At 44.7% G+C, this 72,089-nt stretch overlaps 2 protein-coding genes and 1 long non-coding RNA gene across 6 annotated transcripts in view; 1 reads left to right on the forward strand and 2 right to left on the reverse strand.

The window, feature by feature from the left end:
- The first annotated feature begins 11,156 nt into the window (after positions 1-11,156).
- Positions 11,157-28,016, forward strand: SUMO3 (small ubiquitin like modifier 3). Of its 4 annotated transcripts, none has more exons than XM_040440016.1 (4): positions 11,157-11,330; positions 21,482-21,598; positions 24,760-24,831; positions 27,652-28,016. In XM_040440016.1, exons 1-4 carry the CDS (start codon positions 11,310-11,312, stop codon positions 27,712-27,714), a joined length of 273 nt encoding a protein of 90 aa, XP_040295950.1. In that variant the 5' UTR covers positions 11,157-11,309; the 3' UTR covers positions 27,715-28,016. The 4 variants fall into 4 exon arrangements, with proteins under 4 accessions (XP_040295950.1, XP_040295949.1, XP_040295951.1 ...); XM_040440015.1 differs by having other exon boundaries at positions 11,175-11,330; positions 21,470-21,598; XM_040440017.1 differs by lacking the exon at positions 11,157-11,330 and adding an exon at positions 11,576-11,728 and having other exon boundaries at positions 21,470-21,598.
- A 28,104-nt stretch (positions 28,017-56,120) lies between these two features.
- LOC121008323 lies at positions 56,121-57,993 on the reverse strand. The gene is made up of 2 exons (XR_005780556.1): positions 56,968-57,993; positions 56,121-56,792 (listed from the first exon to the last, which is right to left on the reverse strand). It is a non-coding gene; the product is annotated as an uncharacterized LOC121008323 (long non-coding RNA).
- Positions 57,994-58,920: 927 nt separating this feature from the next.
- LOC121008413 (PTTG1 interacting protein) overlaps positions 58,921-72,089 on the reverse strand; it is a 19,835-nt gene continuing 6,666 nt past the window's right edge. Inside the window, exons 3-7 of the mRNA XM_040440947.1 lie at positions 66,164-66,272; positions 63,968-64,073; positions 63,481-63,546; positions 61,945-61,991; positions 58,921-59,293 (exon numbers count right to left, since the gene is read on the reverse strand). Coding sequence (XP_040296881.1) covers positions 59,250-59,293; positions 61,945-61,991; positions 63,481-63,546; positions 63,968-64,073; positions 66,164-66,272 — 372 coding nt within the window. The 3' untranslated portion in view covers positions 58,921-59,249. The remainder of the gene's footprint in view (positions 59,294-61,944; positions 61,992-63,480; positions 63,547-63,967; positions 64,074-66,163; positions 66,273-72,089) is intronic.

Below are 72,089 nucleotides of genomic sequence, written 5' to 3' on the forward strand. Positions count from 1 at the left end.
GACTATTTTGAATGAAACGCTTGATTGTTCGATGATCACGCTTCAGAAGCTTTGCAATTTTAAGAGTGCTGCATCCCTCTGCAAGATATCTCACTATTTTTGACTTTTCTGAGCCTGTCAAGTCCTTCTTTTGACCCATTTTGCCAAAGGAAAGGAAGTTGCCTAATAATTATGCACACCTAATATAGGGTGTTGATGTCATTAGACCACACCCCTTCTCATTACAGAGATGCACATCACCTAATATGCTTAATTGGTAGTAGGCTTTCGAGCCTATACAGCTTGGAGTAAGACAACATGCATAAAGAGGATGATGTGGTCAAAATACTAATTTGCCTAATAATTCTGCACGCAGTGTATTTGGCTGGACACTGCTATTTCCTGAGCGTGACTCAATGGGTACTGTTTAACCTGCGGGGGCTGACACCCGGGCTTTAGAGACACCATCACAGGGGACACAGGTAATTTGCCTATGTCCGTCTTTGAGGTGGCCCAAAGCCTCTCAGGGACCTGGCTGAGCAGACTCTTTTCAGATTCTGTCTAATCAGGAAGAATGCCACCGTTATAGAAGACATCATTGGGCAGAGAACTTCTTCTGGGACTCCAAAGTCTACGTGACTAGTCCCATCTAGGTGTAGATGGATACTGGCTCCGTGCGCTTGGAGTACATCAGTTCCCAGAATAGGGCCATACAGAAGAAAATTTCTACAGTAAAGGATTAACTATTCTTATCGTCGAAAGCTGCACCAAAGGAAATTGCGGAACAGAGTGGCAACTCCCGCGATCTTTCGAACTCCCGCGAAATTTAAACCAGCTTGCTGTATGGAGCGACTGAATAAGCCGGCAAATATTTAAAGCTCCATTGAAGCAATAGGGAGACAGCAGACGCTAGACTGTAAGCCAAATATCGATTTAAAGTTTTCTTCAATTCAAAGCTCATATCGACCTTAAAAGGATATGCTGTAAGAGACTTTTCACATTATCAGGATTCCTGTGGACACTTTATGAACATATTGTGCTCCCAGTGAATACACCTACAACATTTTCAGTGACATTCAGTTTCCCAAATTGGGATAGAGCGCTAGAAGATAATACCCCCTCTTTCCCAAATAACAGCATATACTTTTTTTTAAATATATATATTATTATTTTCCACATCATGATATTAGTACATAAAACAGTAATAGTCACAACGGTATGCCTAACATGGCAATCATAAACGTCCTTACAAAAAGAAAAAAATCTATACAACATCCTAAGAACACCCTCACGACAATATATAATAATATCTATACCACCCCCCCCCCCCCCCCATTGGCTGCCGTCCACTCCATTCATCAATGTGTAAAATAATATTAATTATGGCTATGTAGATCTGCGTGTAATTCTCCGTTTCCTTTCAATGTCCTCATAGACTCTAATTTTTTGAAGATATGACCCCCACTCCCTTGTTGAGGGCGGGGAGACAGAGCCCCAATACTTTATCAATATAGCTTTAGCGACCATCAATCCCCGCATCCAAATCCGTCTGACCTGGGCCGGGACTTCCACTTCTGACCCACATTCTCCATAAAGCACTATCAAAACCCCCGGGTTATAATTCATTGAGCTCTCCCTTTGTAGGGTAGCGAAAACCTCATCCCAATAACTTCTTATTTTGCTGTAGCTCCAAAGCAAGTGGACATAGTCCGCATTAATATATCCACATTTGGAGCAGCAGCAATCCCGATCTTTATTTTGGGGAAATTTTCCTTGGATTTTAGGCGTATAATAAAGTCTGTGGAGGATCTTAAATTGGATTAACCTGTGCGCACTGGAAACTGATGCCTCTCTCACATTCCTATAAATAGTAGACCACTGTAGTGGGGGGCAATTCAGCTCTTGCTCCCACTTATTTGTGCTTTTGAAAGGTGTTACAGTTGCCAGTGCAATTCGGAGTTTTGCGTAAAGTCTGGATAACTTCACTTTTTCATACTTCTGAGCGTCACAAAAATCAAAAAATATATTCTCTCGTGGATAAAAGGGGCCTCTATTCCTAGAGGCTTCAAATATATGTTTCAAACGTGAATACATAAATAAATCTAATGGTGAGCTATCGATAAAACCAAATTCCAAAAGTGATTTAAACCGACCCATATAAAAAAGGTCAGACACCCTGTTGATACCATTACGTACCCAATAACCAAAATCTGTAATAACAGCATATACTTGAAGTTTTTTGGTGTGATATATATTATTAAATTTATCGACACTATTGAGTGGTATCGAATATTCTATCGAATATTTCAACATTGAATTTTCTACCATTCAATTTATCGTATATTTCTATCGAATATATTTTTATTGAATATAGTATCGATCATATCTACCACAATATATGTGACTCTCATGTTGTATATTATTGCTACATTGTTCTTATAAATTTTATTACTTGTATTTTATGGGGATTTAATAAATATTTTCTGCACATGTCAATCTGGTTGCCAAGTGTATGAGTGCTCGCTCATTTTCCTATTACTACAGTTCCCAGAATAGGTTCAGGGAGCTTATCCTTTACCAAAATTTTTGTGATAACAATACTGTCTTTGATTTTTAGTTTGACTGGTTCAGACTCATGGACAAACACGGTTTCCCCAGTGAAACCCATGGCTGGGACGTGGTACGGACTGAGTTGATAGGGTTTTAAAAAGTTCTGGTCAACAACTGTTTTGGCTGCCCCATGTCGACCAGGAATAGTACTGCCTTTTTATTTCCTAGGGATACCGGTATATGTATTAGGGGGCCCACGGACTCTACTTTTACAGGCAGAACCGTCACGGGGGTACCGGTATCCTAGTCTGAAGACGGTGGTGATTGTGGACTAAATTGTCCATCATTGTCTCTAGGTTTCCTGGGAGCTCTGCAATCTCTCTTCATGTGACCTGGTTTGCCGCAATTGTAACATTTAAAATCACATTTGGGACCAGTGCCCTGCCCCATGTATTTAACCGGAGTAGGGTTAAAATTGGGTTTAAGGAGTCACACGGCATTCAGGTTTACAAGCTTTCATCTTAGCCTGGAGGGTGGGTCGAAGCACATGTCAACAGTTTTTCTCCCATGTTTCCAGCTTGATCCCAACCCATGTCGATCCAGCTAGTCCTTAGTCCTGCAGCATAAGTCTCTACAGTCTCCTGAGGACCCTGTACTACGTCTTTAAGACTTCGGGAACTTTCTTTCTCCCTTGTACGTGCCCATTCTGTAAAAACCCTGCCAAATTCAGCCCGAGACTGTAAAGTCTTGACCCAGTCTCTAGTCATAATATCCATGGGGACATTTCTGTGTTCGTTCATATAGTCATTCACCATTTGATGTTGTGACTTGCCCATCTTCAGCAACATCAGATCCTTCAAGTCAGTCCACATAGCCCCATAAGTCACCTGTATCTGTTGAAGAGTCCCAGAAGTAGGCATAGGTCTCATCAGAGGGTCTGGCAGTCGGTTCAAAAGTCTGAGTTGGTCTTTCGGATTCAAGGGGTGGTACTTAGTCACACTGGCATGAAGAAATTCAGGTTCCTGATTCCGGCTGGTCGCTCCAATGACCTGTTCGAGTGGTCCTGAGGTTGTATCAGGTCCTCCTCCTGTCACCCCCTGTTGTCCTGTTGTGGGTCTGGGTAGGAGTATTGTCTTAGTCAGAACAGGGTAGAGTCCTACAGGTCTGTGGGGTCGGGGGGCACCACAGGCTCGGCGCGTATTGGCCCAGTCTGGATTCTGTTTGCCACAGACATTACAAGTCCATCCCTCCGGTCCATTCCCTCTCGGAGGTCTAGGGGCAGTTGGATATAGGGGAGGTTGTTCGTCAACATCATTGTCTTTTGATTTCTGAGTATACAACAGTCTACCTCTGACTACTTCTCCTCGCCACCCCCCAGTTTTAACTTCCCCTGCCACTTTAAGGGTCCATTCACACGTCCGTATGTGTTTTGCGGATCCGCAAAACACGGACACCGGCAATGTGTGTTCTGCATTTTGCGGACCTCACATCGCCGACACTCTCATAGAAAATGCCTTTTCTTGTCCGCAATTCACGAGCATAACAAAACACAGGGTGCATATTAAAATATATAACACTATGTATGAGGCGGTTGGGGCCAAGGTGACATTATACTATATGGAGCCACAAGGTGACATTATATTGCATGGGGCCACAAAGACATTATACTGTACGAGGCGGCTGGGGACAAGGTGACATTATACTGTACGAGGCGGCTGGGGACAAGGTGACATTATACTGCATGAGGTGGGCCAAATGGTGACATTATACTGCATGGGGCAACATCCCCCCCCCCCCCATACAATATCTATTCAGTGTCTGCATTGCATAAATAGCTGAGGGCTTGCTGGGGTTTGTAGTGCACTTAAGGCCATAGGTTGCTTCTTTAACTAACTAATTGTATGATGCAAACACAAAGCATCACCTACCTCAGGCAGTAACAGTGACAACCCTATGACAGCAGCTAGGGTGCACGCAGCACACAGGGTCATGCACTGCAGGTAATAAAACACATCAATAGGGAGTCGCACTCGCCAGATCTTACCGTCGTCCGGAATGCATCAGCCCACCTGGAGCCCTAGATCCACAGAGGCTCCTGAATGTACAATCCAATAAACGATGACGGAGGCAGCATGTCCGGTGAATATCCCTTTATTAGGAACTGCTTACATGCAATACGTGGTTACAAAAAGTTGCTACGTTTAGGCTATAGAATAGCTTTTATCAAGCACAGTGTGATCCCCAAATGATCCTGCTTATAAAGTACAAGCCACACCTCCCCAAACGGCCGTGGCCAATCACATAGTTACATATTACACCATTCTTCCACAATGTATCACAATGTGTTCACATACATTCGCTTAAAATATATATTAATCCTCCCATGTTAAAAGTAACACTCTCACCTGATGATCTATGGAACACATACCTCCGGATGCACGCTTATAGCGCGTCCCCCTGTACCCAGTGCACATGTCCAGGGAGGAGGAAACGTTCCCTCACGTGACTGACACTAATCACATGATCGCAAACTAACCCGTCCATGCGAGCATCAGTGCAGTCGAGCCGCTTCCTCCTCCTCCCCCAGGCTGCGCTCCATTACTAGGGACGCATAACAAACCACCCGCCCCCATCCAGAACCGCTGGCAACAGACATACCCACAATTAACTTATGGACCAGCGATCATACATCCATTCCCAGTTATGGAGGGGGGTAAGTTCCTCCACATTGTGAATCGCGGAGCTGTGTTCAGTATACAAAACCAATAGTGATCTTAGTAAATATGTCCCAATGAGCCAACCGATAGGAATAACTTGCTGAAATTTGACAGTAACCATCCTTGTCGGATGGTTGAGTCTCTTCCTTGGAGCTAACTTCTGACGGTGAGACGGGTAGTATCTAGTGATGAACGATTTGGTACAAGAGTTGATGAGATGGGGAGGAAATTCCTAGATAGGGGTTATCCTCATAAACTAGTGGAAAAAATGAAACAAAAGGTGGTGGTTGTTGCCCGTGAGTCCACGCTCCAAGGTAAAAATAAGAGCAGGGATAAGAAACGCATTCCCTTTGTCTCCACTTATGGTGCTCTTAGTGGGGAGATTGCACGAATTATACGTAAGGAGTGCCATATCCTGCAGAAAGGGTTGCCCACAATAGGTGAGTTTGAGAATTTTCCTATGATGGTGTATAAAAGAGGCGCCAACTTACGTGACAAGCTAGTAAGAACAGAAGTTATGGATTCCCGAGGGGATGGACAAAGGTATCTGACGCCAAAGAGGTTGGGATGTTATCCCTGCCTTGGTTGCTGCAACTGTGGTAATATAGTGAAAGGAGATACCTTTGCCCACCCCCTATAGTGGTAAATCCTATATAATAAAAGATTTCTATACATGTAGATCTCGTGACGTAATATACATGATCACGTGCCCCTGTGGTCTCATCTACATAGGTGAGACCACTATGGAGGCACGTGAGCTGATTAACTCCCACAAGAGTAACATTAGAAGGACACTGATGGATAAACCAGTAGCTAAGCATTTTGTTGAGCGTGGACACTCGGTCAACCAGCTACGGTTCCGGATTATTGACTCAGTTGGTAAAATGAGACGTGGGGGCGATAGAGATCGAATCCTACTCAGGAAGGAACTTAAGTGGATTTTTGAATTGAAGGCACTCCAACCTTATGGGATGAATATTGAATTTAATGTGGGGAATGTATAGGTTATCCATGGGACGTAATGATGAATTTGTACTCAGTATTGTGATTTTTTTATATGTACTTATTTTTAATTTTTGTACTCATAGGGACATATTCACTAAGATCACTATTGGTTTTGTATACTGAATACAGCTCCGCGATTCACAATGTGGAGGAACTTTCCCCCCTCCATAACTGGGAATGGATGTATGATCGGTGGTCCATAAGTTAATTGTGGGTATGTCTGTTGCCAGCGGTTCTGGATGGGGGCGGGTGGTTTGTTATGCGTCCCTAGTAATGGAGCGCAGCCTGGGGGAGGAGGAGGAAGCGGCTCGACTGCACTGATGCTCGCATGGACGGGTTAGTTTGCGATCATGTGATTAGTGTCAGTCACGTAAGGGAACGTTTCCTCCTCCCTGGACATGCGCACTGGGTACAGGGGGACGCGCTGTAAGCGTGCATCCGGAGGTATGTGTTCCATAGATCAACAGGTGAGAGTGTTACTTTTCACATGGGAGGATTAATATATATTTTAAGCGAATGTATGTGAACACATTGTGATACATTGTGGAAGAATGGTGTAATACAGTGGGATGCGAAAGTTTGGGCAACCTTGTTAATCATCATGATTTTCCTGTATAAATCGTTGGTTGTTACGATAAAAAATGTCAGTTAAATATATCATATAGGAGACACACACAGTGATATTTGAGACGTGAAATTAAGTTTATTGGATTTACAGAAAGTGTGCTATAATTGTTTAAACAAAATTAGGCAGGTGCATAAATTTGGGCACCACAAAAAAGAAATGAAATCAATGTTTAGTAGATCCGCCTTTTGCAGAAATTACAGCCTCTAAGGGCTCTTTCACACTTGCGTTCTTTTCTTCCGGCATAGAGTTCCGTCGTCGGGGCTCTATGCCGGAAGAATCCTGATCAGTTTTATCCTAATGCATTCTGAATGGAGAGAAATCCGTTCAGGATGCATCAGGATGTCTTCAGTTCCGGACCGGAACGTTTTTTGGCCGGAGAAAATACCGCAGCATGCTGCGCTTTTTGCTCCGGCCCAAAATCCTGAACACTTGCCGCAAGGCCGGATCCGGAATTAATGCCCATTGAAAGGCATTAATCCGGTGCCGGCCTTAAGCTAAACGTCGTTTCGGTGCATTGCATGGACACGTGATCGCATGGACACGTCACCCATGCGCATGGGGCGCTCTGACATCATTCTGGAGCGCCCCGGGAGCCGCACGGACTGTAAGTATACTGCTCCCCCGCTCCCCACTAGTACTATGGCAACCAGGACTTTAATAGCGTCCTGGGTGCCATAGTAACACTGAACGCATTTTGAAGACGGATTCGTCTTCAAATGCTTTCAGTTCACTTGCGTTTTTCCGGATGGCGTGTAATTCCGGCAAATGGAGTACACGCCGGATCCGGACAACGCAAGTGTGAAAGAGCCCTAAACACTTCCTGTAGGTTCCAATGAGAGTCTGGATTCTGGTTGAAGGTATTTTGGACCATTCCTCTTTACAAAACATCTTTAGTTCATTCAGGTTTGATGGCTTCCGAGCATGGACAGCTCTCTTTAAGTCACACCACAGATTTTCAATTATATTCAGGTCTGGGGTCTGAGATGGCCATTCCAGAACGTTGTACTTGTTCCTCTGCATAAATGCCTTAGTGGATTTTGAGCAGTGTTTAGGGTCGTTGTCTTGTTGAAAGATCCAGCCCCGGCGCAGCTTCAGCTTTGTCACTGATTCCTGGACATTGGTCTCCAGAATCTGCTGATACTGAGTGGAATCCATGCGTCCCTCAACTTTGACAAGATTCCCAGTCCCTGCACTGGCCACACAGCCCCACAGCATGATGGAACCACCACCATATTTTACTGTAGATAGCAGGTGTTTTTCTTGGCATGCGGTGTTCTTTTTCCTCCATGCATAACGCCCCTTGTTATGGCCAAATAACTCAATTTTAGTTTCATCAGTCCACAGCACCTTAGTCCAAAATGAAGCTGGCTTGTCCAAATGTGCTTTAGCCCACCTCAAGCGGCACTTTTTGTGCTGTGGGCAGAGAAAAGGCTTCCTCTGCATCGCTCTCGCATACAGCATCTCCTTGTGTAAAGTGCGCCGAATGGTTGAACGATGCACAGTGACTCCATCTGCAGCAAGATGATGTTGTGGGTCTTTGGTGCTGGTCTGTGGGTTGACTCTGACTGTTCTCACCATTCGTCGCTTCTGTCTATCTGAGATTTTTCTTGGTCTGCCACTTCGAGCCTTAACTTGAACTGAGCCTGTGGTCTTCCATTTCCTCAATATGTTCCTAACTGTGGAAACAGACAGCTGAAATCTCTGAGACAGCTTTCTGTATCCTTCCCCTAAACCATGATGGTGAACAATCTTTGTCTTCAGGTTATTTGAGAGTTGTTTTGAGACCCCCATGTTGCTACTCTTCAGAGAAAATTAAAAGAGGAGGGAAACTTACAATTGACCCCCTTAAATACTCTTTCTCATAATTGGATTCACCTGTGTATGTAGGTCAGGGGTCACTGAGCTTACCAAGCCACTTTGAGTTCCAATAATTAGTTCTAAAGGTTTTGGAATCAATAAAATGACAACAGCGCCCAAATTTATGCACCTGCCTAATTTTGTTTAAACAATTATAGCACATTTTCTGTAAATCCAATAAACTTCATTTCACTTCTCAAATATCACTGTGTGTGTCTCCTATATGATATATTTAACTGACATTTTTTATCGTAACAACCAACGATTTATACAGGAAAATCATGACGATTAACAAAGTTGCCCAAACCTTCGCATCCCACTGTATCTATAGACATTCTCCCTGTGTATATATTCGTCCTATTCAAATATAACCTTATATTTCTCATGTGCTACACTCTATATACTTGGGTTTCATTTATGATACATATTTTAATTTACCCCTAGATAAGTGTTATATTTATATTTCAATTGCACCTGTGTCCCTATGAACGATTATTTGTTCTCCCCCGACGTATACATCTACCCATCTTTTCAGGGAATACTCTCCTAATGCAAAAAGACCGACGGGCGCACCGCTCTCCGGCTGTGCTATCAGCCAAATGACAGACAGAAAATTGAGATAACCCTCTGCCTCGCAACGGCGGCGCCTTACCTCTTTCACCCCCCGGAGCTCCATACCCGGAGGCGCTCCGGAGATAGAGCGCATCACCAGCTGACATCAGGGGGGTATGCCCTGCACTGACGGTCAGCTGATGACTTCGGAGCACACCCGTTTACCATCTGAAATGAGCAGCAGGAGGGAATCCTTCTGCAGCGGCCCTCTTGCCACTCAGTAAGGACCCGTCCCTAACCACACCCCCTGCCCAAAATGCATTTTAAGTAAATCCATATGTAAGTATGAATATTCTGTAATATTGTCCTGATGAAGAGGGCTATATGTCCTTGAAACGCGTAGACCTTAATAAATCTATGTTAAAATACATGCTCTGTCTGTGACATCGTCCCCGACAGCGCCGGTGTTCCGTGATACTTCCCTACCCGTTAAATTTCCCTACCCTCGTCACTTCCTGTTGTGACTCGGCCGGACATGACGTTCCCAGCTTTGGAAGAAGGTGCACCACGCCGCGCAGGCGCACAACAATGGGGTAGGGAAATTTCACACCAGAGTTGGGGAGAAGGGGCCACCTAATGCGCTGGCGCCTTACCTCTCAGCTGGCTCCAGATGATCGGACACCGCGCGTGGGCAGTGAGTGGTAGGGAGATTTAACAGAACAAATGGCCGTCAGATCTCCCAACCCCCACAGTGCGCAGGCGCGGTGATCGGATGGATTTTCAGTATAAGAGATCTCGCTGTCGGCTGGTGCGCGCGCGGTGTATCCCGACGGTAGTAGTCAGCCGCGCTTGCGCACTGGCCCGTAATATTTCCCTACCCTCTAAATGCTGCTGAGTCTCCCGGCGCATGCGCAGTGTCCAGCTGAGAAGTAAGGCGCCAGCGCATTAGGTGACCCCTTCTCCCCAACTCTGGTGTGAAATTTCCCTACCCCGTTGTTGTGCGCCTGCGCGCCGCGGCACACCTCCTTCCAAAGCTGGGAACGTCACAACAGGAAGTCACAAGGGTAGGGAAATTTCACGAGTAGGGGAAATATCACGGAACACTGCGGCCAGGCCCTATCCTGGAGGCTTTTTTGTTGACTCTATCATAACAATCTTCGGTAAGCGCAGCCTGTTATCTTACCACACATGAGGCACTGCCTGCTCTCTCTCCTTTTTTTTACATGACAATATAGCATGCTACACTATGCTGTCCAGTAAAGCGCAGGACACGACCACGCGGCTGGTGTATGTAATGTGACAGTCGGCCCTGTGCTCTGAGCAGAACAGCACAGGTGTGAACACGGCCTGAACTCCTCAGCTTTGTGCTGTACTACAACAGTGAACGGCGCCATCTAGCGGTAGGATTTCCGTGTGATGTTTTTCTAATGGAGGCAGAACTGGCTCGGTATACTCTGCTGTGCGACATTGAGGGGATCACAATGGCCGCACTCTGGTCACTGAAACGTCTTCATTCCATATCAATATGGAGGAAAGAACACAGTCTCTGTCCTACTGACGGCCATGTCGCCTGCCCACAGCAGCCTCTTCTAATTAGGGGTGACCCTGCCCCCACCATTGTCCTGAAGAGTCTCTCACCACGCAGTGGATCGCCCACTCCATCCCCTCCCCCCCCCTCATCCCATTCCCATCCCCATCCCCCCTCCTCATCCCATTCCCATCCCCCCTCATCCCGTACGCCATAGGCAGCTTACCGCCCACCCCTCCCCCATCACTCCGGGCGCGCCCCCGTGCGGTCTGTGCCTATAGTGAGGACATGCGGGGATCCAGCTCGGGCGCGCTCGAGGTGAAGGGGGAGGGGAAAGTGACGTGAACGCGCAACGTGAACGCGCATTTCGGCACGTGATCCGTTCGCACCAACCGCCTCGCGTTATAATGTGGAGGTGACGCGCGTGCCCGACACAAGCGAGGTAGAAGTATAAACCCCGACGGAGAGAAAGAGCGGGAGAGCAGCCGCAGCCATGTCCGAGGAGAAGCCCAAGGTAGGGAGCTCGTGTGCCGCGCGGCGTCAAGAGAGGGGAGGGGGGACGGGCCGCCGCGTCGGGTGACGCGATCCGGCCTCAAACTTAAAACCGCACCGCGCGTTAAAGCCGCTGCCGGCTGGTAGGCCGCACTGCGAGCGGGGGATGGTAGGGAGGAGTGGGAACGTAACGGCGCTGTGTGCTGTAAGGCAGGTCGGGGAGGACCCGGGCAGAGGGGGAGGAGGCCCGGGGGAAAGAGGAGGGGGAGGCCGCCCGGGGGAAAGAGGAGGGGGAGGCCCGACTATGTGATTCATAAGCTGCAACGTCCCGGGAGATTGCGCGCCAAACCCGGCTTCTCTGCACGTGTATCACCACCACTACAGCGGCCGCCCGGCTCCAGGACCTACCCCGCAGCCATGGTAATGGTATCGTCCGCTTATACTGCTCGGGTAGTGCCAATATAACCGGGGGGGATCGGTTTCCTCAGAGGCCACGTTATGGCTGCAGTGGTAGTCCAGAAGTGGGGTCAGAGCGCTCGGCGTCTGCTGTGATGTCCTTTCCTGACAGGACGGGCACTTTAGCAAGTGGAGTCTCTATAAAAGGTGCCAAGGGAGGGAAACTGATAAAGTAGAAGACCAGGTAGTGAGATACCAGGATCAGGCCGTGTCTGCGATATACGGATACGGTATTTGTGTCCTGCGGTTCTTGCTGGCCTGATGGGTAAGGGCACTTTCACACTAGTGGTAAAGTTTTCCTGCATGTTGTTCCGTCCTAGGGGCTCAATACAGGAAAAGAACTGATCAGTTTTATCCTAATGCATTCTGAATGGAGAGCAATCCGTTCAGTCCCTTTTACGGTATTTGGCCGTAGATAATACCGCAACATGCTGCAGAATTTTCTCCGGAATGGTGGGTCCGGCATTATTTTCTATTGAAATTCATTAATTCTGGATCCGGCACACAGTATTCTGGCAAAACTGATCCGGTTTTCCGGTCTGCGCATGTGCAGACCTTTAAAAATGCAAATAAAGAATTGCGGATCTGTCTACAAATGCCACCCGTTTGCACACTGATCTCCAGATCTGGCAGGCAATGCCGGCAATGGAACTGCTTGCTGGATCTTCAGAACACAAGTGTGAAAGTGCCCTAAGAAAAGGACATGGCTGCACAGATGTCTGTGTTCTGTCCTCGTTTGCGCCCCCCCCCTCCCCCTTTTTCTTGCTCATAGAAATGAATGGGTCTGCAGTAGGGGTGCACCGAAATTTCGGCAGCCGAAAATATCGGCCGAAAATGCACCTAATCCACTTCGGCCGATATTGTTACATATCGGCCGAAAATATGGGGTGTGGGATTTGTCACCCACCATCTGCGGGCGGGCGGTTTACTTTGTCACTGCATCTTTATTTTACCTTACAATCGTGAGGCTCCAGTAACTAACAACTCTGCAGGCAGAGCGGAGGCCGGCGTAACGTCACTTACTCACGTGACGCGCCTGCTCCGCCTCCTTCATTCATAAAGTGGGCGGAGCAGGTGCGTCACGTGAGTAAGTGACGTTACGCCGCCCTCCGCTCTGCCTGCAGAGTTGTTAGTTACTGGAGCCTCACGATTGTAAGGTAAAATAAAGATGCTGTGAGCAGCAGGGCCGGGGCTGTTATGGGTAGGGGGGATCGGTCTATGGAACTGCTATGGGGAGGGGGGATCTGTGCACTGCTATGGGGAGGGGGGGATCTGTGCACTGCTATGGGGAGGGGGGATCTGTGCACTGCTATGGGGAGGGGGGATCTGTGCACTGTTATGGGGAAAGGGATCTGTGCACTGTTATGGGGAAAGGGATCTGTGCACTGTTATGCCCATAACAGTGCACAGATCCCCCTCTCCATAACAGCGCCACCCACAGATCCCCCTCTCCATAACAGCGCCACCCACAGATCCCCCTCTCCATAACAGCGCCACCCACAGATCCCCCTCTCCATAACAGCGCCACCCACAGATCCCCCTCTCCATAACAGCGCCACCCACAGATCCCCCTCTCCATAACAGCGCCACCCACAGATCCCCCTCTCCATAACAGCGCCACCCACAGATCCCCCTCTCCATAACAGCGCCACCCACAGATCCCCCTCTCCATAACGGCGCCACCCACAGATCCCCCTCTCCATAACGGCGCCACCCACAGATCCCCCTCTCCATAACGGCGCCACCCACAGATCCCCCTCTCCATAACGGCGCCACCCACAGATCCCCCTCTCCATAACGGCGCCACCCACAGATCCCCCTCTCCATAACGGCGCCACCCACAGATCCCCCTCTCCATAACAGCGCCACCCACAGATCCCCCTCTCCATAACAGAGCCACCCACAGATCCCCCTCTCCATAACAGCGCCACCCACAGATCCCCCTCTCCATAACAGCGCCACCCACAGATGAATTTCATTCATGAAAAAGAATTATTAATAAAATCATTAAAAAAAAAGTATTTTAAAAGTATTTGGGCAAAAAGGCAGTTTCGGTTTCGGTTTCGGTTTTCGGTCAAGGGCATCCTGAATTTTCGGTTTCGGTTTCGGACCAGAATTTTCATTTCGGTGCACCCCTAGTCTGCAGTTGATGTGGATTTGACGTGGATGGAAAGTTGTCTGTATAGCTCTGGCGTCGCGCTCATCTCCGCTCACTTCTATGGGGCTGAGCTGCGCCTAGGCCACGTGATCAATGAACGTGATGTCAAGCAGCTGATTGGTGGGGGTCCTGGGTGTTGGACCCCTGCGGATCAGAGGCTTAATTCAGTTCTCCATCACATTATACACTACTCGTTTCCATGGTTACAATCAGGGATCGACAGATAATTGATGGGTTTTTTGTTTTTTACTTTTATAACTATTAGCCCCCTTAGGGGCTAGAACCTGGGATCTTTTCATCCCTTGTACTATTTTCCCTGATAGAGCTCTATTAGGGTGAATAGGACTTCACACTCTCCCTGCTTCCCTGTGCCTAGTACACACAGTAGCAGGGAGCTGACTATGGCAGCCAGGGCTTCAGTAGTGTCCTGGCTGCCATGGTAACCAATCGGAGCCCCAGGATTACACTGCTGGGGCTCCGATCAGAAGCTGCCACCAATGAGGAGGAGGGAGGGGACCCTGTGGCTACTGCCACCAATGACTTTAACGGTCGATACGGACGCGGCAATACCTAATATGTATACTTTTTTTTTATTTAAAAGTTTTACACAATGATTTCATTTTTGAAACAAAAAATCATGTTTTAGTGTTTCCATAGTCTAAGAGCCATAGTTTTTTCAGTTTTTGGGCGATTATCTTGGGTAGGGTATGATTTTTGCGGGATGAGATGACGGTTTGATTGGTACTATTTTGGCGTACATGCGACTTTTTTGATCACTTTTATTACCTTTTTTGGGGAGTAAGGTGGGCAAAATTTCAATTTCCTAATAGTTTTTATTTTTTTATTTTTATGGCGTTCACAGTGCGGGTAAAGTAACATGACCGTTTTATAGATCAGGTCGTTACGGACACGGCGATACCAAACATGTGTAGGGAATTTTATTTTTTTCATTTTTAATCAGTGATAAATGTGTTTTTTGATTTTTTAACTTTTTTTTTCACTTTTTTTCACTTTTTTTTGACCCAGACCCACTTGGTTCTTGAAGATCCAGTGGGTCTGATGTCTGTGTAATACAGTACAATATATATTGTACTGTACTGTATTTTACTTACACTGAACAGATCTCTGCCTTTAGCACAGATCTGTTCAGCACCATGGACAGTAGGATGCCTTAGAAGGCGTCCTGTTGCCATGGGAACCTTCCCCGTCTGCTCAGTAGTTGTCAGAACTTCGCAGACGGGGAAGGGTAAGGACGGGGCTGTCTGGGAGCTCTCTCCCTCTCCATCGGGGGGCTGCAAAGGCACAGCAGCCCCCCCGATGGGGGAGGGAGCTCCCTCTTACTGTTAACTTTTTCCATACAGCGGTCCGCCACCAGTGATGGTTAACGTCTTATACAGGAGGCGGGTGTGTCGGCGCAGAATCGCATAGCCGGCACCCTGCCTCTGACAGGGAGCTGCGATCAGCGGCAGCAGTTAACCCCTCAGGTGCCACACCCACCTCCTGTATTAGACGTTAATTATCATTGGTGGTGCAGTGCGCCCGTCTCCTCATTGGTACGCCTTCTCCCCTGTGCTGCTGAGGGAACATGTTCTGTGATAACGCGTTGAGCGCGCTATCGGCAAGGTTAGATACCAATCACTTTAAAAATCATGAATATCTTCCGATAATATTGGTAACTCTGATATTCGGTCGATCCCTAGTTACAACCACCTGTAATCCAGCAGCGGTGGTTGTACTTGCACACTATAGGAAAGTGTCGGTCTTTCCAGTGACTGGGACCATGGGAGAACACATAGGCTGACACTTTTTTCTGTAGTGTGCAAGTGTGACCACAGCTGCTGGACTAGAGGGTGGTCGTAACCATGGAAACGAGCAGTGTATAATGTGATGGGAAAATGAACCCAGCCAGCAAAGGAAGCAATATGGACAATCACAATGCATTAGTAAGTGCCTGTATTAACTTCCTCTACATAATAAATGCCATTTGCTGAAGTGAGACAACCCCTTTAAGCGTAAAAGGGGCAGAGAATTTTAGAATAAATTAAATAATTATACTCACCATTCCAATGGGCTGCAGCTATGTTAGTGTTTCAGCTGCAGTGATGTGTCTGTATACTGTGCTTGACCGCTGCAGCCTATAGCTGTCTTGGCAGTGTACAGCATGATACCGCTGAGGCCAGCCTATCAACACTGCCTATAGTCCTGTGAGCCGCAGTTAAAGGGGATTTGTTTAATATTGATGACCTATCCTCACATTCTAGGACAGTTTGCTTGCATACATTTAAATTAATTTCTGAAGAGCCCTTTTAACCCCTTAATGACCACCCATACACGTTTTTATGGCGGTCACTAAGGGGCCTTGGGCTGGGATGCCACTTTTCTTTTTTTTTTACGGTGGCCCAGTCTAATCATTGCACGGGTCCCTGTCTCTCACATGAGAGCCGCGGCCCTGCTCTAAGAGCCTGATCCGGCTGTTTAACACTTTGCATACCGCGGGCGCTGATAGAGGGAGCGGACTGCCTCTGTCCCCCATCGGTACCCCACTAATGTGATCGCGGAGTGCTGATGTCTGAAGGCTGGCTGCGAACTCGTGTAGGCCCCAGACCAGCCTTGAGTAATTTCCTGCAGGCTGCGCCTGTCAATGTCAGAATAGCATTGCCATTAAAATGCAATGCACTATAGGGATAGTGCATTGCATTTTAAAATCCATTAAAAAGCGGTCTGTTATAGTCCCCTTATGGGAGTATTAAGTGGTTAAAAAAAAAACACATTTATTCAATTAAAAAATACTTTTTTCATGAAAATATGCATTTCATCGAAAAAAATTGCAAAAAAAAAAACCTCTCCCCATATGTTTGGTATTGCTGCATCCTTAACGACCCAACTACATAAATATCATGTAAGTCTACTTTCACACTCTTTTTGGCTTTCCGTTGGTGAGATCCGTTCAGGGCTCTCCCAAGCGGTCCAAAACGGTTCAGTTTTGCCCCAATGCATTCTGAATGGAAAAGGATCCGCTCAGAATACATCAGTTTGCCTCCGTTCAGTCTCCATTCCGCTCTTCAGGCCGACACCAAAACGCTGCATGCAGCAGTTTTCTGTCCGCCATGTGGTGCGGAGCAAGACTGATCCGTCCGGGAGAGTGCAGGAGCTGTCGGGTCTTCTACAGACCTCGATCAGCCTCTCTGGGGGGCTGTATTCCCCCTGTAACTGGGGCTACTATGTCAGCCCCAGTTACAGGAGAAATCAATAGTGAAAAAAAAAAACTGAAGTTAAATGTCCCCCAGAGGTCTTGTATGACCTTATGGGAGGACCCAAAGTGTAAAATAAAAAAAGGTTTCACATGTAAAAAAAATCAAATAATTCCCAATTAAGTAATTTAAAAAAAATGTTAAAAATAAAATAGACATATTTGGTATTGCCACGTCCGTGATGGCATGATCCACCCTGTCTGATCATAAAAAAAATAATTCAAAAAAAGCCATTTTTGTCACCTTACATCACAAAAAGTGCAACACCAAGTGATCAAAAAGGCGTATGTCCCACAAAATGGTACCAATAAAACCGTCGCCTCATCCTGCAAAAAATGAGCCCCTACATAAGAAAATCACAAAAAAAACTATAGCTCTCAGAACATGGAGACGTTAAAACATAATTTTGTTTTAAAAAATGCTGTTTTGTTGGAGTGAAATAAAAAAAGGATGCAAAATATCACATGACTTAACCCCTCAGGTGAGCACTGTAATGAAAATAAAAGTGCAGAAAAGGCCATTTTTTTTTGGTCACCTAATATCACATAAAGTGCAACACAAAGTGATCAAAAAGGCAAATGCCCCCGATCACCTCATCCTGCAAAAAATGAGACCCTACCTAAGGGTACTTTCACACTTGCGGCAGAGAGATCCGGCAAGCAGTTCCATCGCCGGAACTGCCTGCCGGATCAGGCAAAATGTGTGCTAACTGATGGCATTAGTAAAACTTATCAGGATCCTGATCAGTCTTAAAAATGCCTGATCAGTCGAAAAAATGCATTGAAATGCCGGATCAGTCTTTCCGATGTCATCCGGCAAAATGGATCCAGCATTTATTTTTTTCAGTCTGCGCATGCGCACACCGGAAGGACGTATCCGGCACTAATACATTCCTATGGGAAAAAATGCCGGATCCAGCATTCAGACAAGTCTTCAGTTTTTTTCGCCGGAGATAAAACCGTAGCATGCTGCGGTTTTCTCTTTTGCCTGATCAGTCAAAATGACTGAACTGAAGACATCCTGATGCAAACTGAACGGATTACTCTCCATTCAGAATGCATGGGGATAAAACTGATCAGTTCTTTTCCGGTATAGAGCCCCTAGGACGGAACTCTATGCTGGAAAAGAAAAACGCAAGTGTGAAAGTACCCTCTTAGGGCTCTTTCACACCTGCGTTCTTTTCTTCCGGCATAGAGTTCCGTCGTCGGGGCTCTATGCCGGAAGAATCCTGATCAGGATTATCCCCATGCATTCTGAATGGAGAGAAATCCGTTCAGGATGTCTTCAGTTCCGGAACGGAACGTTTTTTGGCCGGAGAAAATACCGCAGCATGCTGCGCTTTTTGCTACGGCCAAAAATCCTGAAGACTTGCCGCAAGGCCGGATCCGGAATTAATGCCCATTGAAAGGCATTGATCCGGATCTGGCCTTAAGCTAAACGTCGTTTCGGCGCATTGCCGGATCTGACGTTTAGCTTTTTCTGAATTGTTACCATGGCTGCCGGGACGCTAAAGTCCTGGCAGCCATGGTAAAGGGGAGCAGCATACTTACCGTCCGTGCGGCTCTCGGGGCGCTCCAGAGTGACGTCAGGGCGCCCCACGCGCATGGATGACGTGATCGCATGGATCACGTCATCTATGCGCATGGGGCGCTCTGACGTCATTCTGGAGCGCCCGGGGAGCCGCACGGACTGTAAGTATACTGCTCCCCGCTCCTACTATGGCAACCAGGACTTTAATAGCGTCCTGGCTGCCATAGTAACACTGAAAGCATTTTGAAGACTGATCTGTCTTCAAATGCTTTCAGTACACTTGCGTTTTTCCGGATCCGGGCTGTAATTCCGGCAAGTGGAGTACACGCCGGATCCGGACAACGCAAGTGTGAAAGAGGCCTAAGACAACGGTCAAAAAATAAAAGCTATGGCTCTGACTATGGAGACACTAAAACATCATTTATTTATTTTATGTTTCAAAAATGCTATTGTCTTAAATAAATAAGAAAAAGTATACATATTCGGTATTGCCACGTCTGTAACGATATGCTCTATAAAAATGTCACATGACTTAACCCCTCAGATGAACACTGTAAAAATAAATAAATAAAAACTGTGCTAAAACCAATTTTTTTGGTCCCCTTGCCCCATAAAGTGTAATAATGAATGATTAAAAAATCATGTGCCCAAAAATGGTACCAATATAAACAAATCTTCCTGCAAAAAACGAGCCCCTGCATAAGACCATCAGCAGAAAACTAAAAAAATATGGCGTTCAGAAAATGGAGACACAAACAATCTTTTTTTTAAATACTTTATTAAGTAAAACTGAAACAAAGTAGACATTTGAAATCATTGTGTCCGTAACTACTTGGTCTATAAAAATAGCACCTGATCTAACCAGTCAGATGAATCTTGTAAATAAATAAGGCTACTTTCACACTTGCGTTTGAGGTTCCGCTTGTGAGTTCCGTTTGAAGGCTCTCACAAGCAGCCCCGAACGGATCCGTCCAGCCCTAATGCATTCTGAGTGGATGCGGATCCGCTCAGAATGCATCAGTTTGGCTCCGCTCAGCAGGCGGACACCAGAATGCAGCTTGCAGCGTTCGGGTGTCCGCCTGGCCGTGCGGAGCCAAACTGATCCGTCCAGACTTACAATGTAAGTCAATGGGGACGGATCCGTTTGAAGTTGACACAATACGGTGCAATTTTCAAACGGATCCGTCCCCCATTGACTTTCAATGCAAAGTCTGGACGGATCCGTCTGACTAACTTTCACACTTAGATTTTTTTGTGAAATATAATGCAGACGGATCCGTTCTGAACTGATACCATTGTTTGCATTATAGGAGCGGATCCGTCTGTGCAGACACCAGACGGATCCGCTCCGAACGCAAGTGTGAAAGTAACCTAAACTGTGCCGAAACAGCCTCTATCAGGGTGAATAGGACAAGGGTTCTAGTCCCTAAGGGGGCTAAAAGTTAGAAAAAAAAAAAATATTAAGTATAAATGAAAAAAAGATTTACAAAAAAAACTATACGTTAACAAACATTCATTTTCAGCAGATTTGTGTAGGAATTTTTTATTTTTTTAAAAATAAAAATTTGCAGAATATCAGTATAAATTATCGGCTATCGGCCTGAAAGTTCACACATTATCGGTATCGGCCCTAAAAAATCAATATCGGTCGATCCCTAGTAGTTTCTACAGTGGGGTGATTTATGGGGGTTTTCTACTATGTAAGCCCCACAAAGTGACTTCAGACCTGAACTTTTCTTAAAAACTGTAAGAATTGCTTCTAAAATTCTAAGCCTAACGCCCTAAAAAAAAATGACATTTACAAAATGATGCCAACATAAAGTACCTACCACTGGGACCCCCACGATCACAAGAACGGAGGCCACATACCCCCTACTGCTCCCCTGAAATGACTGGAGTGGCCGGGCAGGGATGCGTGTGGCTGCTCCATTCACTTCTATGGGAGAGCTGTACTCGGCTATCTCTGGAACTCCCATAGAAATAAAGAGTGGCTGTTCCAGTCATTTCAGGGGAGCTGCAAGGTGTACAGGCCCTCCGTTCTTGTGATCAGTGGGGGGTCCCAGTGGTAGGACCCCCACTGATCTGATGGTTTTACCTACCGGAATACCCCTTTAAATGTTATCACGGGATGGCCATCTTTATACATGTAAGGCCTTATTCACACATCCGTGATGAAATCCATGAATAGTGTTCCCCCAGACACTGCACAGCTGAAAATTAATTTTCAGAGCATCTCCTATAACTGGCACGTGAAACATGGATGGTGTCCTTGTTGGGTGCGTGTTTTTCATGGACCCACAGACTATAATGGGCATGATGGATCCGTAAACGCAGATAAAAATAGGGGGTGCTTCTGTGCCGAAACACGGTTGTGTGACAATATACATTAAAGTGAATGGGTGCATGCGCTCTCATGTCCTCACTCACCTCAGTGATTGAGAAAGGCCTAAGGCTGGGTTCACATCACATTTTTGCCCCATGTTTAACATGTACAGGATTTGTATGTTAAATGGATTCCGTACAGTGTCGCCCATCACCATAGGGTTCCATTGTTAAAATTTTAAGTATCCATTTGTCGTTTTTTGCTGGATTCTGCAGGATGAGAAAGTGTAGTGTGCTGCATTCTCTTGCATTTTATATATATATATTTTTTTTATACCAACGTATGTTAAATGTAGGGCAAAACCCTGAAGTGAACAGCACCCTAAGAAAAAGCATTATAAAAATACATTGTCTTAAAAAAAACATAACTGACGATTTTTCCAGGAAACCGTGAAGACAGAGAACGACCACATCAATCTTAAAGTGGCAGGACAAGATGGATCTGTCGTCCAGTTCAAAATCAAGCGACACACTCCTCTCAGCAAGTTAATGAAGGCATACTGTGACAGACAGGTATAACAATTGGACCAGTCGCCCAACTAACTTTTATTTTTTATGCGCAAGTCTCAGACTTGAATGGGTTCTCCAACCTGTGGAAGGAAGATGTTTTAGTTAGTATTTAGCCATCTGCCGATGCTGCAGTCACACAGGTGGCGGACTCTTCTGTACGGATCTCACCTGGATGCCTTCCCTTCCTGTTCATCTGCACTTACTACTATACAGCTGAACAGGAACAGAAGGGAAGACTTTGACGGACTCAAGTGGAAGCCTGTGTGAGTGCAGCGGCATCAGCGGAGCGACTGATGGGTAAGTCCTAACTAAACAGCTTTCCACAGGTTAGAAGAAAGCATGGATTAATCTGAAAATCCAAGAGAACCAGTTTAAAGGGGTTGTCTGCTTTTACTATATTGATGACCTTTGTTTCAGTATAGGTCATCAATATCAGTTTGGTGTGGGCCCAACTGCTGGCAACCCCACAGATCTGTATGAAGAGAAAGCGGCGCTCGTATGAGTGCTGAATTCTTCACTATTCACCTGCTTGCTGTCGACATTACAGCAGTGCACAGGTGTGATTACATCTACTCCATCCCGTTCTTTTCAAAAGGAAGGCTCCGGCCTATTCAAGTGAATGGGACCGAGCAGCTTTATTTATACTACTCACCGCTGCCATGTCGACGGCAAGCAGATGAATAGTGAAGAGCAGGCATGGCCAACCTGCGGCTCTCCAGCTGTTGTAAAACTACAATTCCCACCATGCCCTGCTGTAGGCTGATAGCTGTAGGTAGTCTGGGCATGCTGGGATTTGTAGTTTTGCAACAGCTGGAGAGCCAGGTTGGCCATCCCTGGTGAGGAGAATACAGCATTTGTACGAGCGCTACTTTCTCTTCATACAGCTGATCAGCGGGTTTTCTCGCAGTCGGGCCCCCACCAATCTGATATTGATGATCTATCCTGAAAATAGGTCATCAATATGGGAAAAGTGGACAACCCTTTAAAGGCTACGAAGACCTCTGATATGGGAAACTTAATTTTTTATGCATCTTGGTGTGAATTTAAAAAAGGCAATAAGGGGCAGATGTACTGATGTAACTGCCGTTATGAACATGACTTCTAATGAATTTGTCGCATCTCCAGACACTTGTGCTCCAGAAAGTCAAATCTATGTCTGCTATAAACTGGTATAGATTTGAACTTTTATGCCACTGTTTGTAATATTCCCCCTCCCCCATGTAGTTTGTCACTTGGATATACAGTTTTTAACCAGCTTCTGGTTGAATTCTTTTGTAGGGTTGTCCCTCCCAGTATGTGCTGGTACCTTGGAACTGAACCAGAGTTCGGTAAAAGTTTTTTTTTTTACAGTAGAAATTAATTTCTGAAGTTATTACCCAAAGTCCCGCAAGACTTTGTGAAGTAATAACTTTGGCTCATCGGAACCAATACATACGAATACTGTATGGAGCGCTCACTCCGTACAGTATTCTAACTAAGTTTTATGTGAATCGACTTTGGATGTCGAAACAGATGCCATGCAGTATTTCTCACAAATGTGTTAAATCTGTATGGCGCACTACAGATGCGCTGCTACCACAATCTTTATGAAGTTGGACAGCATGCAATTCTCAATGCACACAAAACCTTCATACAACTTTCAGTGGTGCTTTTATTGCACCTTTATTGTGAACACAACACCTGAACCTGAGTTGTGGTCGGATACTGCGTGGCTGTACAGGATGCAGCGGGCCCTAATTAAACTGAGGACCACACTGTTCAATTAGTATGCCTTGTTAATGGCCCCGGTAATGCGGTGCTGTGTAGACTAAACTGCATGGTCCTCATTAGTTTAATTAGGGCCTACTGCAACATGACAACGCTGTGTGGTCATACCCTAAGAGCCCTATAACTATGGTTTTGATTAGTGTTGAGCGAAACGAACTTCGGATTATCTTAAGTTTCGTTTTGATGCTGTATGGAGACCTTCCTTTGTACAGCATCTATTGCTTCTGTTGAGGCGAAATATTTTTACACCCAAAGTCATGTGAGACTTTGAATGAATTTAGTATTCAGTTCTACATCTTTAAAACATTTTGACTTTGGTACAGAGGTAACAGCCGCTGCCAAACCAGACTTCGGATTCCAAATTTGAAATGTTTTTAAAGGTGTAGAACTGAATACCGAATTTATTCACAGAAGTCTTGCGTAACTTCAGTTGTAACAAATTTTTCCTTAACGGAGGCAATACATTTTAATGCTGTACAGACACAGGTCTCCGTACAGCATTAGAACAAATTGACTTCGTATCTATAATCCGAAGCTCTATTTGTTCAACACTACTTCTGATGAACCACACTTTGGTCTTTAATATAGAGCCTCTAGAAATTGAGAGCTGTAGGTATACCATAGGTTCTCACTGTGACCCTTCATACAATCAATCTTGGGCTGTATAGCAGCTAGAGCCAGAATCCCAGTCTTGTTTGAAATCTAGCTTCTTTACAGCCTGAGATACAGCCATTAGTAGCGAGGACTTGTATGTCCATGGCTACTGATGTGCTTGCTTGTGACTGTCTGAGGTGTTCCCTTTGCAAGGAAAGTTTTAAAGGGGTTTCTCTGGCCCTACCCTACAATGACCCTCAATAAACACATGGAAGATTTGCAGCAGTATGCTTGGCCTCCGCTGGGCAGCAGATTCCCCGATCTTATTTCTTTCATATATATATTTACATATATCTGACAGGGCTGACAATCTTGTGTCGGTGCAGCTACTCGGACTAGCAGTGGGAAGTCCAGGGGCTCTGTTTACAGAGCAGCGACTGTGGTTGTGCCGCTACAAATCAATTCCCTCATCTCTACTCTCCATATAATCAAGAATGTTCCCATTTACTGAATGCAACCAGATATTTAATATGATCAGAAAACAAGAGTAATAGAAAGTTTTTAACTCTTTTAATGCATCATGTCATTTAAAGACATTCTGCAGAGGATAGATCATCAGTTTAAACAAACTGCAGAACCCTTTTAATGGATCCAACCAGAGGTGCCGCCTGTATAATGCTAATTCGAAGTGATATTAATATTGATTTACAGCCGGTATTGCAAAAATACAGCACTGTACATAATACATAAAGCTGAAAATGGTGTATGCATACTTTGGATTATAACGCTTCTTTTTCTCTTAGGGGTTGTCGATGAGACACATACGGTTCAGGTTCGATGGTCAGCCTATTAATGAAACAGACACCCCAGCACAGGTATTGACCACTTGTTCTTTATAAGCTCCTCCATCTTTTTATTAAGCCTTAATGCCCCTGTTTTTGGTGACTTATTTTATAAAATTAGCCCTTTACAGGTGTCCTATTCTGCCCCATTGAAAGAAATCCTTTAAAGCTCATGCACACAACCGTATGTATTTTGCAGACCGCAAAAAAAGGATTATGTCCGCGTGCGTTCCGTATTTTATGGAACAGCTGGCCCCTGATAGAACAGTACTCTCCTTGTCTGTAATGCGAACAATAATAGGACATACGGAAACGAAATGCATATGGAGTAACTTATGTTTTATTTTTATTTATTTTTTGCGGACCCATTGACATGAACGGTTCTGCATTACGGTCTGGAAAAAAAAAACTGACATGGGAAGAATATGTTCGTGTGCATGAGCCCTTGGGGTCCATTCACACGTCCGCATCCGTTCTGCAATATCGGGAACGGGTGCGGACCCATTCATTCTCAATGGGGCAGGAATCGATGCAGAGAGCACACTATGAGCTCTCTGCATTTCCGGAACGTGGCCCCGAACTTCCGGGACGCGGCTCCGCAAAAAATTAGAACATGTCCTATTCTTGTCTGCAATTGCGGACAAGAATAGGCAATTCTATGGGGGGGTGCCGGCCGGGTGTATTGCGGATCCGCAATACACCACGGACGTGTAAATGGACCCTTAATGGGATTAAAGTCGGGACAATTGGGATAGATACTACAGCCCTTTATATGTAACCCAAGAAGCTCTGGAACAAGTTTATTCTGCATGAAGCATAGCCTTGTACAGCCACATCAAAGGAAAGAAAATAAGTACAAGTCGGCAACCTCCTGCACTCCAGCTGCTGTGAAACTACAAATCCCAGCATGCACACTTGCTCGGCTGTTCTTGAAAGTCTGTTTCATGAAAATGAGGGGTAGGGTCGTTTTACGTTTTTATTTTAAAACCTCGTTAATGCCATGGTGCTGTACATATAAAATGTCTTGCATATGGAATATAACACAAACGGGTACAATGGACATGAGGTAACTTAGTGACAGAGGGGAAGAGGTCCGTGCCTGTGAGGGCTTCCAGTATAAAGAGTGCCTTTAATTAACCCCTTACCAGACTGAAGTCGCTTTGGAAGTGACTCAGCAGATTAATTGGTGTACAAAAAAATTGTATGACTGTGTATAGTAAGAAAGGAGTGTGGGTTTTATCTTCTAGTGAACCTCTAAAGGCACCGAGACACATCAAATGTTTTATGCCACTGTTGTGGCAGAAAGAAATCGCCAATTATGGTGCATGCCATATTTGCCCAATTTGACCTTTCGCTTCTCTTGCTACTTTTCAAAAGTGGTGACACAATAGATGGCTTAGCAGAAGGGGGCACAGCCTGACAGATTTAGTATTGTACACTGACAAAACTTGGACTGTATTCAGACAAGTGTTGTAAAACTTATGTTCTGTCTAGTAAAAATGGACATACGCACAGACCTATTGAGTAGAATACAAGAATGAGTCTCAGCATGGGATTAATTTGTGTTGAAGATTGGACACATGAATTGCCCCATTGACTGTCAGAGTTGAGTCTGTGTGCTGTCTGTTGTACACTTGGACAGCACCCAGATGTGAACATCCCTGATCTGAGTAAGCCCTAAGGAATATACGAAGGTGGGGGTGAAAAACGTAACTGCATTGATGCATTAAAGGGAGCCTGCCACCCCTCTTTGGGACCACTATCTACAGCAGGGGTGCTCAACCTTTTCTGGTTGGGGGCCACATTGTCAGCCTGAACCAATTCCAAGGGCCGAAAATAAAACTTAAAGGAGGTATTACCAACTGAAATACTGTATTTATGGCATATTAAACATACAGTATATATTCTTAATGTCTAGTTACACTTCCAGGACTCCCATCTAATGGGAAAATACATGAAAGATACATGTGAGCAGACAAGACATACATATCTGTTACCAGATGGTTGGGGGCCGCAAAGAATGGTATCGAGGGCCACATGTGGCCCCCGGGCCGCAGGTTGTGCACCCCTGATCTACAGTAATACCTGAGTAGTCCTGCAGATATGGAGTCCAGATCACTATTTTCCTACTGCTCCTCCATTTTCCCGCTGTCATTGCTTAGAGATGAGTTGAAATAGATTGTCAGGACTGCTGTGCATGCGCACATGAGTCCTCTCCATTGTTATAACAGTACAGGAGTCTGGACTGAATTTCAGTGCAGCTTTGAGTGCTGACGGGGGAAACCAGGCATAGTAAGAATCAAAAATGGGGATCTGGACTCATTATCTGCCGTACTATGCGTGTGTTACTGTAGATAATAGTCCAAAATCATGGTGAAAGGTTCTCTTTAAAGGGGTTATCCACTTTATTAATATTAATGACTTATCCTCAGGATAGGTCTTCATTATCAGATTGGGGGGGCAATCAGCTGATTGAAAAAAACCACAGTGCACTGCCTTCTCTTCAGTTTACCTGCTTGCCGTCACAACTGCAGCAGCGAGCAGTGCAATTACAGCTGTGACGTCCCATGAAGTGAACGGGGATGCCATAGTTGTAATTACACTGCTCACCACTGCAGTTGTGACAGCGAGCAGATAAAGGCAGAAGAGAAAGCGGAGCTCGTACAAGCGCTGCGGTCTCTTTAAACAGCTGATCGGCAGGGGTTGGCCCCCACCCATCTGACATTGATGACCTATCCAGAAAATTGAAAAAAAGCAGACAGCCCCTTGGGGGCTGCTGGAAGAACACTACCACATTTTCTTATGTGATTAGAATTTACAGATTTTAATCTCGTTTTACGCTTTGTACTTCAGCTTGAGATGGAAGATGAAGATACCATTGACGTCTTTCAACAACAGACAGGTGGCATGTGCTAAGCCAGTTCTCCAACATGGAAGGTGCCCAGCGAGCCTACATGCACCTAACTTCTTCCCACATCTGCCGTCATGACAAAGAACATGCTGATCTCACAAGATTCTGGAAACATTAGCAGACTCTTGATTTAACAATTTGCTTTGCCCTACATACAAGTGGTGGAAGTTTTGTTGTAAAGAGGGCCAATATCAACAATTACTTTCCTAAAGTGGTTTTGTTTTCTTGTATTATTTTGTGTGGCACCGGTTTTTTGTTTTGTTTTTACAGTAATCAGGTTTTTTTTGTCATGTAAATAGTTGGACAAGTTCCCCCCGTTGTGTGTGACTGGCATTTATGTCAGGACACTCTAAAATTTCTGTTTCTTTCTAAACTGATTACTTCACCCACAGCCACATTGGAAGGAAGTTAGTTTGGAAGTGGGGAGCCATTATGGGTAAGGTGGGAGGAGGGACATGCTTTTATTTACTACTGTGCTACAAACCTCTGCATTATGGAGGGTCACTGAAATGCTGGTCCTTCATATGCTGATGCTGTTTTACAAATAGTTGAGATTTTGAGTACTGTATCTGACATGTCTGGTGAAAATTCATTTTACTGGTTATCCACACCGGTTCTCATACTGTCAGTGATTGTACTGTACGAAGGATGTTTAATGCCAGATCTGTTCTTTGTTGATCTAATTAAATTGGCCTTGTCCTATCCACTGTCACTGGCTCCTTTAATGCAGCAAGTAAGCTGAGCATCCGCATAGATATCCATTCCTTTGAAAATGAACATGCTGCCGAAGACTAGTATGCCAACAAAGATGCCTTTTTGTGGATGTGGTAGTGTTCAGGGCAAGAATCTCTAGAGTTAATAATGTAAGTAGTCTTGAATGCTACAATTGACCAAGATTCTTTAAAGGCTATCGACTCCCCTAGGGACATTATCATTGCATTTTACTCATTTTAGGCTAAACATTTTTCAGTTGGTCTTCATTAAAAACTTTCAATAGTTTTGTTCTCTTGAGGTTTGTTAATATGCAGACTTCTGCTTCACATTGAGTCTGTCAGGGCTCCGACGGCTTGATCTGTAGCACTTTCCTGACAGCTCATAAACGCTCATTATAGCTAAATTCTTATGGGTTTTACCATAATTTAGCTTAAATGAGTTAGAGCTGTCAGGAGTTCAGTAATAAGGGTTAGAGATCAAGCTGTCAGAAAGCTACTCTGAGATTCACTGAGAAAGGGGGAGCAGCTGTCTGCAGATGCACCAAGGGTGTCGGCTGTAGAAAAAGGATTATCCCAAAATAAGTAAAATGCAATGCTAAAAAAGTGCCCCCAGAGGTGTCCGTAGACTTTAATCTGATAGTCCACTTTTAAACCTGCTCTTAATTGTTTAATTTTAAACCTGATGCCGTTTTCTTAGCTAAAGTGACACTTAGCAATAAAAACTTGCAGTTCTTCCCATATTTCAGATTGTTCCACACAATAAAGTTGTTTGTAACATTAATCTCCTACAATGTGGCCTCTGGTTTCTTTTAATCCTCATCTGCTGGATAAATGTATTTCAACTGCAAAATAAAGAAAATGTAAACCTCTTTTTGTAACAAATGTATTGTGCACAATTTAATCAGAATCTTAAAGGGAAACTCATGTTGAACATGGTATCTGATCTGCAGGCAGGATGAGCTGAGCAGATTGCTATATAGCTTGTATTTTATGGGTTTAAATCCCTGTTCTTTCTATGCTTAGCATATGTAACTCTGGGTCGCTTAGTTGGACCACCCACATGACTGTCGTACAGGGGAGGCTGTCGGTCCCCTGGGCCACCCACTGGACTTTAAACAGCTAAAATACAAGTTCTACCGAATGTTTTCCCACAAAACTACACTGCTCAAAAAAATAAAGGGAACACTTAAACAACACAATGTAACTCCAAGTCAATCGCACTTCTGTGAAATCAAACTGTCCACTTAGGAAGCAACACTGAGTGACAATCAATTTCACATGCTGTTGTGCAAATGGGATAGACAACAGGTGGAAATTATAGGCAATTAGCAAGACACCCCCAATAAAGGAGTGGTTCTGCAGGTGGTGACAGACCACTTCTCAGTTCCTATGCTTCCTGGCTGATGTTTTGGTCACTTTTGAATGCTGGCGGTGCTTTCACTCTAGTGGTAGCATGAGACGGAGTCTACAACCCACACAAGTGTCTCAGGTAGTGCAGCTTATCCAGGATGGCACATCAATGCGAACTGTGGCAAGAAGGTTTGTTGTGTCTGTCAGCATAGTGTCCAGAGCATGGAGGCGCTACCAGGAGACAGGCCAGTACATCAGGAGACGTGGAGGAGGGCAACAACCCAGCAGCAGGACCGCTATCTCTGCCTTTGTGCAAGGAGGAACAGGAGGAGCACTGCCAGAGCCCTGCAAAATGACCTCCAGCAGGCCACAAATGTGCATGTGTCTGCTCAAACGGTCAAACAGACTCCATGAGGGCCCGACGTCCACAGGTGGGGGTTGTGCTTACAGCCCAACACCGTGTAGGACGTTTGGCATTTGCCAGAGAACACCAAGATTGGCAAATTCGCTACTGGCGCCCTGTGCTCTTCACAGATGAAAGCAGGTTCACACTGAGCACATGTGACAGACGTGACAGAGTCTGGAGACGCCGTGGAGAACGTTCTGCTGCCTGCAACATCCTCCAGCATGACCGGTTTGGCATTGGGTCAGTAATGGTGTAGGGTGGCATTTCTTTGGAGGGCCGCACAGCCTTCCATGTGCTCGCCAGAGGTAGCCTGACTGCCATTAGGTACCGAGATGAGATCCTCAGACCCCTTGTGAGACCATATGCTGGTGCGGTTGGCCCTGGGTTCCTCCTAATGCTAGACCTCATGTGGCTGGAGTGTGTCAGCAGTTCCTGCAAGACTAAGGCATTGATGCTATGGACTGGCCCGCCCGTTCCCCAGACCTGAATCCAATTGAGCACATCTGGGACATCATGTCTCGCTCTATCCACCAACGTCACGTTGCACCACAGACTGTCCAGGAGTTGGCAGATGCTTTAGTCCAGGTCTGGGAGGAGATCCCTCAGGAGACCGTCCGCCACCTCATCAGGAGCATGCACAGGCGTTGTAGGGAGGTCATACAGGCACGTGGAGGCCACACACACTACTGAGCCTCATTTTGACTTGTTTTAAGGACATTACATCAAAGTTGGATCAGCCTGTAGTGTGTTTTTCCACTTAAATTTTGAGTGTGACTCCAAATCCAGACCTCCATGGGTTGAAAAATTTGATTTCCATTTTTTAATTTTTGTGATTTTGTTGTCAGCACATTCAACTATGTAAAGAACAAAGTATTTCAGAAAAATATTTAATTAACTCAGATCTAGGATGTGTTATTTTTGTGTTCCCTTTATTTTTTTGAGCAGTGTATTTCAAACTGTTTGGATACCGTTGCCTCAACATTAAATGGGTTTTCCAGGCTCCTAATATTGATGACCTATCCTCAGGATAAGTCATTTAACCCCTTTGCTACCACACTGGAGCAATGGGCAAACATGGCACCTGCTTCCATGTGCAATGGCCGGCAGGTGTCTGTCATCGGCAAGAATGCTTAGTGTGATCATGGCATCTAAAGGGTGAAAAGCTCGCGCTTCTGGGCTTCTTGCTGGCATCCTCTGCGGCCAATGAGGATGCCCGTAATTGATTTCAATGCGCTGGGTCTCTCTGAAGAGAAGTTATTAAAGCTGCAATTCTGATTTTGGCCAGCAGATGGCAGGCCAACTTAAGAAATGAGCAATTCTGTACTAATATGGATATATAATACACATTATGGTACAGAATAAAAAAAAATTGTAGCCTCAAACACTAGCTGCAAAACTAAAAAAAAAAAAAAAAATTATATAAAATTTTAAGTTTAAATAACCCCCTTTCCATAGAGTAAAAAAATACATGAATATAAACATCAAAGGCATCACCGCATCTGAAAACGCCCATACTATTAAAATCTAAAAATATTTTTTTCCCTCACCCACGACAGCACCACGAGAGAGGATCCGCCCCCCAAAGACAGGAAACCTGTAGTACAAGAAGGCAGAGACTCCTCGCACTTCAGTATGGTTTCCTGTCTTTGGAGGGGAAGCCTGTGGTTCGTCTTCTGTCCCTGTGGTTGCCCTTGTTACCTGCGGTCCCTGTTCTTTATTCGCAGCATAGAGGTGCGCGGTGGGTCCGGTTGAGATGCGATGGCTGGGGGGTTCCTGAGCGCTGAAGGGCATGATGCTTCCATGCGAAATAAAGCCCTAGTAAGAATCGCAGGCGCATCTGGGTGAACATAAAAACAGTAAGAAGGTCAATTACCAGGGGGGGGGGGGGGAGCTTCTGCTCCAATATAGTAAGATTCCAGAAGGAGGCCTGGAGCACACGTGACGGTGGGGGAGTTACAGCAGTGTTCCTGGCAGAGCGACATCGGTTTGGATTAGGAGCACAATAATTGTCTGGCAGCCCCTATGGAGGAAGAAAGAAAGAAGACTCAGCGGAAGATCCAGTGTCCACTCTGGCCTTGGTACCTATTGGAGGGGTGAGAGGCCTATGGCCATGTATACTTATTATTTTCTCATGGCATTGTGTAACACCCCAGAATTGTTACTACAGGCCGCTACTCCGCTACTGCCCTTTAAGAACTTTTTATATTGTCATCTGATATAACTTACATTGTCTTCACAAATGTGCATCTAAAACTGTTAAATGTAATGTTCCAGGTTGACCAGCAGGTGGCAGCATCATTGGTAGAGATAGTTTTAATGTTATGGCCGTTCACAGTGGAACTATCCTGTTCTGCCCCCCCTGCTGAAGAGAAGTGGAGGTTCCCACATCCTGCAGTAAGGGAGGAAAAAAAAGTTAGAACCAGATCTAGTTTGCCCCTGTAAAGGGGAGACTGCAAGAACCAAGTCTCGTTCTGAGACTTGATCAAATTCTCAGTCTGAGCTCTGCAGCTCAACTGGATGGAAAGTAGAAAGTTGCAGACAACCTCCAGTTCCAGGAAGAAAGCATCCCCTGAGGATATAACTGAGTCAAGTCCAGAGACCTAGGAGAAGCCATTCCTCCTCAGCTAGTCTGTCCCCACAAAGCAGAACGTACAGTTCAAAGCAGAAGCATTTATTCCTGCCAATGATTGCCAAAACCTGCTGGGACCAAGGACCAAAGCTATATTCTGCCTGGATGAAAGTTATCTTCAGTAAAGAAAAGTTTGAACTTCATCTAAAGGTCTGGACAACAATTTCTGCTGCAAAATTCCTCTATTACTCCTACTATCACTACACACAATTTATTGCAAGTGAGCCAGGAGTCCAGCCGTATCCAGGTAGGAGACACCGTTGACACAATTACCACTACCATACAGAGACATTACACCACTCTGGCATTCCTAAACTGGGACGTGCGTTATAACATCTTTGAAGGGCCCTGTGACAATACCCTGCGCACGCTGCAATTGGCGTCACAAACAAAATACAGACTAATATCCACCTGACCCAGCCATTGCATAAAAATGGTGTCAGTATTCCTGCATCCTGGTCACTGCAATTGTATGTATGTGTTTTTCAGGGAAAGCTGTGGTTAAAAGGCGAAATAGAGAATATGCTATATGCAAATGTTCGCTAGCATCTGATTATGAGAAGCTATGCCAGACCTGCATTGATAAAACTGTGGCGGAGGAGTCGCCATCATTTTATAAATGTCTGCAGTCACTGGTCAGATCCGAAATTGACTCGTCCCTGGCATCTAAAAAGATCAGTGCTACTAAGGAGCACGAGCATAGGAAGATGTGGTTTCCTCAGATTCAGAAGAGGGGGAAGATTTATAATCTTTGGAAAATCCTTGTTTGGACGTTTCATTTTACTCTTCTGATAATGAAAGATAGGGAAGCCCTTCTTTCCAGTTGAAGATGTAGATTGTTTATTAAAAGCAGTTAAAGGGTTTCTGTCATCAGAAATTATGTAGCTGAGTGACATTAGCGATGTGCTAATGTCAGCAGTACATAACGGTGTTCTTTATACTTTTGTCCCTGCTGCCGTTCTCAAAAATACTTTAAAAATGTGCTAATGAGCCTCTAGGCGTTGATTCAGCACCTAGAGCAGGCATCCTCAAACTGCGGCCCTCCAGCTGTTGTAAAACTACAAATCCCACAATGCCCTGCTGTAGGCTGTTCGAGCATGCTGGGAGTTGTAGTTTTGCAACAGCTGGAGGGCCGCAGTTTGAGGATGCCTGACCTAGAGGCTCAGTCTACGAACCATCACTAATGTCAGTCAGCTACATAATTTCTGATGACAGAAACCCTTTAAATTAACTATGGGAATAGAAGATTCTAACGAACTGAGATCAGTGCAGGATATAATGTTTGGTGGCCTTGAAACAAGACCTGTAAGATCTTTCTCGGTTCACAAGAACGTGTCAGCATTAATTAAGGAAGAATGGAAAAGACCTAATAAGAGGGTTTACATCTCAAAAAATATAAAGAGAAAGTATTCTTTTTCTGAGGTAGCAGCCACCTGGAATAAGGCGCCCAAGATAGATGTTGCTATTTCCAAAGTTAGCAAAAAAGACATTCCTACCTTTTTGAAGACATGGGATCATTAAAAGATCCCTTAGATAAGAAAGCGGAGGTGTTTTTAAAGGGAGCCTTGGAAAGCGTCTACCTCTTCCTTCAAACCATCTATCGCCTCGACCTGTACTAAAGTGGTGGCTCCTCAATATTCTGGTTGTCGGAGCTGGAAGATCAAATAAAAAATGTGTCCTAGAGAAGAAATTTTAGCTGGACTCCCAACTATCAAGAAAGCAGCGGATTATTTGTCAGATGCCTCGACAGATACAATTAGCTTAACGTCTTGTTCCTCTGCTTTGACCAATTCTGCGGGCAGAGCCCTGTGGTTAAAAAACTGGAATTGAGATCTTCAGTCAAAGAGGCTTTGTGCGTTGCCATCTGAAGGGGAATATTTGATCGGTTCATTATTGGATTAATTGCTAGAGAAAGCGGCGGACAAGAAGAAGAAATTTCCTGTGCAAAACATATTTTCCTCAAGAGGAAGATAGTCTGTCCTTTCAGTCCAATAGAGGAGAGAAAAGAGACAAAGATCTTAAATTTAAATCCCGGGGTGGTGGTGGGGGAAGGTTTTTTCTTTAACAAATTCTTTAGAGACTAGAAAAAAATCAAGTAAACAATGACGCCAAGTACCATGTGGGAGGAAGATTAAAGAATTTTCTTCCTGCATGGAAACTAATTTCCAGAAGCCCTTGGATCTTGGACCCCTTGAGTCAGGGTCTAAAACTGGAATTCCGCTTTCTTCCTCCATCAAGATTCGTAATAACAAAATCCCCTGGGTTAGACGGAAAGGCTATAGTGTCAGAAGTGTTGTCCCTAAAGCAGAAAAATTTATTGGTTCCAGTACCAAAGTAAAAAAACGGTTCTTTCAGAACCATCAGAAATTTAAAAAAGTTCTTGTTCTTGTCAGTAAAAAAAAATTCAGGATGGAGACCATAGTCAGTGATAATTCTTCTGTTTCCAGAGTGCTTCATGGCCGTGTTAGACTTAAAAGACGCTTATTTTCATGTACATATACATCAGGAGCATCAGAAGTATTTAAGAATACCAGTGGAGATGAGAGTTATCAACCACATGCAATTCCAGGCCCTCCCCTTTGGGTTGTCTATGGCCCCCAGAATTTTCACCATAGTAGTGGCAGAAATGTCAGTTCACATTCCAGAAAAAGACATGGGGCCAGATTTATCATTACTCTGACATCTCACTCCACTTTCACATATGGCTAAAGTCCGTTTTAGCCAAGTCAGATTTATGTTCGTCCCTTTAGGAATGTAATAAATGTGGTTTGACGGTAGCAGTTTATCAGTCAGTAAGCAGCTTTACAAAAGTCGCATGTCTTTATGAAAAAGTTGCATGTTCTATTAAAAAGTCGCATAAGATAAGCATGGTCCTCACAGGAGTGAAATTGCGCATTTTTTTGCAACTTTTTAAATAGTCGCAATAGTAAATCTGTCTAGAGATTCATTTACATAAGAAAACACGCCCACTTTCAGAAAACTGGCGAGCATAGTGCAGAACCAATAAAAGTCGCAAATTTTTGCGCAGTTTAAGCGATTGCGCAAAAATTTGTGACTTTTTCACTCCATTATTCTAACTTGAGCTAATGATAAATCCCATACTTAGACTATTTCTTATTTGTAGCAGAGACCAGGGAGGCATGCAGCAGGGCAGTACAAGAGGTGATCAGAATTCTGGAGAAATTGGGTTGGATCTTGAACAGGGAAAAATCAAAACCAAATCCCCTTCAGCGTCAACAGTTCCTGGGTCTAATTCTACACTCCAGATGATGGCAGATGTGTTTTTTACCGTAAGAAAAAAAATCTTAGATAAAGATACAGACCTTGATCAGACGTCTGAAAATTTCGTTAAAGGGATTCTGTCACCTCCCCTAACCCAAAATCGGATTTTAAAGCAGTCATGCAGCACAGCTTACCTTGAATCGGCTGTGCTCTTCTATCTTGTAATCCGTCCAGTAGTTTATGAGAAAAACTACTTTTATGATTATGCTAATTAGCCCTGAAGGTGCCCAGAGGGGCGTTTTATTCCTCTTAGTGTGCCCAGTAACGCCCCTCTTACAGTGCCCAAAACGCCTTCCTTCCGACTGCCTAACCGCCCACAGCCTCTCATCCCTCTCCTTCCCCTCCCTCGCGGCCGAACGAACTCTCGCGCAGGCGCAGTACCCACTGAGGGCTGCGCCAGTGCGATCTGCAGGAGACTGAGGGCAGGAGCTTCATCCTCGTCACTGGGCATGCGCCGAGCCCAGTGGCGTCCGATGCTCGCTCTTCCCTCAGTCTCCAGCAAATCGCACTGGCGCAGCCCTCAGTGGGTACTGCGCCTGCGCGAGAGTTCGTTCGGCCGTGAGGGAGGGGGAGGAGAGGGATGAGAGGCTGTGGGCGGTTAGGCAGTCGGAAGGAAGGCGTTCTGGGCACTGTAAGAGGGGCGTTACTGGGCACACTAAGAGGAATAAAACTCCCCTCTGGGCACCTTCAGGGCTAATTAGCATAATCATAAGTCGTTTTTCTCATAAACTACTGGACGGATTACAAGATAGAAGAGCACAGCCGATTCAAGGTAAGCTGTGCTGCATGACTGCTTTAAAATCCGATTTTGGGTTAGGGGAGGTGACAGAATCCCTTTAAGGAAAGGAATGTCAATCCTGGAAAGCCTAACCTCCTGTATCCCTGCAGTCATGTTTGCACAATTTCATTCAAGGGACCTTCAATGGGAGCTATGACAGCGTGGCAGAAAAGGAAACAATCTTTAGAATTAAAGGATATAGATCTCAGCCAAGACGTTACTCAACCTTAGATGGTGGTTGAATATGGACAATTTGAGTCAGGGAACACCATGGATAGTGAACGACTTACCATGCTTGACGACCGATGCAAGTCCTTGGGGCTGGGGTGCCCATATTCAAAACCTATCCTTTCAGGGATTATGGAAGGAAGATCTGAGATTTGTCTCTTCCAATATGAAGGAGTTGATGGCGGTAAAATTTGCAATTCTGCAGGTTCTTCCGATGATTTCAGGCAGGAACTTGAGAATAATATCAGACAACAGTACAGTGGTATCTTATGTAAACAAAACAGGGAGGTACCAAATGCCAAAGTTTTGATGTCAGTGCTGGCCGACATTTTTCAGATAGTATAACGAAACTGCAAGTCTATCTCGGCAGTCCACATAAAAGGGGTGGAGAATGTGCAGGAGATTTCCTCAGCCGCCACTTAATCTCACAGGGAGACTGGAGCCTGAACCCAAGGATATTCAGAAAAATAACAGACAGTTGGGGTCTTCCATGTGTAGACCTTTTCGCTACAATTCAAAACAGGAAAGTGAAAGTGAGTCTCCGGAGGGATCCCCCTGTTGTCTAGATGCCTTTCTCCACAGGTGGATTTTTCCACTAGCTTATGCCTTCCCCTTGATTCCACGAGTTTTGAAAAAGATGAGGGAGGACCAAGCGAGGGTCATTCTAATCGCTCCATTTTGGCCCAAGAGACCATGGTTCACTTGGCTAAGGAGAGTTTCAGTAACGGATCTATGGGTTCTCCCAACAATCTTCTTTCTCAGGGGCCAGTGTTTCACCCTCAGTTAGACAGTCTGCATCTGATGGCCTGGAACTTGAAAGGCAGCTTCTAGCGAAGAGGTTTTTCTGATGAGTTAATAAATACCCTCATAAAGAGTAGGAAAAGAGTTACGGTTTCCATCTATACGAGAGTCTGGAAAAAATTGTCATTTACAGGGTTACTCTTTTAGACCTTCCATGTCAGGCTCCAATTACAAAAATTTTGGACTTGCTTCAGAGGGGTTTGCAGATAGGGTTGTCCCCCAGCACCTTAAGAGTTCAGACTTCGGCTCTCTTCAATGAACAAATTTCAACAAACACATGGGTCATATGTTTCTTTAAGTCAGTCAATAAAACAACTTTGAACTTGTCCCCAAGGGTAGCTCCTTGGGACTTGAATCTTGTACTGAATGCCCTAACAACACTTTCGAACCTATTAAGCAAATTCCGATTAGAATACTATCTCTTAAATTGTCTCTTGTTGGCGCTTACTTCAGCCCGAAGAATTAGTGAGCTTCAGGCGATCTCTATTAATACTCCTTATACTACCATCCTAGATAGGGTAGTTATCAGACCTGACCATGCATTTATTCCAAAAGTAGCAACCAGATTTCATAGGTCTCAGAAAATTATCCTTCCATCTTTCTTTGCGAATCCAACATCTGAGGAGTCTAGATGTAAGGAGATGTTTACTTCATTACCTTTCTAGAACTAAAGATTGGAGGAAGTCCTCCATGTTTATTTTTCAGTTGAAAGAATAAAGGTCAGCAAGCATCTAAAAAAAAACCTTGGCAAGATGGATCACTTCTGCGGTATCCCTGGCCTATTCATCTTCAGGAAGGGAACCTCCAGAAGGCCTTCACACTCACTCTACGAGGGCAATCTCTACCTCTTGGGCGGAGAAAGCTGTGGTTACTATTGAGGATATTTGTAAAGCAGCAGTCTGGTCTTCACCTTCTACCTTTTTCAATCACTATCGTCTGCAGTTGAATTCTCCTTCTGATTTATCTTTTGGTGCTTTCAGCTATTATGCCACCCTAGAAGTTCCTCTGTTTTCACTCTCGTGTTGATGTCGTGGGTGAGGGAAAAAATGAAGATTACTCTTACCGGTAATTGGATTTTCCTGAACCCACGACAACACCCATATTTCCCTCCCTTTTCTTGGTGATTGGATAACTATTCATGGGTGTTGCAGCCCAAAAAAAAACATATTTTCATGATACTAACCTTATGGGGCGGAGTTCCTCAAATCCTCGGAAAAGACATACTGAAGTGGGAGAGAAGTCTCCACCTTTTTGTACTACAGGTTTCCTGTCTTTGGGGGCGGATCCTCTCTCTCGTGGTGCTGTCGTGGGTTCAGAAAAATCCAATTACTGGTAAGAGTAATCTTCATTTTCCAATATGGCGTAGCTGAAAAAGGTCAAAATGGCTGATTCGCCATTTTTTCATTGCTTCTTACCCCCAAAAAAGTGATCCAAAAGTAACACCCGCCAAAATGGTATCAATAAAAACTACAGATCGTCCCACAAAAAATAAGCCCCGACACAGCTTAGTAGATATAACTAAATAAAATGTCACACAACCTATAAGGCAACGTATATGAGCCACACTAATTAAATACAAAACCTACAGCGGAAGTGTGTATGCCCAGGTGGTCATATGACTACAAACGACCATATTGTACGCAAAAAATATATCTTTATTAAATACAATTCATTAAAAACACAGAATGGAGTCCACACCTTACAGCGGGATAAGAAAATGTGCAAAAGAGACAACCGGGATGAGGCTAATATCCAATTACATATACAGGGAAGAAGCAAAAAATGTGTACATAATATTTAATTGCATGTAATCATATACATTAAAGTGTCAGTAAAAAGGAAAAGTATATTGGTCCCCACTGCAGATTGCACATTAATCTGTATCAAACCAGTGCCTTCGAATATTGGCAATCTACAGAGGAGAACCAAAAACATATCCATGAAAGTTCCTCACCGCTAGTATTCGTACCAAACCGTCAAATCACCCATCCTAGTGTCCCTCACTTACCCAACGCGTTTTGCCCGATGGCTTTGTCCCCTGTATTTAATAGATATATTTTTTTGCGTACAATATGGTCGGTTGTAGTCATATGACCTGGGCATACACATTTCCGCTGTAGGTTTTGTAAATAAAAAGTCATCGGGGTCAGAATATAGTGATGTAAATTTTTTTTTTCAAAGTTTGAACTTATTTTTTAACTATTTAGACATAAAAGAACCCAAGCATATGTGGTATCGTTGTAATCGGACTGACCCAGAGAATGAAGGGCACGGGTCAGTTTTGCTGCAACGGGAACGCCGTAGGAACAAAACATATAAAACGGTGGAGGAATTGAGTTTTTTTTTTTTCATAATTCCACCCCATTTGGAATTTTTTTCACGCTTCCCACTACATTTTATGCTATATTAAAGGGTGGCATTAGAAAGTACAGCTTGTCCCACAAAAAATAAGCTCTCATATGGATATGTCAACGGAAAAATAAAAATATGTCTCAAGGAAGATGAAGAAAAATTTTTACGAAAAAAAACCTCAGTTATCCTAAGAGTTAAAGAGGACCTGTCGCCACAATATGCAATGCAGTCTGAAACTACTGTACCATTTTACAGAGCAGGAGGAGCCGAGCAGATTGATATAGTTTTGTGGGAAAAGATTCAGAAAAACCTGTAATTTATACGTTTATATCTTTGCTTTTTGTAAGGCCTCATGCACACGACCGTTGTGTGCATCCGTGTCCGTTGTTCCGTTTTCCGTGATTTTCTGCGCACCCATTGACTTTCAATGGGTCCGTTGAAAACTCGGAAAATGCACCGTTGTTCATCCGCGTCCGTGATCCGTGTTTCCTGTCCGTCAAAAAAATATGACCTGTCCTATTTTTTGGACGGACAACAGTTCACGGACCCATTCAAGTCAATTGGTCAGTGAAAAAACACGGATGCACACAAGATTGTCATCCGTGATCCGTGTCCGTAGGCTACTTTCACACAGACGGATCCGCAGATCCGTCTGCATAAAAGCTTTTTCAGATCTCAGTTTTCACTTTGTGAAAACTCAGATCCGACAGTATATTCTAACACAGAGGCGTTCCCATAGTGATGGGGACGCTTCAAGTTAGAATATACTACAAACTGTGTACATGACTGCCCCCTGCTGCCTGGCAGCACCCGATCTCTTACAGGGGGCTGTGATCCGCACAATTAACCCCCCAGATGCCGCACCTGAGGGGTTAATTGTGCGTATCATAGCCCCCTGTAAGAGATCAGGTGCTGCCAGGCAGGAGGGGGCAGACCCCCCTCCCTCCCCTGTATTACATTCATTGGTGGCCAGTGCGGCCCCCCCTCCCTCCCCTGTATTAAATTCATTGGTGGCCAGTGCGGCCCCCCCTGCCTCCCCTGTATTACATTCATTGGTGGCCAGTGCGGCCCCCCTCCCTTGTATTATATTCATTGGTGGCCATGTACACAGTTCTTAGTATATTCTAACTTGAAGCGTCCCCATCACTATGGGAACGCCTCTGTGTTAGAATATACTGTCGGATCTGAGTTTTCACGATATAACTCAAATCCGATGGTATATTTTAACCGAGGCGTTCCCATGGTGATGGGGACGCTTCAAGTTAAAATACACCATCGGATTGGAGAAAACTCTGATCCGATGGTATAATAGGGACTCCTGACTTTACATTGAAAGTCAATGGGGGACGGATCAGTTTGCAATTGCACCATATTGTGTCAACGTCAAACTGATCCGTCCCCATTGACTTGCATTGTAAGTCAGGGTGGATCCGTTTGGCTCCGCACGGCCAGGCGGACACCAAAACGACTTTTTCCTTCATGTCCGTGGATCCTCCAAAAATCAAGGAAGACCCACGGAAGAAAAAACGGACACGGATCACGGAACTACGGAACCCGTTTTTGCGGACCGCAAAATAAAACTGTCGTGTGCATGAGGCCTAACAGGGAGGAGGTGTTATCAGTGACTGACAGCTCTCTGTATGCACACTTTTACACACAATGCTATCAATCACTGATAACGCCTCCCTCCTGTACCAATAGCTCTTCAAAGGAGATGGAAAGAGCAAAGATAAATTACAGGTTTTACTGAATCTTTTCCCCAAAAATTATATCAATCTGCTCAGCTCCTCCTGCTCTATAACATGGCGCTTTCAGAGTGTATTGCATTGCAGGTTCTCTGTAATATTTGATCAGTGGGGGCCAGGCACCCCACTGATCAGCTGTTCCTTGCAGCCTCTGGTGCTGGAACTAGCACTTTGAATGGAACCAGAAGCACAGCTCCGTTCAAAGTGTAGTGGCTGTGCTGGGTCATTACAGGTCACCTCCCATTCAATTACTGGGAAAGGAGTTGCAGTAACCAGCACGGCCGCTACACTTTAAACTGAGTTGTGCTTCCTGTTCCATTCTAGAGTTAGTTCCCGTGACAGAGGCTGCAGAGGACAGCTGATCGTGGGGGTTCAGGGTGTCAGACCTTCATCAATCGGCTATTAATAGCCAATCCTGAGGATAGGTCATCAATATTAGGCACCTGGAAAACCCTTATGAAGACATTGCAATGCCACTATATTATTATTATTTATTCCATGGCGCTGTACATTCAGACGGGGTTACACAAATATAAAAATACAATAAACTATTAACAGAGGGGTAGAGGACCCTGCCTGCAAGAGCTTACAATCTATAAGGGAAGGGGCGAACACAGTAAGTGAGGGTATAGGCTGCTTGTGAGGTGGCAGCATGCTCGTTGCAGGTGCTAGGCTTTCCTGAAGAGGTGGGTTGTTATTCTTGAAGGTTTGGATGTTGGAGGAGAGCCTGATGTGTTGGGGAAGTGAGTTCCAGAGTAGGGGAAAGGCACGTGAGAAATCTTGTTGTCGATTCTGTGGAGAACAGAGGAGGAGGTCGTGTGAGGATCTGAGATTGCGTGTGGGGATGTATTGAGAAAGCAGGTCAGAGAGATAGAGAGGGGACGGGTTGTGGACGGCCTTATATGTAGTTGTAAGTATTTTAAACTGAATTTGTTGGGCAATGGGGATTGGCAGAGGAGAAACGAGGGGAAAGGTGGATTAACCGGGCAGCAGAGTTGAGAAAAGATTAGACGTGAGGGAGAGTGCTGGATGGGAGGCCACAAAGCAGAATGTTGCAGTAGTCCAGGTGGGAGATGACGAGGGCATGCACTAGTATTTTAGTTGACTCAGGTGAGGAAGGTGCGAATCCGAAAAATGTTCCTAAGTTGAAAACAGCAGGTGGAGGTGAGGGTTTGAATGTGTGGCTTAAAGGACAGGGCAGAATCCAATGTTACCCCCAGGCAGCGGGCCTCGAGACTGGAGAAAGTGTTGTGCTATTAACTGTAATGGATAGGTTAGGTAGGGGGGCTGAGTGACATGGAGAAATAACAATTAATTCCGTTTTCTCCATGTTGAGTTTTAGGAAGCGGGAGGAGAAGAATAAAAATATAGCTGACAGACACGCTGGGATTTTGGATAGAAGGGAAGTGACGTCTGGGCCAGAGAGGTAGATTTGAGTGTCGTCACGATAGTCAGGTGGTGAGGTATGAGGTCCAGGAGAGGGCTAGGTCTTTGATGCTGAGGGAAGAGAGGGTGTGTAACAGAAGAGAGTGGTCAACAGTATTAAAGGCAGATGACTGTGCTCCTCCTCCTTGACCTGAGTAGTGACGTTTAGCTTTGGCAGCTAGCCGATCGTTAGCGACTTTGGTTAGGGCAGTTTCGGTGCATTGATTGGGTTTGAAGCCGGATTGCAGCTGATCAAAAAGCGAGTGTGATGAAAGGTGAGAGGACAATTCGAGATGGACATGTTGTTCTAGGAGTTTGGATGCAAATGAGAGCAGTGAAATGGGATGATAGCTGGATAAAGTGGATAGGTCCAGGGAAGGCTTTTTGTGTATGGGCGTGATGGTTATATGTTTAAAGGAGGAAGGGAAGATGCCAGTGGTTAGCGATAGGTTGAAGAGGTGGGTTAGGGCACTTTATGCAAAATTGTTAAATTTATACAACTACAGTATGTGTCAAGAGCCCCTGCTGCACTTGTTGCAAGGCAAGCCAAAGGCTAAATTCTCACTGCAGTATTTTGTATCCAAGTCAAAACCAGTAGTGGAATAGAAGGCATAATGGAACAATTTGCACCTCCGCATTTTGGAACTAGTCCTGGATTTGACATTCAAGTACTGATGCAAACTGCTGCCACCATTGGGTGGTTATTTTCTGAATGATTTATGATTGGCTAAATGAAAGTTGTCCTTCTGGACCAAACTCCATAACTGTAAGGGGTTGTCCCAAGATTTAAACATATCCCTAGCCAGAGGGTAGGGGGATATGTATCTGGTGTTCTGACTACTTGGACCCCTTCCCTCCCCCAATCAGTCCTTTTCTCCCTAAATGAATAGAGCAGCAGGCGTTCTCCTCCTTCATTTTGTGGGACTACTGAAGAGAAGCAGAGAACAGCCCTCAGCAATGTCTGGCAGTCTCATAGAAGTGGAACAGCCGTGCACATGCTTGACTGTCTCTCCATGTGGTTGGGCTGTGGGAGATTTGGACCCCATCGATCAGATGAATATCCCCTACCCTGTACAAAAGTTCATATTACCATTTATGGGCCATTCTTTCATCCCTGCTAAAGCGGATTCATCCTCTCTTTAGATAAGGGCTCATGCACACGAACATATTTTATTTCCGCTTCCGTTCAGTTTTTTTTTGCGGTCCATATGCGGAACTATTCACTTCAATGGGTCCGCAAAAACAACGAAAAGGTACTCCGTGTGCATTCTGTTTCCGTATTTCCCTTCTGCAAAAAAGTAGTGCATGTCCTATTATTGTCCGCAAATCACGGTCCGAGGCCCCATTCAAGTCAATGGTTCCACAAAAAATACCGAACGCACACGAAACACATCCGTATGTCATCTGTATTTTGCGGATCCATACTGTAGAAATGCTATGCCCAGCCCATATTGATCATGTGTTAGGTGATTAATCAGTTACTGTTTCCGTTCCTCAAAAAACAATCGCATACGGAAACCATACGGATATGTTTTGTGGAGTAACGGAACGGAAGAGGACTTAAAGAGGACCTTTCACCGATTCTTACCCTATGAACTAACTATACAGATATGTAGAGCGGCGCCCGGGGATCTCCCTGCACTTACTATTATCCCCGGGCGCCGCTCCGTTCTCCTGCTATGTCCTCCGGTATCTCCGCTCACTAAGTTATAGTAGGCGGAGATACCAGTCCCTAAGTTATGGTAGGCGGAGTCTGCCCTAGCGCTGGCCAATCGCAGCGCAGAGCTCACAGCCTGGGAGGTTATTTTCTCCCAGGCTGTGAGCTCTGCAATGCGATTGGCCAGCGCTAGGGCAGACTCCGCCTACCATAACTTAGGGAACGGAGATTACCGGAGGACATAGCAGGAGAACGGAGCGGCGCCCGGGGATAATAGTAAGTGCAGGGAGATCCCCGGGCGCCGCTCTACATGGCTGTATACTTAGTTCATAGGGTAAGAATGGGTGAAAGGTCCTCTTTAAATCAGAGAAGAAAAAAAAAAACTCAGATACAGAACAACGGATCTGTGAAAAAACGGACCACAAACAACAACAGTCGTGTGCATGAGTCTATTGTGGCACGGGCGTTTGCTCATTCATTGGGTGATCACGACTCTTTTTACACATGCCAATTATTGGGAACAAGCATTGCAACAAACGCTTCTCCCCAATAATTGGCTAGATTTTCAGTCCGTGTAGAAGGGCTGTTAGGGTGTCTTCACACGCTGCAGATTTTGTTGCGACTGCAAATCAGTTCCATGCAAATGACATGGCAAGCACATGGATTTCTGCATGACCTGTTCAGGTGAATGGAACTGTTATTCAGTCGCAGTAATTTCTGCAACAAAATCTGTCGTATACTGTTACATAGTATCAGGATCTCCTGCACACCATCTGGTGCGTGACAATTTTGGTGGCCACCACTAGAGGGAGTACACTGCAGATGAATTCATTTAACTCCTGTTGAACTCAAAGGGGAAGATTTATCAAAACATAACAACCAATCAATTTCCACCTTATATTTTCCAAAGGAGCTGTGAAAAATAAAAGAATACATCTGATTGGTGGCTATGGGCAACTAAGCCAGCTTTCCTTTGGACCACTTTTGATAAATCTCCCCCAATGAGCAGAAATGAAGTTGAGTTTGGGGTACTGCAGGCGAGAAACAGAACTTTAACCAGGCCTGGATTGACAATCTACCAGGTATATTCTTGGTGAACTGCCAGATGCACCCCTGTAAAATCCAACCACCTGCTTGTAAATTCTTAGCATTACAGGGTCTGATGCTGTGTCATGACATTGTGTGTGGCACCCACCTATGGAGCACAGAGCGTGTCTCCTAACCCGGGGGGAATAACAACTAGTTATCGGCTACTATCCTAGACCAGAGTAAGGATATCTGAGGGACTGAGACCCTAAGGGCTTATTTACACAACCGTATTTGTGTCCGCATCGGAACGGATGCGGACCCATTCATTTCAATTGGGCCGCAAAAGATGCGGACAGCACACTGTGTGCTGCCCTCATCCATACTTCCATTCCGTGGCCCCGCAAAAAAGATAGAACATGTCCTATTTTACCTATATACTGCAGACAAGAATAGGCATTTCTATCATAGGACTGGCCATTACGCTAAATTCAGAACGCACATGGCCGGTATCTGTGTTTTGCAGACCACAAAACATCTACTGTCGTCTGAATGAGCCCTTAGAAGGTAAAGATGTGTGGATGAATGTTTGTCAATAAATGGTTGCATTGAATATATATGATTTGTATTAGGATTAGGGATGAGCGAAGTTCGGGTATATGCGGAATTACGTTATGGATTCCGTTACCATATATTGCCTTTAGAGGTATTCCGTTATAATAGAAGTCTATGGCCATCATAACGGATCTTTGGATTTCACGAGGAATTCATGTGAATGATATCGTCCAAACCTTATCATTATTGCTGCGAGGAGAGAGATACTGCAGAGTGTGGTCTACACAGCAGTTACATCAATCTTCACTGTTCCCATGCCAGATGAGGCTACAGGCCAGAAGGGGTTAATGCTGTGTGATCCTATGAAATGAGCAGTGTCCATAACGGGAAATCACGCTCCCACACAAAGCACGCTCGTCTGAACGAGGCCTAACACTATGTGAGACACATGCCCACATGATGAAGCGAGTACACAGCAATAGACCCACGAACAGATAGAGACTGACCGTATCATGAATTACTAGTATGTAGTCAGAGGAGCCGTGGTCGGCCTGGGAAATGCGGCCGACACACAGACCGTGTTTCCTGGGCCAATCACAGTTATGTGCATGAGCGCTAAGACTCGCTAGGCAATTGCACGGACAGAACACAACATGCTGGATTTGTATTGTTTGCATGTCTTTTTGCACGTGTGTCATTCCCACCTCCTGTGTCCGGTTTCTCATCTGCTCTTTCTCCTGCTTTTCTAGATAACATGCGGCAGAAGAAATGTTACATGGAACAGCAGTAAAATAATGGCGGACACCTACAACTGTAGCCTAGTGCTACTGGATGCTACAAGGTCAGCTGTACACATGCATAAGTTGTCAGCAACCATCAAAAAGAGAGCGTTTAAAGAGGACCTTTCACCGATTATTACACTATGAACTAACTATACAGACATGGAGAGCGACGCCCGGGGATCTCACTGCACTTACCATTATCCCTGGGCGCCGCTCCGTTCTCCCGCTATGTCCTCCGGTATCTTCGGTCACAAAGTTATGGTAGGCGGAGTCTGCCCTTGTTCTGTTGCAGCGCTGGCCAATCGCATTGCAGAGCTCACAGCCTGGGAGAAAATAACCTCCCAGGCTGTGAGCTCTGCGCTGCGATTGGCCAGCGCTACAGCAGAACAAGGGCTGACTCCGCCTACCATAACTTAATGACTGAAATCTCCACCTACTATAACTTAGTGAGCGAAGATACCGGAGGGCATAGCGGGAGAACGGAGCGGCGCCCGGGGATAATAGTAAGTGCAGGGAGATCCCCGGGCGCCGCTCTACATGTCTGTATACTTAGTTCATATTGTCATAATCGGTGAAAGGTCCTCTTTAAAGGGAACCTGTCAGCATCAAAATAGACCATAAACCGCCAGCAGTACATCAGGTTTAGTGTTGAGCCAACTTGTGTTTTCAGGCTCATCGTACAGGTTCGGGTTATCTAAGAATGCAGTTATGGATTCTGCTACCACAGACCATAACGGAGTTCTATGATGGCATGCACCACGGAAGCCTATAAGAGGCATTCCGTCATAATAGAAGTCTATGGGCTGCAAAACGGATCCGTCCCGTTTCCGTTATGCAGGGGAGTCCTCTCCTGCATAACGGAAACGGGACGGATCCGTTTTGCAGCCCATAGACTTCTATTATGACAGAATGAATAACGAAATGCCTCTAAAGGCATTCAGTCATAGAATTGCGTTATGGTCCGTGGTAACGGAATCCATAACGCAATTCACCTTTTACCACCAAACGAAGTGTGAACGAATTTCATAAGCGGAAATTCGCTCATCTCAGCAGTAAAACAACTTTTATTCCCCCACAGGTTGTATGCAAATGAGGTTCTTGAAGTCAAACAGGAAACGGCTTTCACGCTTGAAGTCAAGCACACCGCACCCCTTCCTGCCCCTTCACATTTGTTTGATGGCCTTTTTAAATCTTTCAGGCGCAATTCCATCTGGAGATTTCGTGCATGTGCCATATGATCTTGTTTCCTGCGCATTGACCCCCGCAGGCGCAGACTCACGTGGGCAAGAGCTTCAGATAACATCACCCTGTGTCAGTCATAGGGTCAGGAGCACCTGCGTGTTGACTCGCTGAACCAACTACACTACAGCAGGTATCAACGCGCAGGCAATGAGATCATACGGCGCATGCGCCTGAAAGAATTCAAAAGGCCATCAATCAAATGCGAAGGGGTGGGAAGGAGGCAGGGTGATCTTGACTTCAAGAACCTTATTTGCATACGACCTGTGGGGGAATAAAAGTTGTTTTACAGCGATCATGCACCTCGGACATCTTACACAAGAACATTATTAGAAACCTGTCAATAGCTTTAAGGTACTGCTGGCCTGGTCCAAATCAAAATGGAGATTGACTGACACTGTAAGGCTCATTGGGACATTGCAGAGAACACAGGGGGTCATTTACAAAGATCTTTTACGCTGGTCTTTGTTTCCCCTTTTGCTGCCAGAGGATTCCCCTAATTTAGGCCTTATGCACACGACCGTATGTATTTTGAGGTCCGCAAGAAACGGATGATGTCCGTGTGCATTCTGTACTTTGCGGAACGGAACAGCTGGCCCCTAATAGAATAGTACGCGGACAATAATAGGACATGTTCTATTCTTTTGCGGAACGGACATACGGAAACGGAATGCACACGGAGTAACTTCCGTTTTTTTTGCGGACCCATTGAAATGAATGGTTCCGTATACGTGAACGGACAAGGAAAGAAAATATGTTCGTGTGCATGAGGCCTGATGACGAGAAGAGCTCTTTGTCATAAATTAGGCGTATCTCTTGTAGCTTGTAGTCCGTGTGCCTAGAGTAAAAAGTACACCAGCCCCTTACTCCTCTTTTATGGCAGTTTTTACGACCTAAAATTTGCCAAGTGGTGAGGACGGTGTAAAAATGTTCATGCAAGAAAAATAGTCGCATGGGAATTTTTAAAAGTGGCAAAAAGTGGTCTTGTGATTATTTTTACGCGAAAAGTTGGCCTAAAAATGTTAGCAGATGACCCCAACTGTGCGTGTCACAGTGAAGTCCCCTAGCAGCCAGAGGTCTTGAACACCATTAGGCTAGGGCTGCACAGGGTGCCATATGTCGCACAGCATTTACTGTAATGATAGTCTATTGTGTCGCGCTACAACTGCGACACGACGGTCGGAAAAAAATTCAACCAAGTTGAATTTTTGTGCGACTGTAGCAGCACGACACCATACTATCATTACAATAAATGTCATGCGATACATGAAATGTAGTTGTACTCCTATTGTGTAGCCCTAGCCTTACATGACACATTGGGGAGGTGATGGGAACAGAAACTTTTTGTTTTTCTTTTTGTTTTGGCAACGCTCCTGACCTCCTCCTCTTTCACCACTTTCCCTGTTCCAGGTAACAAGCTGTACCTGAGCAGCCCACTAACTAGGTCTACAAATACTTGCTGGAGCTGCGTTCCCATGTACTGTAAGATGACTTAGTTGTCAGATACTGCCATTCACCACCGGAACCCATTGACTATAATGGAATACACCCGCACGCAATGTTATTTGTCCAGCCAAAACCTGGCACTCATGCCGAAAAGTGGACAGATCCCAGGTGTATCCCATTATAGTTTATGGGTTCTGGCAGTGAATGGCAGTATCCAGCTTTTCTCTGGTGGATATGTTTACCACAGATGTGAACGTAGCCTTAGGTCACCTGCATACAATGTGGCGTATGCACAGTTTCCCACGTGGAAAAACCACAAAGTAATGCCTCATTCACACGTTAGTGTTCAGTCACTAAATTCCATCCATGATTGTGAGCCAAAACAATCGCTAATAGAAGTCACTGACGTGTGAATGAGGCTTTAGGCTTTATTAGACATTGGACTAGAAGACGATCAGACTTCCTCAGATTTTTAGTGGCCTCCAGATAAGCCAGGACACATCTCCGGACATCCAGGTTGTGAAACTTCTTTTCGGCAGCCGATTTAGCCTGAGGACAAAAGGTGGGCAACGATATTTCTTGCTGGCAGTGAAATTTTGAGAATACCTTTGGTAAGAAAGAGGGCTCATGTTTCAGTATTATTCTATCATCCAGAATATTAAGATAAGGAGGTCTACAAGACAATGCTTGTATTTCTCCTATTCTTCTAGCCGGGGTGATGGCTATTAGAAAAGCAGTTTTTATGGATAACAGCCTGAGAGTGATTTCATCAAGCGGTTCAAAAGGAGGATCCATAAGGGTTGAGAGGACTAAGTTGAGATCCCAAGGAGGGACCGTAGACCTGATAGTAGGATGCAATCTACAAGCCCCTTTAAAAAACCTTTTGATTAAATCAAACTTGGCTAACCTGACTTCCATTAATGCACTGAGTGCTGCAATTTGGACATTAAGGATACTCATTCTTAGCCCTTTATTCAGACCTTTTTGCAAAAAGTCTAAAATTAGCTTGACGTTAGGTGGTAAGGTGGGATTCCAAGAATTCCCGACAAACTGGAGAAAAGTCTTCCACGTTTCTGCTGGATAAATGGTGTTTATGACAGCATCAGATAACCCCTTTGATTTCAGGATAGACCGTTCAAATTCCAGGCAGTAAGATTCAAATGGTTGATCGTTGGGTGCCAAGCCGGACCTTGTAAGAGAAGGTCCGGGATCTGAGGAAGGTCCCAGAAATCCCCTTTGGAGAGACTTAGAAGCAGGGGAAACCACAATCTCCATGGCCAATATGGGACTATTAGAATCACATGAGAGCCCTCTTCTGCTACCTTCATCAGGACCCTTGGAATCAGTTGGATTGGAGGGAAAGCGTATAGAAGTCCCGCTGGCCAGGGACTCTAAAATGCATCCACTCTTGTCGGATTGTCTTTGAACGAGAGGGAATAAAATTGATCTGTCTGCTTGTTTTTCTTGGACCCCATCTCCTGCAAATTTCCAGAAAGATCGACTTGTTGAGACTCCACTGATAAATCTAGCCTGTATCCTTGTCGAATTGTATCCAGGATCCAAAGAGAAACTGTGATTTCTTTCAAGGCTGTGATGAACCCTTTTAACCTCTCCCCCCCCCCCCCCCCCCCCAGGATCTCTTGCGTCATAAACTGGACTGCTTTGAGGATTTATCGTGGTTAAAGAGGAACCCCCTACCTCTACCTCTAGAGGACTGCCAAGAGCCCAAACTATCTCTTTTCTTTTGATCCGACCTACCCCTTTTCGGACTATGAAAGGAACGTCGCTGCTGAAAGAACTTGGTTTCAGAAGGGAACCCCTTTTTCCGGTCGGAAGCTTTTTCCAAAATGTCATCCAATATCGAACCAAAGAGTCTGTCTCCTTCACAAGGATACCACAAAGTCTGCTATTGGTAGTGGTATCTCTCGACCAGGATCTTAACCAGACAGACCTTCTGGCGGTATTTGAAAGACCCGCAGATCTAGCGGACAACTTGACTAGGTCCGCGAAAGCGTCAGGCAAAAGTTTTGAGGCTTGTTTCAATACCGGCAGGGAAGATAAAATATCTTCTCTAGGGGTGCCTGAAACCAAATGTTCCTCCAACTGGGACAACCATAGGGATAGGGTCTTAACATAGAGGTATTTGTCTCCCAAGATCTCTTAAGAACAGATTCACACTTTTTATCCGTTGCATCTCTTAATAATTCTACGTCCTCAAAAGGCAAGGATGACTTTTTGGATATCCTGGCTATAGGAGCATCCACTCTCGGGGTTTTGTCCCAGTGGGCTGAGTCGGCTTCATAAAAGGGATACTTCCCTTTTAAATACTTTAGAAGTTCCTATTCTCTTTTCTGGGTCTCTCCATTCATCTGAGATGAGCTTTTTGATGTTATCATGGACTGGGAATACAATTTTTTTTTCCTATCTCCTAGCCCTTTAAACATTTGATCTTCAATTGTTTGGGCTTCCTTTGATTCTTCAAGGTTCATGGTGGCTCTAATGGCTTTAAGAAGTAAATCTGTCTCCTCGATGGAACATAGGGGTCTACCTGCTTCATCTTCAGAAGAGGTGGAATCAGAATCTAAAGAATCATTGTCTTCATCAAAATCCAAATCCATAGAAGATTCCGGATTTGATCTGGATGTAGATGGTTTTTGTGGTATAGCGGCCAACTTAGATTCAATGGCTGAGCTGACCTCCTCTTTAATCGGAGTTTTCAGGCTATCCATCAGAGAAGGGGCCTCTTCTGACATGATTTTTTCTGTACACTTTTGACAAAGTGTTATTTTACTGTGACCTGCTGTCTTTTACAGATAGCGCACTTCTTCTGTAATGTAGGTTCCCCACTTTTCCCGGCATCTCTGCCCTGAAAATGTAAAAATTACCCCTTACTATGGATTAATGATTTAATGTGGGGAACCTCCACCAGGAAAAATCAACATCCCAAGTGTAAAATATAAAAATATTTCTCCCCAGAGGAGGCTTACCGAGCTGAGGGCCTTAGGAATGAAGGAAGACTTTTCAGGAGACAGCGACATGCTTTCCTCAGGGTGCAGGATGCAGTCGGTACTGCGCATGCCATCCTGATTCCATTTTGAAGCCAACTTCCGGGTCACGTGGTCCGCGGCCGCACGCCAGCTCTCCCAGCCGCAACCTTGTAACCACCTCTCGCGGGACTACGGCCCTTTGAGATCCCCGTGCCGCCGGCATGTCTTCCTGTAAAGCTCCACAGGAGAACAATAGACCGGGGCTGCCTGCAGCGCAAGGGCTTATGCCAAAGCAAGCGGAGGGAGTGGTATCTCATCCCGGATCTGCTCTCCTGAAGATCAGGGAATATTTACTAAAGGCTGCGCTATATCCTTAGGCTACTTTCACACTCGCGTTTGGTGCGGATCCATCATGGATCTGCACAGACGGATCCGTTCAGATAATACAACCGCCTGCATCCATTCAGAACGGATCCGTTTGTATTATCTTTAACATAGCCAAGACGGATCAGTCTTGAACACCATTGAAAGTCAATGGAGGACGGATCAGTTTTCCATTGTCATAGAAAACGGATCCATCCCCATTGGCTTACATTGTGTGTCAGAACGGATCCGTTTGGTTCAGTTTCATCAGACGGACAGTCCGCCTCCAAAGCGGAATAGAGATGGAACGGAGGCAAACTGATGCATTCTGAGCGGATCCTTATCCATTCAGAATGCATTAGGGCAAAACTGATCCGTTTTGGACCGCTTGTGAGCGCTCTGAACGGATCTCACAAACGGAAAGCCAAAATGCCAGTGTGAAAGTAGACTTAAGCAGGAGGGAACCCCTGCTAGTTCTCCACTTTGTGCCGGGGGACAGGAAACAACTGGAGAAGGTAAAGGGGAGGAGGCTTTTAAATCTTTGTTCTCCACGTTGTTTCCTGTCCCTGGGAGGCGTACGGAAAATACAGGTATGTCATGTACACTTTGCTTTTTCTTTCCATGTGGAAATTGACCTGCCGTTAGTATTTATAAATCCGCAGCATGTCAACTGTTTGTGCAGATGTCGGGAGAGATGACTGGTTATCTTTAAATCACGTGTACATGCTCTCTAGAATCCAGACTTGTCAGATGTTGAAGACTGTAGATGATTGGCTGCTTTCCACCATTCTAGTTGATGCAAACTATTACTAAAATGACTCACTGTGACCCCCTTCTTGTGTTACAGCTGCACCGATAATGTGCTGACCAGTGGTTCTCACCATGGAAAGCCACCAGTAAATACCATATTTCTTCTCTGGCCTCATACACAACACAGCTGTAATGCTCCTCATCACCATTCTAAGGCCTCTTACATGAGCATTACAGAATGGGAATCATTTACAAAGAGCGGCGTTTTCACACTGATCCGTTTCCTCTTGCTGTGCCGGAGGATTAGCCTAATTTCTGATGAGGTGTGCGTCTCGTCATAAATTAGGCTATCTGAGGCAGTACGTGCGCCAACATGTACCCCGACACATCCCTGCTCCATCCAACTGTCGAAAACCTTGACACCGGCCTTGCAACAATATTAAGCCGCTGTCGAGGTTTGTGTAAAAATAGCTGTTTGATAAATAACCCCCAATGTTTCAGGGTCTGTTCAGTGAAAAACGTGATGGTTTTACATGCAAGTTCAATCAGTTTAGTCCGCGATTCAGTGCTTCAGTTTTTTTCCATCAGGATTGCATCCGATTTAGGCTGCTTTCACACTAGCGTTTCTATTTTCTGGTATTGAGATCCATCACAGGGTCTCAATACCGGAGAAAAATGCTTCCTTTTTGTCCCCATTCTTTGTCAATGGGGCCAAAACGGAAGTTAACGGAGTCACCAGAATGCATTCTGTTCCATTTTGGTTGCGTTCCCATACCAGAGAGCAAACTGCGGTTTTCTTTCAGTCATGGGATGCGGAGCAAAACAGATCCTGCATGACCCACAATGCAAGTCAATGGGGACGGATCAGTTTTCTCTGACACAATAGAAAACTGATCAGTCCGCAATTGACTTTCAACAGTGTTCATGACAGATCCGTCTTGGCTATGTTAAAGTTAATACAATCAGATCCGTTCATAACGGATGCAGATGGTTGTATTATCAGTAACGGAAGCGTTTTTGCTGAGCCCTGCCGGATCCATAAAAAATGCTAGTGTAAAAGTGGCCTTACACGTCTGAAGAAAAACTGAAGAATAAGTCTACTTTCACACTCGCGTTTTGGCTTTCCGTTTGCGAGATCCGTTCATAGCTCTCACATGCGGTCCAAAACGGATCAGTTTGCATTCTGAATGGAAAAGGATCCGCTCAGAATGCATCAGTTCAGTCTCCGTTCCACTTTGGAGACGGACACCAGAACGTTGCTTGCAGCGTTTTGGTGTCCGTCTGATGAAACTGAGCCAAACGGATCCGTCCTGACACATAATGTAAGTCAATGGTGTTCAAGACGGATCCGTCTTGGCTATGTTAAAGATAATACAAATGGATCCGTGAATAGACCATTCCTGTGTGAAAAACTGATGAAAAAAGAACATACCGCGATTTTTCCTGAATGGACAGATGGTCAGTAAAACAAACAATGCTCAGGTGCATGTACCCATTGAAATGAATGGGTCAGGGTTCATTGTAAACCAGGATAGAAGACTCGCTCGTGTGAAAATATGCCTTATGACTGAAATAACACACACTCCGGCGACCTCTTGCAGATGAAATTCCACTCACCCGTGGCTACCCGTGGCTGCCAATGGCAGCAGAACGTTGCAGAACAAGGAGAGGTCTTACCTAGTATCCATCTCTTGTTTGCAAGAGGAGCAGCAGTATAATACATGAGACACTGCCATTCTGGATAAATCACAGACAAAGCTTTGTTCTTTTTATTTGATTTAAAAAAAAAAAAAAAAAAAAAAATCCACGTACAAGTTCAATAACTTATCCGTAAAAGTATTAAAATCCGCTACCTCGAGAAGTGTTAGTGCTGCATTTCTATTAAGCAGGCCTCGGAGGCGTTTGATCAAGTTTACTTATGGCACAGATAATCTTTGTTACAGGTCGGTTGCAGAATTTATAGAAACTAACAAAATCTACAGTTAAGACAAAGACATTCTAGAGAATAAAAAGGTGGCAAAGGCTGGCACTAAAGACCTGTTCATAAATAAGACTACGTATGGCACTTCAATAAGGCACTAGAGGGCTGTGTTCCTATATAGGGGAGGGCATTTATTCTACGGCTATAAAACAGTGTTTGGTCGTCTCTTCCTGAATGTTGTGTACCTGGGAGCTAGCATTCATCTCAACTGAAATGGAGCCCCAATGTTTAGCCTCAGGGTATATATACATGGCTGCAGGCCTGGTCTTGAAGGCCCTGTATTTTTGGCCAGAAACCAAGGATAGCTCTCAGAGGGATGAGAAAAATGTAAGGCACTGTTCAGATATTTGTGTGGCATTAGTTTAGATTACAAAACAGTGCAGCCAGATATGAACAAGTGTTAATGTATTCTTTATTATTCTGCACTCGCCCCACATCCAGCTCTCTCAGAAGGTAACCGCAGATGGGGGCGCACACACTCATGTGCATGAGCCCTAAGCCTACAAGGCCATAAGTTAAAACCTCTATTCAACCAATCTCAGCTGTAATCTTTGGCCTGGTGTGGACTTTCATTGATCTGGCATTCGGCTTTAGGGTCCATTCACACATCCGCAATTTCATTCCGCATTTTGCGGAACGGAATTGCGGACCCATTCATTTCTATGGGGCAGCACAATGTGCTGCCCGGATCCAGAATTGCGGATCCACACTTCCGATCCCGAAAAATATAGAACATGTCCTATTCTTGTCCGCAATTGCAGACCCTTAAAGGGATACTAAAGTTATCTCCTATTCTATGGTTAGGGGGTTAACTATTAGATCAGTCAGGGACCTACCGATCACAAGAGTGTGTGGGGGGAGGGAGACTGGTATGTCATGAAGTCCCTGAAATGAACAGAGAAGCCGGTCAGTCGTGCACGCAGCCACTTCATTCACATCTATGGCAGTTCCAGAGTACAGCTCTTGGCTATATCCAGAATTCCCATAAAAAAGGAGATGCCGTGTGTATGGCCAATGAGGCCCTCATTCTCATGATCGGTGGGGAGTCCCAGCAGTAGGACCCCCACCGCTCTAATATTTAACCCCTATCCTGTGGCTAGGGGCTAACTTTAGATAACTAGAAACCCTATTTAACTGCAGCACCTGACAACGGCCAAAAATCTCAAAGAAGCAGATGAACAGATAGCTTGACAGATGCCAAATGTCAGATAGTTCCTCATGTTTAAAGGTGTCGATTGTTGGCAGAAGATCTAAATCAGACTTTTTGGCTATCCAAAATCTTCAGTGGGTGGTCACCAATGAGAATGGAGCGTCAATTAGTTCTACTTCCGACACTAACTGGACAATCTCATTCTTGGCTACCTGGCAATAAGCTGACCAAAGGATGCCCCACATCTAGGACCATCTAAGAATCAGCTGTGATGTGTGGGAACGCTCAGCATCAAGCATTCAGTGCCCCTGCAGGGAAAAATGATGCATTACACAATTCCCACTACAATGCAAACACAGATGTGTTGTGTCCTCCAATGTGAGAGGGGCTCCACTCTCACCCATACACGAGTGCTCTGAACAGAAAACCCCCGCCTTAACACATAGATCCCTCTAAGGAGGAGAGGGAAAGATGATCACATAACCCCTTTGACTAACAATTTAATCTAGAGGACCTAGCTAGAGGAATTAGGCTACTTTCACACTAGCGTTTGTGCTGGATCCGGCAGGGCTCAACAAAAATGCTTCCGTTACTGATAATACAACCGTCTGCATCCGTTATGAACGAATCCAGTTTGTATTATCTGTAACATAGCCAAGACGGATCCGTCATGAACTCCATTGAAAGTCAATGCGGGACGGATCCGTTTTCTATTGTGTCCGAGAAAATGGATCCTTCCCCATTGACTTGCATTGTGCGTCATGACGGACCCGTCTTGCTCCATATCCCATGACAGAAAGAAAACCGCCGCATGCTGCGGTTTGCTCTCCGGTATGAAAACGAAATGCATTTTGGAGCATTTCATTCTGTTCAGTTACGTTTTGTCACGATTGACCATGAATGGGGACAAAACAGAAGCGTTTTTTCCGGTATTGAGACCCTATGATGGATCTCAATACCGGAAAATAGAAACGCTAGTGTGAAAGTAGCCTTAGTTATGTGGTTCTATAGAAGATATAGTATGAGGCGCAATATATTCTGAAATTAAAAAAATGCAAAGGAGTAGTATAACAAATGTGCAAAGAAGTTATATACAAAATAACCCCGCAGTGACTGGAGTGTTAGGGAACCTGTCACCAGGATTTGATGTATAGAGCTGAGGACATGGGTTGCTAGATGGCCGCTAGCACATCCGCAATACCCAGTCCCCATAGCTCTGTGTGCTTTTATTGTGTAAAAAAACAACGATTTGATACATATGCAAATTAACCTGAGATGAGTCCTGTACGTGAGATGAGTCAGGGACAGGACTCATCTCAGGTTAATTTGCATATGTGAGTCCTGACTCATCTCACGTACAGGACTCCTCTCTGGTTAATTTGCATATGTATCAAATCGTTGTTTTTTTTACACAATAAAAGCACACAGAGCTATGGGGACTGGATATTGCGGATGTGCTAGTGACCATCTAGCAACCCATGTCCTCAGCTCTATACACAAAATCCCGGTGACAGGTTCCCTTTAAGTATAACAAAAAACACAAAAGGAAATCTTAGGGACAGCCATGGTCTGCACATAGATATGAAGCACATGCTATACATCAGTAATGTTCCTGGCAACCCCAAACCCACATCTCAGAACAAATAAGGGGCTTCTGCCGCAGTCAACCTGAAAATTCCTGACAAAGGAAAAATAATCAAGGAACTTGTTCCACAATTACATTTAAAAAAAATGCTGAAGCAGAAGATGGATGATCTGACATGAAGGTTCTTTCACATTTGGTCCTAGCCTTATGGTCACTGGGGAAGGGGGCAGATGATGTGGGTTCACACAATACAGAAACTGTGGCTTTTGCAAGATGTGAAAGTGAAATCCTTAGAGGCGAAGATCAGAACTTAATTATCAAACTTCGAATAGGGATTGTCTTCTTTAAACAAACCTGCAAATAAAAAAAATAAAAAAAAAAGGGGGGGGGGGGGGAGATAGTTAACTATCAGCTCCTTTCTACCATAATCATGCAATGAGAGAATTTTTACATGTCAGGAAATAGTCTTGATCGCATCCCATTTTTTTATTAATAAAACAAATGCTAAGAAAAGAGTTCTGAAATGTACACATTATATAGAATATGTGACGAACAAGAGGAAAACTGAATATTGTAGATTTTGATCCATACACTGTAGAAATACAAGAAATGCATTTATAACCCTATTTAAATAAGAAGCTGGCACATTGATCAGGCTTTCTTACCCCCGGTTATCAGTTTGTCTAAGACAAGTATACATTTCCCTGCAGAGATTGCTTTAGGGGAAATGTAGGATTACATGGCAGTGATTCAAGGAATGGCGACCATGTACTGCATGGATGCGCCAGGTCTGCTCTTTGTTCTGGCACATGGGGGGTGGGGATCTCGACCAGTTTGTCATCCTGAGACAACCCATTCAACATCACTTGGTAAGGATGACAATTTACTGACATTTTGAAATACTGCTTGCTAGCAGCCAAGGAATTACACACAAATTAAAAGCTTAACCCCTTAAGGACTTAGGACGTACCGGTACGGCATGTTTCCCGAGTCCTTAAGGACCCATGACGTACCGGTGATCGGAACCTGGTGCCTGCTCACCGGGTTCCAATACAGGATGCATTCCAATACAGAAGTATTGGAATGCATTGTAAAGGATTGGACCCCCAAAAGTTCAAGTCCCAAAGTGGGACAAAAAATAAAAAAAGTGAAAAAAAAAGTTTCCCCCCCAAAAAATTAAAAGTTTCAAGTAAAAACAAACAAAAACGTCATTTTCCCCAAATAAAGTAAAAAAAAAAAAAATATGGTAAAAAAAAAATAGAAAAAAAAAAAAAAAAAGTATACATATTAGGTATCGCCGCGTCCGTATCAACCGGCTCTATAAACATATCACATGACCTAACCCCTCAGATTAACACCGTAAAAAAACCAAAAAAAACCTGTGCTAAATAAACCATTACCTTACATCACAAAAAGTACAACAGCAAGCAATCAAAAAGGCGTTTGCCCACCAAAAAAATACCAGTCACCTCATCCCGCAAAAAATGAGCCCCTACCTGAGACAATCGCCCAAAAAATAAAAATAAACTATGGCTCAGAATATGGAGACACTAAAACATAATTTTTTTGGTTTTAAAAAAGCTGTTATGTAAAACTTACATAAATAAATAAAAAGTATACATATTAGGTATCGCCGCGTCCGTATCGACCGGCTCTATAAAAATATCACATGACCTAACCCCTCAGATGAACACCGTAAAAAATTTAAAATAAAAACTGCTAAATAAACCATTTTTTGTCACCTTACATCACAAAAAGTGTAATAGCAAGCAATAAAAAAGCCACACGCACCCCAAAATAGTGCCAATAAAACAGTCATCTCATCCCGCAAAAATCATACCTGACCCAAGGTAATCGCCCAAAAACTGAAAAAAATTATGGCTCTCAGACTATGGAAACACTAAAACATGATTGTCAAAAAAAAAAAAACAGTCCAGCAAAATCTGCCTTCCAAAAACCGTATGGCATTCCTTTCCTTCTGCGCCCTGCCATGTGCTCATACAGCGGTTTACGACCACATATGGGGTGTTTCTGTAAACTACAGAATCTGGGCCATAAATATTGAGATTTGGGTTTGGCTGTTAACCCTTGCTTTGTAACTGGAAAAAAATTATTAAAATGGAAAATCTGCCAAAAAAGTGAAATTTTGAAATTGTATCTCTAATTTCCATTAATTCTTGTGGAACACCTAAAGGGTTAACAAAGTTTGTAAAATCAGTTTTGAATACCTTGAGGGGTGTAGTTTATAGAATGGGGTCATTTTTGGGTGGTTTCTATTATGTAAGCCTCGCAAAGTGACTTCAGATCTGAACTGGTCCCTAAAAATTGGGTTTTTGAAAATTTCAGAAAAATTTCAAGATTTGCTTCTAAACTTCTAAGCCTTGTAACATCCCCAAAAAATAAAATATCATTCCCAAAATTATCCAAACATGAAGTAGACATATGGGGAATGTAAAGTAATAACTATTTTTGGAGGTATTACTATGTATTATAGAAGTAGAAAAATTGAAACTTGGAAATTTGCAATTTTTTAAAAAATTTTGGGTAAATTTGGTATTTTTTTTATAAATAAAAAATATTATTTTTTACTTCATTTTACCAGTGTCATCAAGTACAATATGTGACGAAAAAACAATCTCAGAATGGCCTGGATAAGTCAAAGCGTTTTAAAGTTATCACCACTTAAAGTGACACTGGTCAGATTTGCAAAAAATGGCCGGGTCTTTAAGGTGAAATAGGGCTGAGTCCTTAAGGGGTTAAAGGGGAGCAGGTCACCGCTGAAGCAGTCACGTTTTCCCCTGTCGACGGATGTAATGGAAGTGCTGGTCTGGGGAGTCACACAGGCTAAATCCAGCGGCGGAGACCAGGTGAGTATCATCACCACTACAGGTCAGCCACGTCTGGAGGTCCGATTTAGTCCAAGACCGTCACCACTGGGTGGCACAATGTCTTTTGTATTAACAGCAATTAGAGGGTGAAGAGAATAAAAATAAAGATTTACTTACCATACTTCTTTCTTATGTCATCATGTCGCGACTTCATCTGAACCCTCCTGAAAATACACACAAAAAATAAAAAAATACATGATATAGTATGAGAATACAAACTGACTGGACCCTCTTAGCACCTTTTGAAGATTCAATAAAGGGATTGATTAGAAGCCTTCGCTGCCATCAATATCCACCACTCTACAGGCGATTCTGGCCAGAGGGGGGTATTAGGATCTGTAGGTGTCTTGAGGTCATCATACAGACCAGCCCCCCAGTGAAGTGAGTCAATACTTTTTTATTGGTTTATTCTAGGGACCTTTCATTTATACACACACACACACACATATATATATATAATTTTATTTTTAATATACTGTTATATATATATATATATATACACACACACCTCTGAGGTTTTTCCACCCGTTATATCTGTTTCATATCTACGTATCCATTTCATGCTCTTAGCTAGGTAAGAATACCACTCTGATCACCCTTTGGAGATTTGATCGATTTACACCACTTTCCATTGTGGCTTTATCGCCTGACCTACTGGTGCAGTTCAATTGTTACTAGCAAATACTATTTTTTATCCATACCATTTTGGGGTACCTACTTATTGCAAAAGGGACTAGTGCTTATTTTGGGGTTGACAGAAAACGGTAATGTGTCTGAGCATGGTTACTCAGTAACAAGCTCACCCCTTACCGGTTTCCTACCGCACTATGTTCTACACAGACTGATTGTCTACATTGGCTCCCTATCAGCAGCCACATTGCACATCATTTTTTCTTTTTTTTTCTTTCTAACCCATCAGCCTAAACACACATCACAGGTACTCCTTCCTCCACTGGCGGCGGGGTTCTGACACCCGGGACCTCAGCCGATCACCTATTTGAAGATGAGGTAGCGTTTCATGCGAGCGCTGCGTCCTCTTCATTACACTGCCCGTTGTCTCAGAAGCCAGTGTAACTACAAGTACTCTCTCCGGTGACTTGTAATTACACTAACCGCCATGGTAAGGGAGAGGACGAGCAGTGTAATGGAGAAAGTTTTTCTCATCTTTCGGGAATTTATTCCCCAAGATCTGACAACCCTCTTTTTTTTTTACCTTTTTCTGCATACCCAGTTACTAAGGACAGCCACTCTAAAATGTACAGCGCTGTGCTTGGCAAGGTGGAGCACCGCAGCCTCTTCAAACAGGTACCGGCAGGAGTGTTGGGTGTCACACCCCCACCAATCAGATATGAATGCCTATCCTGGGGATAAACCAATATCAAAATGATGGGCAGGAAATGATACCTGTACAGAAAAAAAGGACCCGATTTCACTTGCTCAGCCAACCCGTGACGGCATTAGGGAATCAAGTGTGGTTTTTGAAGACCGCTGATCACTTGCAAAACTAGAATGACCTATTTCAGACCATGTAAAAGATGAACGTGGGAGGAACCCAGCAGCGAGCGGATCGCCACAGAGATGACCCACATTCAGAAAATAAATATTTCCAAAATGTATGCCATGTCCTTCCCCTATTAGGTTTACTTGTCTTACCTTTCTTCCTGACGGACTCGTCTCTCCTCCTGCTCTCTCATGGATTTTTCCGTTTCCAGACTTGAGCTACTGGGGTAAGAAAAAAAACGTATGTATGAAATTAGACACGTTATGTACCCATGGGCTGTTTACTCCTATTACATAGTAATGGACAGACTGTCAAATAAGGGAGGAGTCATCCTCTAGTCAAAGCCAAAGAAAAAAAGAAAAACCTTCCTTGTGCCAAAGCCAATTGTGTTTGAAAGACTCTAGGGATCACGCTACTTGTCACGTGTAACACTGCAGCTAATCCCATGATATGAGGGTTACTCATCATGTCATGCTTTGCTAAATGCTGCACATAAGTAGTAGAGTTATTTTTCTCCAGCCGCCTACTATGGGACCCAAGGACCCCACTAAAAAGGTTGTAAGAACTTGTGATAAAGTCTCCGGGAAAGAGTCACAATATAACCATCTGGACACCCAGCAGGTCCCTGATGATACTTACTTTCTGCTTTTCTTCTTCCTACAACAGCAGCAGCAGCAGATGATCACGGACAAAATGAGGACTCCTCCGACCACAGAAAGCGTGATAATCAAAGCCTCAAAATTAACTGAAAAAAAAAAAAAAAAGATTTTTTTTAAGTTTTTTTTTAAATTATTAGAGAAAAAAAAATGTTCCTAAATAACATGTATTGTAGGAGAAAACCACATTCATAATGCAAACCCACCCTCTTAGTATAAAATCCAGGTCCTGGGGGTAAATTACAGGATTACAGGAAATGTGACAGGCCATGGGAGGTCATACCCTAAGCACCACCCACATTTCTTAAAGAGCCAAGATCAGAAAAAAAAAAAAAAAAAAAAAGCTAACTTTGGGGTGCCCTATAATTATCCAACATATTTACGCCACTAACTGTGCCCAACAGCCTCTCTAGTGCCACCTATGGGAGGTAGCTTCCCTGTGATTCTAACTACCTCCAGCAGGTGGCAGGAGAGAGATTGTTTTCTCTCTATTGGATAGTTAAAGGGGGTTTTCTGAGATTTTTATACTGATGACCTGCCCTCTGGATAGGTCATCAGTATCTGATCATTGGGGGTCTGAACCCCGCCAATCAGCTGTTTAAGAAGGCAGCAGGGTTCGCAGTACCGCCGCAGCCCTCTCTCTGCTTTTCCTAGTCTGAGTGATGACACGTTCATCGGTCACATGGCATAGGAGCAGCTCAGCCATATTCAAGTGAATGGGGCTGACTGATATCAAGCACAGCCGCTATACAATGTACGAAGCTGTGCGCATGCGAGTGCAGCTGACCAGCGGAGGTCCCGGGTGTCGGACCCCTACTGGTCAGATACGGATGAGGGTAGGTCATCAGTAAACAAATCTCGGAAAACCAATTTAATTTGCATACCTTTTCTGTAGTGCCTATAAGGCATACATCAGCTGGCAGTCTCCACAAGGAGAAATAGTACCCCCCTTCCACCCCAAAAAAGCTTATGGAGTCATGTAGTGCTGTCCTTATGAACCCTATTCACTAATCAGTACTATAAATACCCCTAACACAGCAGCTATACTTAGTGCTGTAAGAGAGATATATAATTAGATATGATAACTGAAATCACCATAATTCCACGGCTGCTTTCCAAATTCAGATAAATCAACAATCAACGATGGAGATGAAACTTAGAGGGGTTGTCTCACTTCAGTAAGTGGCATTTATCATGTAGAGAAAGTTAATACAAGTCACTTACTAATATATTGTCATTGTCCATATTGCTTCCTTTGCTGGCTGGATTCAATTTTCCATCACATTATACACTGCTAGTTTCCATGGTTACAGACCACCCTGCAATCCATCAGTGGTGGTCGTGTTTGCACACTATAGGAAAAGGCACTAGCCTATGTGCGCTCCCAGGGTCTCCTTTAAATTGAGGCCAGGGATGCAATCCAGGCGGTGTGCTTATTATAACAAGTCACATGAGAGCACATGAACATTCCTGAGCGCTCAGTATGAGATTTGTGCTGCCAGGGGCTAGAGGATCCAGATGCCAACCAAGGATAAATCGTATTCCACGTGACAAGTCTAGGAGCGTCTATTCTTATCACTCTATTATTCCTGCTAAAACTTTATGTCTAAAGGTACAACTGGGTGTACCTGGTGTGGTGCGGGTGTCCCTGCACAATCCACCATTGTCCATCAGTACCAGCATGTGCAGGGATACCCCCCAACTGGTAATGCCCAATTACACCTTTATTATTAATCTTCTAGTTGGAATAATAGAGGAATAGCGTAACAGTCATAAGAATAGATGCTTCAGAATTGTTATCACATGGGAAATGCAAGTATTTAGTAAAACAAACATGTCTGGAGAGGTGAATGGTCCTCTTTAAATGTTTATTCCTTACACGTCATGAATGGAAAAAATTACTGGGAGTTCATGCCTCAATGGAGCGTGTGCAGAAAAAGCAAAGATTGCAGCAGAAGTTACTTTTCAGGATTTAAAAAAATATATATAAATAAAGTCCTGGGGAACAACTGTGCACAATCACAATGCAGAGATCCATAGTGCAGCCCGCCTACCACTGTACAGGTCACCATACAATGCATTAGAGACAAGCAGATACTGTTTTAGTACGTAAACTGGAAAGCAATGAGAGTTGGAGTGTAGTAACATGAAGGCAGAGACAATGAAAATATTTACTCACCCCAGCATATCCCCCAGCGGGCGTCCCTCAGTTTACACAGGGATGACGGAGGCAGGATGTTCCTCACCGGATAATCCAGACACTTGCTGTTCGTATTGCACCACAAACACTAGGAGGAAAATAAAACGAACAAATCAGCTGCAGGAAAAACCACCCAAGATCGAAGATTGGCTCCCTGTGTGCATGATGCCCAAGACAGTATCTTGGACTGGCCTGCCTGCCATTGTCTACAGCGGTGGTCTCCAACCTGTTGTTCTCTAGTTGTTGCAAAACTACAACTCCCAACATGCTGGGAGAGCTACAGGTTAGAGACCCCTGGGCTGTATTATTATACATGGTCTACTCTGTTGAAGCAGCTATATTGTATTACATGAGGCCACCGCAGTCCATAGATCAGATTAGATTTTCTCCGCTTCTGTGTTTTTACCAAAACAGCTTTGTGTGCAACATTAGACGCTGTTCACACTGCACTAAAGGGATGTTGCAGTTTTTCCCTTTTATTTTTTGGGAACTCCTATACAAGTAAACGGTTAGACTTGGGCATGCACGGCCACGGATGGACAGGCTATGTAACCTACAGGGAAATTGCCCAGGGGCCTCCCAAGCCCCTCCTCATGGTTGCCGATCTGATGTTCTTAGCATTAATTCACAATAGAAATATCAGGTACTTCTGCACCTGGCTGGCGGCCATAGGTCCCCTTCTGAAATCAACTGTATTGCCTTCCTCGGGACAGTGATACAGCGGAATACTGCATCGGGGGGGCGGCAGTATTTTGTGCCACACTGCTATTTTGTTCTGTTTCTGCCCTGTACTTTGGTGTCCACCACATGTAACTGCCTACATCAGACCCTTCCTATAGTATGTTGTTCTATGCCCTGGACGGAAGCCATCAATCTGTTCTAATGACCAGTAGAATCAGCTCACCAGATATTACAGGCCGCCACATAAAGGTCACTACAAGGACAATGGAGCGGAGAATGAGGCGGCGCACCGCATGGATTAGCTAAGGACATTGCCGTCATTACCTTATAATCAGTGTGTGCAGGTTCTCTCCTATACAGTGCCGTCATATGCAAAGAAAAACCAGTATATGAACCACGTCAAGGGTCACCAACCACAGCTTGTTATCTTCTAATTATGAAGAGACATTGGAGGCAACCAAAGAAGCAAAAGCACAACAACAGTAAAATCAGCATTTCTATGGCAAAAAAACAACAAAACACAATAGAGGGAATCTGTCATGGGACCCCTCTCGACCGGCCACCAGGAAAGCTTAATGAGAATATAATGCCATCTGGTATTGCAGCTTGTCCCCAGGCAGAGCCATGTACACGAGGGGTGCGGCTTCTGGGGAAAAACAGGCCTCATTTCTGGACTACAGACTTTCCATGGCTTCTCCATGTTCCATCCTTTATAAACAGACAATTCCCCAGACACCGCACACGGACCCAATGATTTGAATGGGCGAGTCTTGCATGAGAATTGGATCCAAAGAAGCGCATGCTGCGATCTCAGCAGCACCGATTGTGTGTGGAAAATCGGACATGTGAATTGGCCAATGGCGTATAATTGGCGAGTGTTCAGTCTGTCCCACACTCCGGCACGAACATCGCTCATCATTGCACCGCTTGGCTATTTTCAGCAGTCCCATAGAAATGAATAAGTACATCTGTCACATTACTTGAGTACAATTTGGACCGCTAGGGTACATACAAGCCGATTAACGTGGAAAATAGACATCGGGCTAAATGTCTTCAAGCAATGACAAGGTCTTGTCTGCGTACAGATTACCCATTTACATTGGACAAAGCCTACACCTCATGTGAGATCCAGGGTTGTAGGAAGACTTAGTATATAGTGATGACCTATCCTCAGGATAGGTCTGACACCCAGGACCTCAGCCGATCACCTATTTGAAGATGAGGTAGCGTTCCATGCGAGCGCTGCGTCCTCTTCATTACACTGCCCGTTGTCTCAGAAGCCAGTGTAACTACAAGTACTCTCTCCGGTCACTTGTAATTACACTAACCGCCATGGTAAGGGAGAGGACGAGCAGTGTAATTGAGAAAGCAGCACTCGCATGGAGCGCCGCCTCCTCTTCAAACAGATGATCAGCAGGTGGTGCCGGAAGTCGGACCCTCGCAGATCACATATTGATGACCTATCCTGCAGTCGGGAGAAATCTCTTCTCACCTGACAGCTATTTCATGTACACGGCCAGTGGCAGGCACATGAAAGCCATTAGCTGCAGCGGTCACGTGCAGGAAACTGGCGGAGCGCCAAAGCAGTGTTTGTGTCCCTTTAAAGAATGCAGAATGTCACTGCTCAGCATTCAGTTATTATCTAGGAGTGAATCTGGCCCTCTATGAGAACAGAAGGTGCACCTATGAGACGTTACCCGCTCTCTCTGCAAATGTACAGCTGAAAGGGGTTTGTATTCCTGTAATTGAATGCCCTGCAAATATATAAGTATTAACACCAGGGCTGGGCACCGCACATGCTAATGGAGACCTCGATGGCAACCACTTCATATGCAAAGACTCCACTCTTCTCTTCTGGTCGCATATCACGTACACACCCCGATACTAAAACATTAAGGCCTCTTTCACACAGGCGTCATGTTTTTGGCCCGGATAAGATGCGGGTGCGTTGCGGGAAAATGCACGATTTTTCGGCGCGAATGCAAAACATTGTAATGCGTTTTGCACACACGTGAGAAAAATCGCCATGTTTGGTACATGGTTATAAGGGAAAATAATACATTCTTAATACAGAATGCATAGTACAATAGGGCTGGAGGGGTTAAAAAAATAAATAAAAAATTTTTTTTTTTACTCGCCTTAATCCACTTGTTCGCAGAGCCCGGCTTCTCTTCTGTCTTCATCTTTGAGGAATAGGACCTTTGATGACGTCACTGCGCTCATCACATGGTCCATCACACGATCTTTTACCATGGTGATGGATCATGTGACGGACCATGTGATGAGCATAGTGACGTCACCACAGGTCCTTTTCCTGTGCACAGCAAAGATGAAGACAGAAGAGAAGCCGGGCTGCGCGAACAAGTGGATTAAGGTGAGTTTAATTATATATTATTTTTTTTTAAGGGAAAATAATAATGATCGGGTCTCCATCCCGATTGTCTCCTTGCAACCGTGCGTGAAAAATCGCACCGCATCCGCACTTGCTTGCGATTTTCACTCAGCCCCATTGACTTCTATGGGGCCTGCGTTGCATGGAAAATGCACAAAGAGGAGCATGCTGAGATTTTCACCCAACGCACAAGTGATGCGTGAAAATCACCGCTCATGTGCACAGCCCCATAGAAATGAATGGGTCCGGATTCAGTGCAGGTGCAATGCGTTCACCTCACGCATTGCATCCGCACGGAAATCTCGCCCGTGTGAAAGGGGCCTAAGTGAAAACGCTCTGCTTTGCATAATTGGTGTGAAAACCTGATGCTAATGGTCTCTGCACTTCCAATTTTTCCATTGCATCTCCTGGCTGCTGCTGCTGCACATCTTGCAAAGCTCTAGAGCAGGGATCAGCGACCTTCAGCACTCCAGCTGCTGTGAAACTGCAACTCCCAGCAAACAAGGCTCAGTTTTTGTTTTGTTTTTTGTTTGTATTTTTAACTTCCACTGAAGTGAATGGAGCACTCTGGGAGTTGTAGTTTCAGAACACCTGGAGGCTGCTGATCCCTGCTCTAGACTATCATGAAGGGGTTGTCTCACTGCAGCAAATGGCATTTATCATGTGCCTAGTTCACACAACGCAGTTACTAATGTATTGTGATTATCCATATTGCCTCCTTTGCTGGCTGGATTCATTTTTCCATCACACTATACACTGCTCGTATCCTCATATCCTGCAATCCAGCCGCATTGGTCGTGCTTGAACACTATAGGAAAAAGTACCAGCCTCTCTGGTGGTTGGGATGTGGCAGAATCACTGCTGGACCTCATTACAGTCAATACTGTTCGAGCGGTGACCTAAAGAATCCGGCAATGCCAGATCTGCTTGACGGAGATGTCAACAAAGCCTTAGTGGCTTGTATTAACTTTATCTACATGGCAAATGGCATTTGCTTAAAGGGGTTCTGCACTTTGTTTAAACTGATGATCTATCCTCTGGATAGATAATCAGTATCTGATCGGCGGGGGTCAGACACCCGGGAACCCCACCGATCAGCTGTTTGAGAAGGCATCGGCACTCCAGGAGCGTTGCGGCCTTCTCACCGTTTACGCCGACCCAGTGATGTCACGACTAGTATCAACTTGCCTGGGCTGGGCGGGGCTAAGCTCCAAGTTGGTACTAGTCGTGACGTCACTGGGCCGGCGGTAAACAGTGAGAAGGCCGCGGCGCTGCTGGAGCACTGCTGCCTTCTCAAACAGCTGATCGGCGGGTGTCCCGGGTGTCAAACCCCCGCCGATCAGATGCTGATGATCTATCCAGAGGATAGATCATCAGTTTACACAAAGTGCAGAACCCCTTTAAGCAAGACCCCCCTTTAAAGCTAGCTCACACAAAGGCTTTTGCAAGATCTGCAGCATATTCTGCAGCAGAAACCCCTCTGATTTGTGCCATGGTTTATCAATTTGGATGAGGAGGACCCGCTCACAGTTTAGCCCCATTAAATGGAGTTAAACCACGACACAGCAGCAAGTAACGATACAGCATGTCCTTCCTTGGCATGGCCACATGAACAGCAGCGCAACTTCCCACTGAAAAACAACCGAAGGTGGTAACTGGCGCAGAATCTGTACCAAATCCTTGGGGGGCGGGGAAACTGAGCGCAGACCATCCTTTAGAAGCTTTTATAATACAAAATGTGGATGACTAAACACTAAAAACTACGAAACATAATAAATGACGGAACATTTAACTGGTTGAATACCTCCTTGCATTACCTCATCCCATAAAAACTGTCAGACGAGCAGCAAGCACTTCAGCTCGACGAGTGAATATCCTGGCAGGGGTTTTCCTAGGACTTATTAATATTGATAGCTTAACCTTAAAGGGAACCTGCTGATTTTCGGAGACCGGAGACACACACATTGATACAAGAAGGGCTGTCAATCATTCTATGTGGGTGGGGTTATCAGGACTCTCGCTGTCTCTCCTAGGAGTCCTGTCAGTAATTACTCTACTTTTTAGGCTACATTCACACGACCGTATGTATTTTGTGACCCGCAAAAAATATGGATGACGTCTGTGTGACATCTGTGTTGCATCCGTTTTTTTTGCAGATCCATTGTAACAATGCCTTTCCTTGTCTGCAAAATGGATGCGTATAGGACATGCTCTATTTTTTTGCTGGGCTACAGAACGGACATACGGATGCGGACCCATTGAAATTAATGGGTCCTCATCCAATCCGCAAAAAAACAAGTTTGTGTGACTGTAGCCTTACGCAGAAATCCTGCTCCAAATCATACCCCGACATCATACACTGCTGTCAGATAGAGACTTATGCTACCCTGACAGATTTGCTGTTTGTCATTCCCCTACACACTACAATGATAGAACCACAATGCTTGTGCAAGTGTACAGTAGCTTCCTCTTCGCGGCTTCCAAGCACATTTAGTAAGACTGGCTTTCCCCGTGTGATGCCGTTAGACTGCATCTGTGGCAGTCCTTGCCCCTGGCTGGCGCAGCTTTCTGCAAATATTTATACCTGTCTCTATGTTTATACCTGTCTCTATGTTAGTTTGCCACGGCCCCTGCCACATTCCGTCATGCCCAACTAGAAGACGCGTTGTAAAACTGGCCCCATGTGACTAAACACGGTCACACGGCCAGTTAAAAAAAAAAGGGGACTGGCAACGATTTTACGCCTAAAATAGTCACAAGCCCATTAGTAGATGCGCCCCAGCCCCAAGGCATCTTCTACTTATGGGCAACTGTGCCAGACGCTGCAACTCA

Source organism: Bufo bufo, chromosome 7 (assembly GCF_905171765.1).
Source record: "Bufo bufo chromosome 7, aBufBuf1.1, whole genome shotgun sequence".
Lineage (NCBI taxonomy): Eukaryota > Metazoa > Chordata > Amphibia > Anura > Bufonidae > Bufo > Bufo bufo.

What these genes read in the sequence shown, in the direction of transcription:
- SUMO3 (XM_040440015.1), top strand. Translation starts at nt 11,310, where the DNA reads ATGTCCGAGGAGAAGCCCAAG. An exon ending in TGTCCGAGGAGAAGCCCAAG is followed by an intron (nt 11,331 to 21,469) that starts GTAGGGAGCTCG and finishes CGATTTTTCCAG; the next exon opens with GAAACCGTGAAGACAGAGAA. An exon ending in AGGCATACTGTGACAGACAG is followed by an intron (nt 21,599 to 24,759) that starts GTATAACAATTG and finishes TTTTTCTCTTAG; the next exon opens with GGGTTGTCGATGAGACACAT.